Below are 72,089 nucleotides of genomic sequence, written 5' to 3'. Positions count from 1 at the left end.
ATAGAGTCCACAGTATAGAGTCTAGTATAGAGTCTACAGTATAGAGTCTACAGTATAGAGTCTACAGTATAGAGTCTACAGAATAGAGTCTACAGTATAGAGTCTACAGAATAGAGTCTACAGAATAGAGTCTACATTATAGAGTCTAGTATAGAGTCTACAGTATAGAGTCTACAGTACAGAGTCTACAGAATAGAGTCTAAAGTATAGAGTCTACAGTATAGAGTCTACAGTATAGAGTCTACAGAATAGAGTCTACAGTATAGAGTCTACAGTATAGAGTCTACAGTATAGAGTCTACAGAATAGAGTCTACAGTATAGAGTCTACAGTATAGAGTCTACAGAATAGAGTCTACAGTATAGAGTCTACAGAATAGAGTCTACAGTATAGAGTCTACAGAATATAGTGTACAGTATAGAGTATACAGTATAGAGTCTACAGAATAGAGTCTACAGTATAGAGTATACAGTATAGAGTCTACAGAATAGAGTCTACAGAATAGAGTCTACATAATAGAGTCTACAGTATAGAGTCTACAGTATAGAGTCTACAGAATAGAGTCTACAGAATACAGTCTACAGTATAGAGTCTACAGTATAGAGTCTAGTATAGAGTCTACAGTATAGAGTCTACAGTATAGAGTCTACAGAATAGAGTCTACAGTATAGAGTCTACAGAATATAGTCTACAGAATAGAGTCTACAGTATAGAGTCTACAGTATAGAGTCTACAGAATAGAGTCTACCGAATAGAGTCTACAGAATAGAGTCTACAGTATAGAGTCTACAGTATAGAGTCTAGTATAGAGTCTACGGTATAGAGTCTACAGAATAGAGTCTACAGTATAGAGTCTACAGTATATAGTCTACATTATAGAGTCTACAGAATAGAGTCTACAGTATAGAGTCTACAGTATAGATTCTACAGAATAGAGTCTACAGAATAGAGTCTACAGAATAGAGTCTACAGTATAGAGTCTACAGTATAGAGTCTACAGAATAGAGTCTACAGTATAGAGTCTCCAGTATAGAGTCTACAGTATAGAGTCTACAGAATAGAGTCTACAGAATAGAGTCTACAGTATAGAGTCTACAGTATAGAGTCTAGAGTATAGAGTCTACAGTATAGAGTCTACAGAATAGAGTCTACAGTATAGAGTCTACAGTATAGAGTCTACAGAATAGAGTCTACAGAATAGAGTCTACAGTATAGAGTCTACAGTATAGAGTCTACAGAATAGAGTCTACAGAATAGAGTCTACAGAATAGAGTCTACAGTATAGAGTCTACAGTATAGAGTCTAGTATAGAGTCTACGGTATAGAGTCTACAGAATAGAGTCTACAGTATAGAGTCTACAGTATATAATCTACATTATAGAGTCTACAGAATAGAGTCTACAGTATAGAGTCTACAGTATAGATCTACAGAATAGAGTCTACAGAATAGAGTCTACAGAATAGAGTCTACAGTATAGAGTCTACAGTATAGAGTCTACAGAATAGAGTCTACAGTATAGAGTCTACAGTATAGATTCTACAGTATAGAGTCTACAGAATAGAGTCTACAGAATAGAGTCTACAGTATAGAGTCTACAGTATAGAGTCTAGAGTATAGAGTCTACAGTATAGAGTCTACAGAATAGAGTCTACAGTATAGAGTCTACAGAATAGAGTCTACAGAATAGAGTCTACAGTATAGAGTCTACAGTATAGAGTCTAGAGTATAGAGTCTACAGTATAGAGTCTACAGAATAGAGTCTACAGTATAGAGTCTACAGAATAGAGTCTAAAGTATAGAGTATACAGTATAGAGTCTACAGAATCGAGTCTACAGTATAGAGTATACAGTATAGAGTCTACAGTATAGAGTCCACAGAATAGAGTCTACAGAATAGAGTCTACAGTATAGAGTCTACAGTATAGAGTCTACAGAATAGAGTCTACAGAATAGAGTCTACAGTATAGAGTCTACAGTATAGAGTCTACAGTATAGAGTCTACAGTATAGAGTCTACAGTATAGAGTCTACAGTATAGAGTCTACAGAATAGAGTCTACAGAATAGAGTCTACAGTATAGAGTCTACAGAATAGAGTCTACAGAATAGAGTCTACAGTATAGAGTCTACAGTATAGAGTCTAGTATAGAGTCTACAGTATAGAGTCTACAGAATAGAGTCTACAGTATAGAGTCTACAGTATATAGTCTACAGTATAGAGTCTACAGAATAGAGTCTACAGTATAGAGTCTACAGAATAGAGTCTACAGAATAGAGTCTACAGAATAGAGTCTACAGTATAGAGTCTACAGTATAGAGTCTACAGAATAGAGTCTACAGAATAGAGTCTACAGTATAGAGTCTACAGTATAGAGTCTACAGTATAGAGTCTACAGAATAGAGTCTACAGTATAGAGTCTACAGTATAGAGTCTACAGAATAGAGTCTACAGAATAGAGTCTACAGTATAGAGTCTACAGTATAGAGTCTACAGAATAGAGTCTACAGAATAGAGTCTAAAGTATAGAGTCTACAGTATAGAGTCTAGTATAGAGTCTACAGTATAGAGTCTACAGTATAGAGTCTACAGAATAGAGTCTACAGTATAGAGTCTAGTATAGAGTCTACAGTATAGAGTCTACAGTATAGAGTCTACAGAATAGAGTCTACAGAATAGAGTCTACAGTATAGAGTCTACAGTATAGAGTCTACAGTATAGAGTCTACAGTATAGAGTCTACAGAATAGAGTCTACAGAATAGAGTCTACAGAATAGAGTCTACAGTATAGAGTCTACAGTATAGAGTCTACAGAATAGAGTCTACAGAATAGAGTCTACAGTATAGAGTCTACACTATAGAGTCTACAGAATAGAGTCTACAGTATAGAGTCTACAGAATAGAGTCTACATTATAGAGTCTAGTATAGAGTCTACAGTATAGAGTCTACAGTACAGAGTCTACAGAATAGAGTCTACAGTATAGAGTCTACAGTATAGAGTCTACAGAATAGAGTCTACAGTATAGAGTCTACAGTATAGAGTCTACAGTATAGAGTCTACAGAATAGAGTCTACAGTATAGAGTCTACAGTATAGAGTCTACAGAATAGAGTCTACAGTATAGAGTCTACAGAATAGAGTCTACAGTATAGAGTCTACAGAATATAGTGTACAGTATAGAGTATACAGTATAGAGTCTACAGAATAGAGTCTACAGTATAGAGTATACAGTATAGAGTCTACAGAATAGAGTCTACAGAATAGAGTCTACATAATAGAGTCTACAGTATAGAGTCTACAGTATAGAGTCTACAGAATAGAGTCTACAGAATACAGTCTACAGTATAGAGTCTACAGTATAGAGTCTAGTATAGAGTCTACAGTATAGAGTCTACAGTATAGAGTCTACAGAATAGAGTCTACAGTATAGAGTCTACAGTATAGAGTCTACAGTATAGAGTCTACAGAATATAGTCTACAGAATAGAGTCTACAGTATAGAGTCTACAGTATAGAGTCTACAGAATAGAGTCTACCGAATAGAGTCTACAGAATAGAGTCTACAGTATAGAGTCTACAGTATAGAGTCTAGTATAGAGTCTACGGTATAGAGTCTACAGAATAGAGTCTACAGTATAGAGTCTACAGTATATAGTCTACAGAATAGAGTCTACAGTATAGAGTCTACAGTATAGATTATACAGAATAGAGTCTACAGAATAGAGTCTACAGAATAGAGTCTACAGTATAGAGTCTACAGTATAGAGTCTACAGAATAGAGTCTACAGTATAGAGTCTACAGTATAGAGTCTACAGTATAGAGTCTACAGAATAGAGTCTACAGAATAGAGTCTACAGTATAGAGTCTACAGTATAGAGTCTAGAGTATAGAGTCTAGAGTATAGAGTCTACAGTATAGAGTCTACAGAATAGAGTCTACAGTATAGAGTCTACAGTATAGAGTCTACAGAATAGAGTCTACAGAATAGAGTCTACAGTATAGAGTCTACAGTATAGAGTCTACAGAATAGAGTCTACAGAATAGAGTCTACAGAATAGAGTCTACAGTATAGAGTCTACAGTATAGAGTCTAGTATAGAGTCTACGGTATAGAGTCTACAGAATAGAGTCTACAGTATAGAGTCTACAGTATATAATCTACATTATAGAGTCTACAGAATAGAGTCTACAGTATAGAGTCTACAGTATAGATCTACAGAATAGAGTCTACAGAATAGAGTCTACAGAATAGAGTCTACAGTATAGAGTCTACAGTATAGAGTCTACAGAATAGAGTCTACAGTATAGAGTCTACAGTATAGAGTCTACAGTATAGAGTCTACAGAATAGAGTCTACAGAATAGAGTCTACAGTATAGAGTCTACAGTATAGAGTCTAGAGTATAGAGTCTACAGTATAGAGTCTACAGAATAGAGTCTACAGTATAGAGTCTACAGAATAGAGTCTAAAGTATAGAGTATACAGTATAGAGTCTACAGAATAGAGTCTACAGTATAGAGTATACAGTATAGAGTCTACAGTATAGAGTCCACAGAATAGAGTCTACAGAATAGAGTCTACAGTATAGAGTCTACAGTATAGAGTCTACAGAATAGAGTCTACAGAATAGAGTCTACAGTATAGAGTCTACAGTATAGAGTCTACAGTATAGAGTCTACAGTATAGAGTCTACAGTATAGAGTCTACAGAATAGAGTCTACAGAATAGAGTCTACAGTATAGAGTCTACAGAATAGAGTCTACAGAATAGAGTCTACAGAATAGAGTCTACAGTATAGAGTCTACAGTATAGAGTCTAGTATAGAGTCTACAGTATAGAGTCTACAGAATAGAGTCTACAGTATAGAGTCTACAGTATATAGTCTACAGTATAGAGTCTACAGAATAGAGTCTACAGTATAGAGTCTACAGAATAGAGTCTACAGAATAGAGTCTACAGAATAGAGTCTACAGTATAGAGTCTACAGTATAGAGTCTACAGAATAGAGTCTACAGAATAGAGTCTACAGTATAGAGTCTATAGTATAGAGTCTACAGTATAGAGTCTACAGAATAGAGTCTACAGTATAGAGTCTACAGTATAGAGTCTACAGAATAGAGTCTACAGAATAGAGTCTACAGTATAGAGTCTACAGTATAGAGTCTACAGAATAGAGTCTACAGAATAGAGTCTAAAGTATAGAGTCTACAGTATAGAGTCTAGTATAGAGTCTACAGTATAGAGTCTACAGTATAGAGTCTACATAATAGAGTCTACAGTATAGAGTCTAGTATAGAGTCTACAGTATAGAGTCTACAGTATAGAGTCTACAGAATAGAGTCTACAGAATAGAGTCTACAGTATAGAGTCTACAGTATAGAGTCTACAGTATAGAGTCTACAGAATAGAGTCTACAGAATAGAGTCTACAGAATAGAGTCTACAGTATAGAGTCTACAGTATAGAGTCTACAGAATAGAGTCTATAGAATAGAGTCTACAGTATAGAGTCTACACTATAGAGTCTACAGAATAGAGTCTACAGTATAGAGTCTACAGTATAGAGTCTACAGTATAGAGTCTACAGAATAGAGTCTACAGAATAGAGTCTACAGTATAGAGTCTACAGAATAGAGTCTACAGAATAGAGTCTACAGTATAGAGTCTACAGAATAGAGTCTACAGAATAGAGTCTACAGTATAGAGTCTACAGTATAGAGTCTACAGAATAGAGTCTACAGAATAAAGTCTACAGTATAGAGTCTACAGAATAGAGTCTACAGTATAGAGTCTACAGTATAGAGTCTACAGTATAGAGTCTACAGAATAGAGTCTACAGAATAGAGTCTACAGTATAGAGTCTACAGAATAGAGTCTACAGTACCGTTCAGCACTGTGTTCTCTTTCCTTAGATCATTAATCTGACATTGGCTGAATTCTAGACTGCACATAATGCATTGATGTCCTCTCGTAGTATATCTAAGATATCACGTTTGGCAAGCCTTTCATTGATTGATGGATTTCAGCAAGTCAACATCCATCTCCGTAAATATATATTCTAAATTCCATTCCTTACTGAGATGTGTGTGTATTGTGAAATGGTCAGATATGACTTGTTAGATATTACTGCACTGTCGGAGCTAGAAGCACACGTTTTTCGCAACACCCGCAATAACATCTGCTAAACACGTGTATGTGACAAATAAAATGTGTTTTTATTTTATTTTACTTGATATGGTCCATCACATTAGATGTTCTATAGTATCTGTCCTGTCATATGGTCCATCACATTAGATGTTCTATAGTATCTGTCCTGTCATATGGTCCATCACATTAGATGTTCTATAGTATCTGTCATATGGTCCATCACATTAGATGTTCTATAGTATCTGTCATATGGTCCATCACGTTAGATGTTCTATAGTATCTGTCCAGTCATATGGTCCATCACATTAGATGTTCTATAGTATCTGTCATATGGTCTATCACATTAGATGTTCTATAGTATCTGTCCTGTCATATGGTCCATCACATTAGATGTTCTATAGTATCAGTCATATGGTCCATCACATTAGATGTTCTATAGTATCTGTCCTGTCATAAGGTCCATCACATTAGATGTTCTATAGTATCTGTCATATGGTCCATCACATTAGATGTTCTATAGTATCTGTCCTGTCATATGGTCCATCACATTAGATGTTCTATAGTATCTGTCCTGTCATATGGTCCATCACATTAGATGTTCTATAGTATCTGTCCTGTCATATGGTCCATCACATTAGATGTTCTATAGTATCTGTCATATGGTCCATCACATTAGATGTTCTATAGTATCTGTCATATGGTCCATCACATTAGATGTTCTATAGTATCTGTCCTGTCATATGGTCCATCACATTAGATGTTCTATAGTATCTGTCATATGGTCCATCACATTAGATGTTCTATAGTATCTGTCATATGGTCCATCACATTAGATGTTCCATAATATCTGTCCTGTCATATGGTCCATCACATTAGATGTTCCATAATATCTGTCCAGTCATATGGTCCATCACATTAGATGTTCTGTAGTATCTGTCATATGGTCCATCACATTAGATGTTCTATAGTATCTGTCCAGTCATGTGGTCCATCACATTAGATGTTCTATAGTGTCTCTCCAGTCATATGGTCCATCACATTAGATGTTCTATAGTATCAGTCATATGGTCCATCACATTAGATGTTCTATAGTATCTGTCCAGTCATATGGTCCATCACATTAGATGTTCTATAGTATCTGTCATATGGTCCATCACATTAGATGTTCTATAGTATCTGTCCAGTCATATGGTCCATCACATTAGATGTTCTATAGTATCTGTCCAGTCATGTGGTCCATCACATTAGATGTTCTATAGTATCTGTCCAGTCATATGGTCCATCACATTAGATGTTCTATAGTATCTGTCCTGTCATATTGTCCATCACATTAGATGTTCTATAGTATCTGTCCAGTCATATGGTCCATCACATTAGATGTTCTATAGTATCAGTCATATGGTCCATCACATTAGATGTTCTATAGTATCTGTCCAGTCATATGGTCCATCACATTAGATGTTCTATAGTATCTGTCCAGTCATATGGTCCATCACATTAGATGTTCTATAGTATCAGTCATATGGTCCATCACATTAGATGTTCTATAGTATCAGTCATATGGTCCATCACATTAGATGTTCTATAGTATCTGTCCAGTCATATGGTCCATCACATTAGATGTTCTATAGTATCAGTCATATGGTCCATCACATTAGATGTTCTATAGTATCAGTCATATGGTCCATCACATTAGATGTTCTATAGTATCTGTCATATGGTCCATCACATTAGATGTTCTATAGTATCAGTCATATGGTCCATCACATTAGATGTTCTATAGTATCAGTCATATGGTCCATCACATTAGATCTTCTATAGTATCTGTCCAGTCATATGGTCCATCACATTAGATGTTCTATAGTATCTGTCATATGGTCCATCACATTAGATGTTCTATAATATCTGTCCAGTCATATGGTCCATCACATTAGATGTTCTATAGTATATGTCCAGTCATATGATCCATCACATTATATGTTCTATAGTATCAGTCATAAGGTCCATCACATTAGATGTTCTATAGTATCAGTCATATGGTCCATCACATTAGATGTTCTATAGTATCTGTCCAGTCATATGGTCCATCACATTAGATGTTCTATAGTATCTGTCATATGGTCCATCACATTAGATGTTCTATAATATCTGTCATATGGTCCATCACATTAGATGTTCTATAGTATCTGTCATATGGTCCATCACATTAGATGTTCTATAGTATCTGTCATATGGTCCATCACATTAGATGTTCTATAGTATCTGTCCTGTCATATGTTCCATCACATTAGATGTTCTATAGTATCTGTCCAGTCATATGGTCCATCACATTAGATGTTCTATAGTATCTGTCATATGGTCCATCACATTAGATGTTCTATAGTATCTGTCATATGGTCCATCACATTAGATGTTCTATAGTATCTGTCCAGTCATATGGTCCATCACATTAGATGTTCTATAGTATCTGTCCTGTCATATGGTCCATCACATTAGATGTTCTATAGTATCTGTCCTGTCATATGGTCCATCACATTAGATGTTCTATAGTATCAGTCATACGGTTCATCACATTAGATGTTCTATAGTATCTGTCATATGGTCCATCACATTAGATGTTCTATAGTATCTGTCATATGGTCCATCACATTAGATGTTCTATAGTATCTGTCATATGGTCCATCACATTAGATGTTCTATAGTATCTGTCATATGGTCTATCACATTAGATGTTCTATAGTATCTGTCATATGGTCCATCACATTAGATGTTCTATAGTATCTGTCATATGGTCTATCACATTAGATGTTCTATAGTATCAGTCATATGGTCCATCACATTAGATGTTGTATAGTATCTGTCCAGTCATATGGTCCATCACATTAGATGTTCTATAGTATCTGTCATTTGGTCCATCACATTAGATGTTCTATAGTATCTGTCATATGGTCCATCACATTAGATGTTCTATAGTATCAGTCATATGGTCCATCACATTAGATGTTCTATAATATCTGTCATATGGTCCATCACATTAGATGTTCTATAGTATATGTCCAGTCATATGGTCCATCAAATTAGATATTCTATAGTATCAGTCATATGGTCCATCACATTAGATGTTCTATAGTATCTGTCCTGTCATATGGTCCATCACATTAGATGTTCTATAGTATCTGTCATATGGTCCATCACATTAGATGTTCTATAGTATCTGTCATATGGTCCATCACATTAGATGTTCTATAGTATCTGTCATATGGTCCATCACATTAGATATTCTATTTAACCTGTCCAGTCATATGGTCCATCACATTAGATGTTCTATAGTATCTGTCCTGTCATATGGTCCATCACATTAGATGTTCTATAGTATCTGTCATATGGTCCATCACATTAGATGTTCTATAGTATCTGTCCTGTCATATGGTCCATCACATTAGATGTTCTATAGTATCTGTCATATGGTCCATCACATTAGATGTTCTATAGTATCAGTCATATGGTCCATCACATTAGATGTTCTATAGTATCTGTCCAGTCATATGGTCCATCACATTAGATGTTCTATAGTATCTGTCATTTGGTCCATCACATTAGATGTTCTATAGTATCTGTCATATGGTCCATCACATTAGATGTTCTATAGTATCTGTCATATGGTCCATCACATTAGATGTTCTATAGTATCTGTCATATGGTCTATCACATTAGATGTTCTATAGTATCTGTCATATGGTCCATCACATTAGATGTTCTATAGTATCTGTCATATGGTCTATCACATTAGATGTTCTATAGTATCAGTCATATGGTCCATCACATTAGATGTTGTATAGTATCTGTCCAGTCATATGGTCCATCACATTAGATGTTCTATAGTATCTGTCATTTGGTCCATCACATTAGATGTTCTATAGTATCTGTCATATGGTCCATCACATTAGATGTTCTATAGTATCAGTCATATGGTCCATCACATTAGATGTTCTATAATATCTGTCATATGGTCCATCACATTAGATGTTCTATAGTATATGTCCAGTCATATGGTCCATCAAATTAGATATTCTATAGTATCAGTCATATGGTCCATCACATTAGATGTTCTATAGTATCTATCCTGTCATATGGTCCATCACATTAGATGTTCTATAGTATCTGTCATATGGTCCATCACATTAGATGTTCTATAGTATCTGTCATATGGTCCATCACATTAGATGTTCTATAGTATCTGTCATATGGTCCATCACATTAGATATTCTATTTAACCTGTCTAGTCATATGGTCCATCACATTAGATGTTCTATAGTATCTGTCCTGTCATATGGTCCATCACATTAGATGTTCTATAGTATCTGTCATATGGTCCATCACATTAGATGTTCTATAGTATCTGTCCTGTCATATGGTCCATCACATTAGATGTTCTATAGTATCTGTCATATGGTCCATCACATTAGATGTTCTATAGTATCAGTCATATGGTCCATCACATTAGATGTTCTATAGTATCTGTCCAGTCATATGGTCCATCACATTAGATGTTCTATAGTATCTGTCATTTGGTCCATCACATTAGATGTTCTATAGTATCTGTCATATGGTCCATCACATTAGATGTTCTATAGTATCAGTCATATGGTCCATCACATTAGATGTTCTATAATATCTGTCATATGGTCCATCACATTAGATGTTCTATAGTATCTGTCATATGGTCCATCACATTAGATGTTCTATAGTATCTGTCCAGTCATATGGTCCATCACATTAGATATTCTATAGTATCAGTCATATGGTCCATCACATTAGATGTTCTATAGTATCCGTCCTGTCATATGGTCCATCACATTAGATGTTCTATAGTATCTGTCATTTGGTCCATCACATTAGATGTTCTATAGTATCTGTCATATGGTCCATCACATTAGATGTTCTATAGTATCTGTCATATGGTCCATCACATTAGATATTCTATTTAACCTGTCCAGTCATATGGTCCATCACATTAGATGTTCTATAGTATCTGTCCTGTCATATGGTCCATCACATTAGATGTTCTATAGTATCTGTCCTGTCATATGGTCCATCACATTAGATGTTGTATAATATCTGTCCTGTCATATGGTCCATCACATTAGATGTTCTATAGTATCTGTCCAGTCATATGGTCCATCACATTAGATGTTCTATAGTATCTGTCCAGTCATATGGTCCATCACATTAGATGTTCTATAGTATCTGTCATTTGGTCCATCACATTAGATGTTCTATAGTATCTGTCATATGGTCCATCACATTAGATGTTCTATAGTATCAGTCATTTGGTCCATCACATTAGATGTTCTATAATATCTGTCATATGGTCCATCACATTAGATGTTCTATAGTATCTGTCCAGTCATATGGTCCATCACATTAGATGTTCTATAGTATCTGTCATTTGGTCCATCACATTAGATGTTCTATAGTATCAGTCATATGGTCCATCACATTAGATGTTCTATAGTATCTGTCCTGTCATAAGGTCCATCACATTAGATGTTCTATAGTATCTGTCATATGGTCCATCACATTAGATGTTCTATAGTATCTGTCCTGTCATATGGTCCATCACATTAGATGTTCTATAGTATCTGTCCTGTCATATGGTCCATCACATTAGATGTTCTATAGTATCTGTCCTGTCATATGGTCCATCACATTAGATGTTCTATAGTATCTGTCATATGGTCCATCACATTAGATGTTCTATAGTATCTGTCATATGGTCCATCACATTAGATGTTCTATAGTATCTGTCCTGTCATATGGTCCATCACATTAGATGTTCTATAGTATCTGTCATATGGTCCATCACATTAGATGTTCTATAGTATCTGTCATATGGTCCATCACATTAGATGTTCCATAATATCTGTCCTGTCATATGGTCCATCACATTAGATGTTCCATAATATCTGTCCAGTCATATGGTCCATCACATTAGATGTTCTGTAGTATCTGTCATTTGGTCCATCACATTAGATGTTCTATAGTATCTGTCCAGTCATGTGGTCCATCACATTAGATGTTCTATAGTGTCTCTCCAGTCATATGGTCCATCACATTAGATGTTCTATAGTATCAGTCATATGGTCCATCACATTAGATGTTCTATAGTATCTGTCCAGTCATATGGTCCATCACATTAGATGTTCTATAGTATCTGTCATATGGTCCATCACATTAGATGTTCTATAGTATCTGTCCAGTCATATGGTCCATCACATTAGATGTTCTATAGTATCTGTCCAGTCATGTGGTCCATCACATTAGATGTTCTATAGTATCTGTCCAGTCATATGGTCCATCACATTAGATGTTCTATAGTATCTGTCCTGTCATATTGTCCATCACATTAGATGTTCTATAGTATCTGTCCAGTCATATGGTCCATCACATTAGATGTTCTATAGTATCAGTCATATGGTCCATCACATTAGATGTTCTATAGTATCTGTCCAGTCATATGGTCCATCACATTAGATGTTCTATAGTATCTGTCCAGTCATATGGTCCATCACATTAGATGTTCTATAGTATCAGTCATATGGTCCATCACATTAGATGTTCTATAGTATCAGTCATATGGTCCATCACATTAGATGTTCTATAGTATCTGTCCAGTCATATGGTCCATCACATTAGATGTTCTATAGTATCAGTCATATGGTCCATCACATTAGATGTTCTATAGTATCAGTCATATGGTCCATCACATTAGATGTTCTATAGTATCTGTCATATGGTCCATCACATTAGATGTTCTATAGTATCAGTCATATGGTCCATCACATTAGATGTTCTATAGTATCAGTCATATGGTCCATCACATTAGATCTTCTATAGTATCTGTCCAGTCATATGGTCCATCACATTAGATGTTCTATAGTATCTGTCATATGGTCCATCACATTAGATGTTCTATAATATCTGTCCAGTCATATGGTCCATCACATTAGATGTTCTATAGTATATGTCCAGTCATATGATCCATCACATTATATGTTCTATAGTATCAGTCATAAGGTCCATCACATTAGATGTTCTATAGTATCAGTCATATGGTCCATCACATTAGATGTTCTATAGTATCTGTCCAGTCATATGGTCCATCACATTAGATGTTCTATAGTATCTGTCATATGGTCCATCACATTAGATGTTCTATAATATCTGTCATATGGTCCATCACATTAGATGTTCTATAGTATCTGTCATATGGTCCATCACATTAGATGTTCTATAGTATCTGTCATATGGTCCATCACATTAGATGTTCTATAGTATCTGTCCTGTCATATGTTCCATCACATTAGATGTTCTATAGTATCTGTCCAGTCATATGGTCCATCACATTAGATGTTCTATAGTATCTGTCATATGGTCCATCACATTAGATGTTCTATAGTATCTGTCATATGGTCCATCACATTAGATGTTCTATAGTATCTGTCCAGTCATATGGTCCATCACATTAGATGTTCTATAGTATCTGTCCTGTCATATGGTCCATCACATTAGATGTTCTATAGTATCTGTCCTGTCATATGGTCCATCACATTAGATGTTCTATAGTATCAGTCATACGGTTCATCACATTAGATGTTCTATAGTATCTGTCATATGGTCCATCACATTAGATGTTCTATAGTATCTGTCATATGGTCCATCACATTAGATGTTCTATAGTATCTGTCATATGGTCTATCACATTAGATGTTCTATAGTATCAGTCATATGGTCCATCACATTAGATGTTGTATAGTATCTGTCCAGTCATATGGTCCATCACATTAGATGTTCTATAGTATCTGTCATTTGGTCCATCACATTAGATGTTCTATAGTATCTGTCATATGGTCCATCACATTAGATGTTCTATAGTATCAGTCATATGGTCCATCACATTAGATGTTCTATAATATCTGTCATATGGTCCATCACATTAGATGTTCTATAGTATATGTCCAGTCATATGGTCCATCAAATTAGATATTCTATAGTATCAGTCATATGGTCCATCACATTAGATGTTCTATAGTATCTGTCCTGTCATATGGTCCATCACATTAGATGTTCTATAGTATCTGTCATATGGTCCATCACATTAGATGTTCTATAGTATCTGTCATATGGTCCATCACATTAGATGTTCTATAGTATCTGTCATATGGTCCATCACATTAGATATTCTATTTAACCTGTCCAGTCATATGGTCCATCACATTAGATGTTCTATAGTATCTGTCCTGTCATATGGTCCATCACATTAGATGTTCTATAGTATCTGTCATATGGTCCATCACATTAGATGTTCTATAGTATCTGTCCTGTCATATGGTCCATCACATTAGATGTTCTATAGTATCTGTCATATGGTCCATCACATTAGATGTTCTATAGTATCAGTCATATGGTCCATCACATTAGATGTTCTATAGTATCTGTCCAGTCATATGGTCCATCACATTAGATGTTCTATAGTATCTGTCATTTGGTCCATCACATTAGATGTTCTATAGTATCTGTCATATGGTCCATCACATTAGATGTTCTATAGTATCTGTCATATGGTCCATCACATTAGATGTTCTATAGTATCTGTCATATGGTCTATCACATTAGATGTTCTATAGTATCTGTCATATGGTCCATCACATTAGATGTTCTATAGTATCTGTCATATGGTCTATCACATTAGATGTTCTATAGTATCAGTCATATGGTCCATCACATTAGATGTTGTATAGTATCTGTCCAGTCATATGGTCCATCACATTAGATGTTCTATAGTATCTGTCATTTGGTCCATCACATTAGATGTTCTATAGTATCTGTCATATGGTCCATCACATTAGATGTTCTATAGTATCAGTCATATGGTCCATCACATTAGATGTTCTATAATATCTGTCATATGGTCCATCACATTAGATGTTCTATAGTATATGTCCAGTCATATGGTCCATCAAATTAGATATTCTATAGTATCAGTCATATGGTCCATCACATTAGATGTTCTATAGTATCTGTCCTGTCATATGGTCCATCACATTAGATGTTCTATAGTATCTGTCATATGGTCCATCACATTAGATGTTCTATAGTATCTGTCATATGGTCCATCACATTAGATGTTCTATAGTATCTGTCATATGGTCCATCACATTAGATATTCTATTTAACCTGTCCAGTCATATGGTCCATCACATTAGATGTTCTATAGTATCTGTCCTGTCATATGGTCCATCACATTAGATGTTCTATAGTATCTGTCATATGGTCCATCACATTAGATGTTCTATAGTATCTGTCCTGTCATATGGTCCATCACATTAGATGTTCTATAGTATCTGTCATATGGTCCATCACATTAGATGTTCTATAGTATCAGTCATATGGTCCATCACATTAGATGTTCTATAGTATCTGTCCAGTCATATGGTCCATCACATTAGATGTTCTATAGTATCTGTCATTTGGTCCATCACATTAGATGTTCTATAGTATCTGTCATATGGTCCATCACATTAGATGTTCTATAGTATCAGTCATATGGTCCATCACATTAGATGTTCTATAATATCTGTCATATGGTCCATCACATTAGATGTTCTATAGTATCTGTCATATGGTCCATCACATTAGATGTTCTATAGTATCTGTCCAGTCATATGGTCCATCACATTAGATATTCTATAGTATCAGTCATATGGTCCATCACATTAGATGTTCTATAGTATCTGTCCTGTCATATGGTCCATCACATTAGATGTTCTATAGTATCTGTCATTTGGTCCATCACATTAGATGTTCTATAGTATCTGTCATATGGTCCATCACATTAGATGTTCTATAGTATCTGTCATATGGTCCATCACATTAGATATTCTATTTAACCTGTCCAGTCATATGGTCCATCACATTAGATGTTCTATAGTATCTGTCCTGTCATATGGTCCATCACATTAGATGTTCTATAGTATCTGTCCTGTCATATGGTCCATCACATTAGATGTTGTATAATATCTGTCCTGTCATATGGTCCATCACATTAGATGTTCTATAGTATCTGTCCAGTCATATGGTCCATCACATTAGATGTTCTATAGTATCTGTCCAGTCATATGGTCCATCACATTAGATGTTCTATAGTATCTGTCATTTGGTCCATCACATTAGATGTTCTATAGTATCTGTCATATGGTCCATCACATTAGATGTTCTATAGTATCAGTCATTTGGTCCATCACATTAGATGTTCTATAATATCTGTCATATGGTCCATCACATTAGATGTTCTATAGTATCTGTCCAGTCATATGGTCCATCACATTAGATGTTCTATAGTATCTGTCATTTGGTCCATCACATTAGATGTTCTATAGTATCAGTCATATGGTCCATCACATTAGATGTTCTATAGTATCTGTCCTGTCATATGGTCCATCACATTAGATGTTCTATAGTATCTGTCATATGGTCCATCACATTAGATGTTCTATAGTATCTGTCATATGGTCCATCACATTAGATGTTCTATAGTATCTGTCCTGTCATATGGTCCATCACATTAGATGTTGTATAATATCTGTCCTGTCATATTGTCCATCACATTAGGTGTTCTATAGTATCTGTCATATGGTCCATCACATTAGATGTTCTATAGTATCTGTCATATGGTCCATCACATTAGATGTTCTATAGTATCTGTCATATGGTCCATCACATTAGATATTCTATTTAACCTGTCCAGTCATATGGTCCATCACATTAGATGTTCTATAGTATCTGTCCTGTCATATGGTCCATCACATTAGATGTTCTATAGTATCTGTCCTGTCATATGGTCCATCACATTAGATGTTGTATAATATCTGTCCTGTCATATGGTCCATCACATTAGATGTTCTATAGTATCTGTCCAGTCATATGGTCCATCACATTAGATGTTCTATAGTATCAGTCATATGGTCCATCACATTAGATGTTCTATAGTATCTGTCATATGGTCCATCACATTAGATGTTCTATAGTATCTGTCCAGTCATATGGTCCATCACATTAGATGTTCTATAGTATCTGTCATTCGGTCCATCACATTAGATGTTCTATAGTATCTGTCATATGGTCCATCACATTAGATGTTCTATAGTATCAGTCATATGGTCCATCACATTAGATGTTCTATAATATCTGTCATATGGTCCATCACATTAGATGTTCTATAGTATCTGTCCAGTCATATGGTCCATCACATTAGATATTCTATAGTATCAGTCATATGGTCCATCACATTAGATGTTCTATAGTATCTGTCCTGTCATATGGTCCATCACATTAGATGTTCTATAGTATCTGTCATATGGTCCATCACATTAGATGTTCTATAGTATCTGTCATATGGTCCATCACATTAGATGTTCTATAGTATCTGTCATATGGTCCATCACATTAGATGTTCTATAGTATCTGTCATATGGTCCATCACATTAGATATTCTATTTAACCTGTCCAGTCATATGGTCCATCACATTAGATGTTCTATAGTATCTGTCCTGTCATATGGTCCATCACATTAGATGTTCTATAGTATCTGTCCTGTCATATGGTCCATCACATTAGACGTTGTATAATATCTGTCCTGTCATATGGTCCATCACATTAGATGTTCTATAGTATCTGTCCTGTCATATGGTCCATCACATTAGATGTTCAATAGTATCTGTCATATGGTCCATCACATTAGATGTTGTATAATATCTGTCCTGTCATATGGTCCATCACATTAGATGTTCTATAGTATCTGTCCTGTCATATGGTCCATCACATTAGATGTTGTATAATATCTGTCCTGTCATATGGTCCATCACATTAGATGTTCTATAGTATCTGTCCAGTCATATGGTCCATCACATTAGATGTTCTATAGTATCAGTCATATGGTCCATCACATTAGATGTTCTATAGTATCAGTCATATGGTCCATCACATTAGATGTTCTATAGTATCTGTCCAGTCATATGGTCCATCACATTAGATGTTCTATAGTATCTGTCATTTGGTCCATCACATTAGATGTTCTATAGTATCTGTCATATGGTCCATCACATTAGATGTTCTATAGTATCAGTCATATGGTCCATCACATTAGATGTTCTATAATATCTGTCATATGGTCCATCACATTAGATGTTCTATAGTATCTGTCATATGGTCCATCACATTAGATGTTCTATAGTATCTGTCCAGTCATATGGTCCATCACATTAGATATTCTATAGTATCAGTCATATGGTCCATCACATTAGATGTTCTATAGTATCTGTCCTGTCATATGGTCCATCACATTAGATGTTCTATAGTATCTGTCATTTGGTCCATCACATTAGATGTTCTATAGTATCTGTCATATGGTCCATCACATTAGATGTTCTATAGTATCTGTCATATGGTCCATCACATTAGATATTCTATTTAACCTGTCCAGTCATATGGTCCATCACTTTAGATGTTCTATAGTATCTGTCCTGTCATATGGTCCATCACATTAGATGTTCTATAGTATCTGTCCTGTCATATGGTCCATCACATTAGATGTTGTATAATATCTGTCCTGTCATATGGTCCATCACATTAGATGTTCTATAGTATCTGTCCAGTCATATGGTCCATCACATTAGATGTTCTATAGTATCAGTCATATGGTCCATCACATCAGATGTTCTATAGTATCTGTCCAGTCATATGGTCCATCACATTAGATGTTCTATAGTATCAGTCATATGGTCCATCACATTAGATGTTCTATAGTATCAGTCATATGGTCCATCACATTAGATGTTCTATAGTATCTGTCCAGTCATATGGTCCATCACATTAGATGTTCTATAGTATCTGTCATTTGGTCCATCACATTAGATGTTCTATAGTATCTGTCATATGGTCCATCACATTAGATGTTCTATAGTATCAGTCATATGGTCCATCACATTAGATGTTCTATAATATCTGTCATATGGTCCATCACATTAGATGTTCTATAGTATCTGTCCAGTCATATGGTCCATCACATTAGATGTTCTATAGTATCTGTCATTTGGTCCATCACATTAGATGTTCTATAGTATCAGTCATATGGTCCATCACATTAGATGTTCTATAGTATCTGTCCTGTCATATGGTCCATCACATTAGATGTTCTATAGTATCTGTCATATGGTCCATCACATTAGATGTTCTATAGTATCTGTCATATGGTCCATCACATTAGATGTTCTATAGTATCTGTCCTGTCATATGGTCCATCACATTAGATGTTGTATAATATCTGTCCTGTCATATTGTCCATCACATTAGATGTTCTATAGTATCTGTCATATGGTCCATCACATTAGATGTTCTATAGTATCTGTCATATGGTCCATCACATTAGATGTTCTATAGTATCTGTCATATGGTCCATCACATTAGATATTCTATTTAACCTGTCCAGTCATATGGTCCATCACATTAGATGTTCTATAGTATCTGTCCTGTCATATGGTCCATCACATTAGATGTTCTATAGTATCTGTCCTGTCATATGGTCCATCACATTAGATGTTGTATAATATCTGTCCTGTCATATGGTCCATCACATTAGATGTTCTATAGTATCTGTCCAGTCATATGGTCCATCACATTAGATGTTCTATAGTATCAGTCATATGGTCCATCACATTAGATGTTCTATAGTATCTGTCATATGGTCCATCACATTAGATGTTCTATAGTATCTGTCCAGTCATATGGTCCATCACATTAGATGTTCTATAGTATCTGTCATTTGGTCCATCACATTAGATGTTCTATAGTATCTGTCATATGGTCCATCACATTAGATGTTCTATAGTATCAGTCATATGGTCCATCACATTAGATGTTCTATAATATCTGTCATATGGTCCATCACATTAGATGTTCTATAGTATCTGTCCAGTCATATGGTCCATCACATTAGATATTCTATAGTATCAGTCATATGGTCCATCACATTAGATGTTCTATAGTATCTGTCCTGTCATATGGTCCATCACATTAGATGTTCTATAGTATCTGTCATATGGTCCATCACATTAGATGTTCTATAGTATCTGTCATATGGTCCATCACATTAGATGTTCTATAGTATCTGTCATATGGTCCATCACATTAGATGTTCTATAGTATCTGTCATATGGTCCATCACATTAGATATTCTATTTAACCTGTCCAGTCATATGGTCCATCACATTAGATGTTCTATAGTATCTGTCCTGTCATATGGTCCATCACATTAGATGTTCTATAGTATCTGTCCTGTCATATGGTCCATCACATTAGATGTTGTATAATATCTGTCCTGTCATATGGTCCATCACATTAGATGTTCTATAGTATCTGTCCTGTCATATGGTCCATCACATTAGATGTTCAATAGTATCTGTCATATGGTCCATCACATTAGATGTTGTATAATATCTGTCCTGTCATATGGTCCATCACATTAGATGTTCTATAGTATCTGTCCTGTCATATGGTCCATCACATTAGATGTTGTATAATATCTGTCCTGTCATATGGTCCATCACATTAGATGTTCTATAGTATCTGTCCAGTCATATGGTCCATCACATTAGATGTTCTATAGTATCAGTCATATGGTCCATCACATTAGATGTTCTATAGTATCAGTCATATGGTCCATCACATTAGATGTTCTATAGTATCTGTCCAGTCATATGGTCCATCACATTAGATGTTCTATAGTATCTGTCATTTGGTCCATCACATTAGATGTTCTATAGTATCTGTCATATGGTCCATCACATTAGATGTTCTATAGTATCTGTCATATGGTCCATCACATTAGATGTTCTATACTATCTGTCCAGTCATATGGTCCATCACATTAGATGTTCTATAGTATCAGTCATATGGTCCATCACATTAGATGTTCTATAGTATCTGTCATATGGTCCATCACATTAGATGTTCTATAGTATCTGTCCTGTCATATGGTCCATCACATTAGATATTCTATAGTATCAGTCATATGGTCCATCACATTAGATGTTCTATAGTATCTGTCCTGTCATATGGTCCATCACATTAGATGTTCTATAGTATCTGTCATTTGGTCCATCACATTAGATGTTCTATAGTATCTGTCATATGGTCCATCACATTAGATGTTCTATAGTATCTGTCATATGGTCCATCACATTAGATATTCTATTTAACCTGTCCAGTCATATGGTCCATCACATTAGATGTTCTATAGTATCTGTCCTGTCATATGGTCCATCACATTAGATGTTCTATAGTATCTGTCCTGTCATATGGTCCATCACATTAGATGTTGTATAATATCTGTCCTGTCATATGGTCCATCACATTAGATGTTCTATAGTATCTGTCCAGTCATATGGTCCATCACATTAGATGTTCTATAGTATCTGTCCAGTCATATGGTCCATCACATTAGATGTTCTATAGTATCTGTCATTTGGTCCATCACATTAGATGTTCTATAGTATCTGTCATATGGTCCATCACATTAGATGTTCTATAGTATCAGTCATTTGGTCCATCACATTAGATGTTCTATAATATCTGTCATATGGTCCATCACATTAGATGTTCTATAGTATCTGTCCAGTCATATGGTCCATCACATTAGATGTTCTATAGTATCTGTCATTTGGTCCATCACATTAGATGTTCTATAGTATCAGTCATATGGTCCATCACATTAGATGTTCTATAGTATCTGTCCTGTCATATGGTCCATCACATTAGATGTTCTATAGTATCTGTCATATGGTCCATCACATTAGATGTTCTATAGTATCTGTCATATGGTCCATCACATTAGATGTTCTATAGTATCTGTCCTGTCATATGGTCCATCACATTAGATGTTGTATAATATCTGTCCTGTCATATTGTCCATCACATTAGGTGTTCTATAGTATCTGTCATATGGTCCATCACATTAGATGTTCTATAGTATCTGTCATATGGTCCATCACATTAGATGTTCTATAGTATCTGTCATATGGTCCATCACATTAGATATTCTATTTAACCTGTCCAGTCATATGGTCCATCACATTAGATGTTCTATAGTATCTGTCCTGTCATATGGTCCATCACATTAGATGTTCTATAGTATCTGTCCTGTCATATGGTCCATCACATTAGATGTTGTATAATATCTGTCCTGTCATATGGTCCATCACATTAGATGTTCTATAGTATCTGTCCAGTCATATGGTCCATCACATTAGATGTTCTATAGTATCAGTCATATGGTCCATCACATTAGATGTTCTATAGTATCTGTCATATGGTCCATCACATTAGATGTTCTATAGTATCTGTCCAGTCATATGGTCCATCACATTAGATGTTCTATAGTATCTGTCATTCGGTCCATCACATTAGATGTTCTATAGTATCTGTCATATGGTCCATCACATTAGATGTTCTATAGTATCAGTCATATGGTCCATCACATTAGATGTTCTATAATATCTGTCATATGGTCCATCACATTAGATGTTCTATAGTATCTGTCCAGTCATATGGTCCATCACATTAGATATTCTATAGTATCAGTCATATGGTCCATCACATTAGATGTTCTATAGTATCTGTCCTGTCATATGGTCCATCACATTAGATGTTCTATAGTATCTGTCATATGGTCCATCACATTAGATGTTCTATAGTATCTGTCATATGGTCCATCACATTAGATGTTCTATAGTATCTGTCATATGGTCCATCACATTAGATGTTCTATAGTATCTGTCATATGGTCCATCACATTAGATATTCTATTTAACCTGTCCAGTCATATGGTCCATCACATTAGATGTTCTATAGTATCTGTCCTGTCATATGGTCCATCACATTAGATGTTCTATAGTATCTGTCCTGTCATATGGTCCATCACATTAGACGTTGTATAATATCTGTCCTGTCATATGGTCCATCACATTAGATGTTCTATAGTATCTGTCCTGTCATATGGTCCATCACATTAGATGTTCAATAGTATCTGTCATATGGTCCATCACATTAGATGTTGTATAATATCTGTCCTGTCATATGGTCCATCACATTAGATGTTCTATAGTATCTGTCCTGTCATATGGTCCATCACATTAGATGTTGTATAATATCTGTCCTGTCATATGGTCCATCACATTAGATGTTCTATAGTATCTGTCCAGTCATATGGTCCATCACATTAGATGTTCTATAGTATCAGTCATATGGTCCATCACATTAGATGTTCTATAGTATCAGTCATATGGTCCATCACATTAGATGTTCTATAGTATCTGTCCAGTCATATGGTCCATCACATTAGATGTTCTATAGTATCTGTCATTTGGTCCATCACATTAGATGTTCTATAGTATCTGTCATATGGTCCATCACATTAGATGTTCTATAGTATCAGTCATATGGTCCATCACATTAGATGTTCTATAATATCTGTCATATGGTCCATCACATTAGATGTTCTATAGTATCTGTCATATGGTCCATCACATTAGATGTTCTATAGTATCTGTCCAGTCATATGGTCCATCACATTAGATATTCTATAGTATCAGTCATATGGTCCATCACATTAGATGTTCTATAGTATCTGTCCTGTCATATGGTCCATCACATTAGATGTTCTATAGTATCTGTCATTTGGTCCATCACATTAGATGTTCTATAGTATCTGTCATATGGTCCATCACATTAGATGTTCTATAGTATCTGTCATATGGTCCATCACATTAGATATTCTATTTAACCTGTCCAGTCATATGGTCCATCACTTTAGATGTTCTATAGTATCTGTCCTGTCATATGGTCCATCACATTAGATGTTCTATAGTATCTGTCCTGTCATATGGTCCATCACATTAGATGTTGTATAATATCTGTCCTGTCATATGGTCCATCACATTAGATGTTCTATAGTATCTGTCCAGTCATATGGTCCATCACATTAGATGTTCTATAGTATCAGTCATATGGTCCATCACATCAGATGTTCTATAGTATCTGTCCAGTCATATGGTCCATCACATTAGATGTTCTATAGTATCAGTCATATGGTCCATCACATTAGATGTTCTATAGTATCAGTCATATGGTCCATCACATTAGATGTTCTATAGTATCTGTCCAGTCATATGGTCCATCACATTAGATGTTCTATAGTATCTGTCATTTGGTCCATCACATTAGATGTTCTATAGTATCTGTCATATGGTCCATCACATTAGATGTTCTATAGTATCAGTCATATGGTCCATCACATTAGATGTTCTATAATATCTGTCATATGGTCCATCACATTAGATGTTCTATAGTATCTGTCCAGTCATATGGTCCATCACATTAGATGTTCTATAGTATCTGTCATTTGGTCCATCACATTAGATGTTCTATAGTATCAGTCATATGGTCCATCACATTAGATGTTCTATAGTATCTGTCCTGTCATATGGTCCATCACATTAGATGTTCTATAGTATCTGTCATATGGTCCATCACATTAGATGTTCTATAGTATCTGTCATATGGTCCATCACATTAGATGTTCTATAGTATCTGTCCTGTCATATGGTCCATCACATTAGATGTTGTATAATATCTGTCCTGTCATATTGTCCATCACATTAGATGTTCTATAGTATCTGTCATATGGTCCATCACATTAGATGTTCTATAGTATCTGTCATATGGTCCATCACATTAGATGTTCTATAGTATCTGTCATATGGTCCATCACATTAGATATTCTATTTAACCTGTCCAGTCATATGGTCCATCACATTAGATGTTCTATAGTATCTGTCCTGTCATATGGTCCATCACATTAGATGTTCTATAGTATCTGTCCTGTCATATGGTCCATCACATTAGATGTTGTATAATATCTGTCCTGTCATATGGTCCATCACATTAGATGTTCTATAGTATCTGTCCAGTCATATGGTCCATCACATTAGATGTTCTATAGTATCAGTCATATGGTCCATCACATTAGATGTTCTATAGTATCTGTCATATGGTCCATCACATTAGATGTTCTATAGTATCTGTCCAGTCATATGGTCCATCACATTAGATGTTCTATAGTATCTGTCATTTGGTCCATCACATTAGATGTTCTATAGTATCTGTCATATGGTCCATCACATTAGATGTTCTATAGTATCAGTCATATGGTCCATCACATTAGATGTTCTATAATATCTGTCATATGGTCCATCACATTAGATGTTCTATAGTATCTGTCCAGTCATATGGTCCATCACATTAGATATTCTATAGTATCAGTCATATGGTCCATCACATTAGATGTTCTATAGTATCTGTCCTGTCATATGGTCCATCACATTAGATGTTCTATAGTATCTGTCATATGGTCCATCACATTAGATGTTCTATAGTATCTGTCATATGGTCCATCACATTAGATGTTCTATAGTATCTGTCATATGGTCCATCACATTAGATGTTCTATAGTATCTGTCATATGGTCCATCACATTAGATATTCTATTTAACCTGTCCAGTCATATGGTCCATCACATTAGATGTTCTATAGTATCTGTCCTGTCATATGGTCCATCACATTAGATGTTCTATAGTATCTGTCCTGTCATATGGTCCATCACATTAGATGTTGTATAATATCTGTCCTGTCATATGGTCCATCACATTAGATGTTCTATAGTATCTGTCCTGTCATATGGTCCATCACATTAGATGTTCAATAGTATCTGTCATATGGTCCATCACATTAGATGTTGTATAATATCTGTCCTGTCATATGGTCCATCACATTAGATGTTCTATAGTATCTGTCCTGTCATATGGTCCATCACATTAGATGTTGTATAATATCTGTCCTGTCATATGGTCCATCACATTAGATGTTCTATAGTATCTGTCCAGTCATATGGTCCATCACATTAGATGTTCTATAGTATCAGTCATATGGTCCATCACATTAGATGTTCTATAGTATCAGTCATATGGTCCATCACATTAGATGTTCTATAGTATCTGTCCAGTCATATGGTCCATCACATTAGATGTTCTATAGTATCTGTCATTTGGTCCATCACATTAGATGTTCTATAGTATCTGTCATATGGTCCATCACATTAGATGTTCTATAGTATCTGTCATATGGTCCATCACATTAGATGTTCTATACTATCTGTCCAGTCATATGGTCCATCACATTAGATGTTCTATAGTATCAGTCATATGGTCCATCACATTAGATGTTCTATAGTATCTGTCATATGGTCCATCACATTAGATGTTCTATAGTATCTGTCCTGTCATATGGTCCATCACATTAGATGTTCTATAGTATCTGTCATATGGTCCATCACATTAGATGTTCTATAGTATCTGTCCTGTCATATGGTCCATCACATTAGATGTTCTATAGTATCAGTCATATGGTCCATCACATTAGATGTTCTATAGTATCTGTCATATGGTCCATCACATTAGATGTTCTATAGTATCTGTCATATGGTCCATCACATTAGATGTTCTATAGTATCTGTCCAGTCATATGGTCCATCACATTAGATGTTCTATAGTATCTGTCATATGGTCCATCACATTAGATGTTCTATAGTATCTGTCATATGGTCCATCACATTAGATGTTCTATAGTATCTGTCATATGGTCCATCACATTAGATGTTCTATAGTATCTGTCCAGTCATATGGTCCATCACATTAGATGTTCTATAGTATCTGTCCAGTCATATGGTCCATCACATTAGATGTTCTATAGTATCTGTCCTGTCATATGGTCCATCACATTAGATGTTCTATAGTATCAGTCATATGGTCCATCACATTAGATGTTCTATAGTATCTGTCCAGTCATATGGTCCCTCACATTAGATGTTCTATAGTATCTGTCATATGGTCCATCACATTAGATGTTCTATAGTATCTGTCCAGTCATTTGGTCCATCACATTAGATGTTCTATAGTATCTGTCCTGTCATATGGTCCATCACATTAGATGTTCTATAGTATCTGTCCTGTCATATGGTCCATCACATTAGATGTTCTATAGTATCTGTCATATGGTCCATCACATTAGATGTTCTATAGTATCTGTCCAGTCATATGGTCCATCACATTAGATGTTCTATAGTATCTGTCCAGTCATATGGTCCATCACATTAGATGTTCTATAGTATCAGTCATATGGTCCATCACATTAGATGTTCTATAGTATCTGTCCAGTCATATGGTCCATCACATTAGATGTTCTATAGTATCTGTCCAGTCATATGGTCCATCACATTAGATGTTCTATAGTATCTGTCATATGGTCCATCACATTAGATGTTCTATAGTATCTGTCCTGTCATATGGTCCATCACATTAGATGTTCTATAGTATCTGTCATATGGTCCATCACATTAGATGTTCTATAGTATCTGTCCAGTCATATGGTCCATCACATTAGATGTTCTATAGTATCTGTCCAGTCATATGGTCCATCACATTAGATGTTCTATAGTATCAGTCATATGGTCCATCACATTAGATGTTCTATAGTATCTGTCCAGTCATATGGTCCATCACATTAGATGTTCTATAGTATCTGTCATATGGTCCATCACATTAGATGTTCTATAGTATCTGTCCAGTCATATGGTCCATCACATTAGATGTTCTATAGTATCTGTCATATGGTCCATCACATTAGATGTTCTATAGTATCAGTCATATGGTCCATCACATTAGATGTTCTATAGTATCTGTCATATGGTCCATCACATTAGATGTTCTATAGTATCTGTCCAGTCATATGGTCCATCACATTAGATGTTCTATAGTATCTGTCCAGTCATATGGTCCATCACATTAGATGTTCTATAGTATCTGTCATATGGTCCATCACATTAGATGTTCTATAGTATCTGTCCAGTCATATGGTCCATCACATTAGATGTTCTATAGTATCAGTCATATGGTCCATCACATTAGATGTTCTATAGTATCTGTCCAGTCATATGGTCCATCACATTAGATGTTCTATAGTATCTGTCATATGGTCCATCACATTAGATGTTCTATAGTATCTGTCCAGTCATATGGTCCATCACATTAGATGTTCTATAGTATCTGTCATATGGTCCATCACATTAGATGTTCTATAGTATCAGTCATATGGTCCATCACATTAGATGTTCTATAGTATCTGTCATATGGTCCATCACATTAGATGTTCTATAGTATCTGTCCAGTCATATGGTCCATCACATTAGATGTTATATAGTATCTGTCCTGTCATATGGTCCATCACATTAGATGTTCTATAGTATCTGTCCAGTCATATGGTCCATCACATTAGATGTTCTATAGTATCTGTCATATGGTCCATCACATTAGATGTTCTATAGTATCTGTCCAGTCATATGGTCCATCACATTAGATGTTCTATAGTATCTGTCATATGGTCCATCACATTAGATGTTCTATAGTATCAGTCATATGGTCCATCACATTAGATGTTCTATAGTATCAGTCATATGGTCCATCACATTAGATGTTCTATAGTATCTGTCCAGTCATATGGTCCATCACATTAGATGTTCTATAGTATCTGTCCTGTCATATGGTCCATCACATTAGATGTTCTATATAACCTGTCCAGTCATATGGTCCATCACATTAGATGTTCTATAGTATCTGTCCAGTCATATGGTCCATCACATTAGATGTTCTATAGTATCTGTCATATGGTCCATCACATTAGATGTTCTATAGTATCTGTCCAGTCATATGGTCCATCACATTAGATGTTCTATAGTATCTGTCATATGGTCCATCACATTAGATGTTCTATAGTATCAGTCATATGGTCCATCACATTAGATGTTCTATAGTATCTGTCCAGTCATATGGTCCATCACATTAGATGTTCTATAGTATCAGTCATATGGTCCATCACATTAGATGTTCTATAATATCTGTCCTGTCATATGGTCCATCACATTAGATGTTCTATAGTATCTGTCCAGTCATATGGTCCATCACATTAGATGTTCTATAGTATCAGTCATATGGTCCATCACATTATATGTTCTATAATATCTGTCCTGTCATATGGTCCATCACATTAGATGTTCTATAGGACCTGTCCAGTCATATGGTCCATCACATTAGATGTTCTATAGTATCTGTCATATGGTCCATCACATTAGATGTTCTATAGTATCTGTCCAGTCATATGGTCCATCACATTAGATGTTCTATAGTATCTGTCATATGGTCCATCACATTAGATGTTCTATAGTATCAGTCATATGGTCCATCACATTAGATGTTCTATAGTATCTGTCATATGGTCCATCACATTAGATGTTCTATAGTATCTGTCATATGGTCCATCACATTAGATGTTCTATAGTATCTGTCATATGGTCCATCACATTAGATGTTCTATAGTATCTGTCATATGGTCCATCACATTAGATGTTCTATAGTATCTGTCATATGGTCCATCACATTAGATGTTCTATATAACCTGTCCAGTCATATGGTCCATCACATTAGATGTTCTATAGTATCTGTCATATGGTCCATCACATTAGATGTTCTATATAACCTGTCCAGTCATATGGTCCATCACATTAGATGTACTTTTATTGTTTTCTTAAATGGTAACAGAAACTTGAGAACACTAAAACTACAGTAGATGTACTGTGAGACTGCCAAACACTTCTCAGATTCTCAGCTCTCCATTCAAAAAGGGAAACAGAGATCATAATCAATACTGAGACATGCCAGATAGTGGCCAATGTGAAGACACCACTTCAACACTCCATCACCTGATTATTGTTTGATTAATCCCTTCATGGCTACAGCATGGCCAGCTGAATTACCACCGACTTGAATACCACCCAGCAACAACATAATGTCTAACATTTCTGGTAAAGCGATCTTGCATAATTAGCATTATGCAACCTAAAGGCCCTAAGCTTTGCAGGAAAAAATATTTTTAAAAGTGATGTATATGTAATCTCTACTGAGAGATGTGGAAAAAGCTAAAACAGCCTTTAAAACACTACTTTGGTAAATATAACCACTCTGTTTTTCCCCCAGTGAAGAGCCCTTACCCTAAAACTGGTGTCATTCTGGCCATTTGAACAGGAACTTTCTGTTGTGGTCTATGATGGAGGGCAGGTATCTAGCCTTGTTGTATGCTTGCTTACAGGACACAACAGATCTAAAACACCTCAAACATTCGATTCACAGAATAATTCAGCGGTGGCCGATGCTGTGGATTTAAGCTTCAGGTTGGACAAACTGGTCGGTAGCTTTTTTCTATACAATTTGAAAACATGACTTTTTCTTCTCGATCAGTTAGTAAGAGGACGTCCATTAGGCAACCAGATGCATCTCTGATATCAGGAGGCATTTTCACATAATGCTATATACTGTATGTTTCATTACATCAATGATTGATCTACAATTATTCCGGAGCCACAACAGGTTACTAATTGTCAGTGATGATCACAGCTGAATTTCTGAACATAAAGATGGAATGCAATAATCAAACTGCATGAGAAAATAAATGTTAAATTGTGTCTATCCGCATGTACGGGCGGCTCTCTTACCTGGTAAGCATCTAGCTGTTCATCAGTAAATATCGTTTGCTTATTACCCATCTTAGTCTAGTAATTTTTCTCTTGTACAGATTAATCACATTGGAAGTTCGATGCGTTTTCTCAATTCTAGCCATTTAGGGCATTTACACGACGTGGTCAGACAAGAAAATTAAGACTCCGCATAGATGTTCAGAGTCCACAGACTTGTAAGCTCTGAAACAGTTGGCGGTGTATTCGAAGGCGATGGTGTAATATTGAAATGCAGAAGATGCTCAGTGCAGTCAGTTGTTGAAGCAGCAGAAGTAGCCAACAGACAGTTTCAGCACCGGCTGCTGTCTACCTGCAACAACGTGTAGCTACCACTAGGCGGCGTCTGTCAAACACCCACGCAAGCAATGGACTGCAAAGAATACCTTTTTCAGACGTAAATATTGTTCCCGTTTCATCTGCAGAAAGGCTAAAATCGGATTTTCCCCATGTATGAGTAGAATTCCAAGAGAATTCGTAGCCTCCTTTTTCTGGTCCCAGAACACAATTGCGGTGAATCGACAGCTTTGAAAAAATATTTGCGATTTACGTATGTGATACCTACGTTTCCACAGAAATATCCAAACAGAGTGTGCAAGTGTTCCGGGAGTCATCTTTAACGGTGCGTTCCTAAGTTACAGAATACCTCTGAACACACTGACCATTTTACTCGCAATAACAAAGCTGGTTAGTCTGCTTACATGTTGTCTAGGAATTGTGCTGCTGGCAATCATTTAGATATTATTATTTTTTGCCGACGTTTACTGCCACGGGTCATTTCCACGGGTGTTGCGCTGTGGTCCCCAGACCAGACTGCTCTGAGATCGCAGTAGAAAGCCAGAAGGATATGACGAACGCACAAAGTCAGGTCAACCTTTTATTTTTTGGCGTTTTGGAAACACAATAATACAGCGTATTGTGGCTCGCTTCGGTTATAACTGAGTAGCAACGTTTGCGGAATAGTGTCCAAATAGGCATTATGTTAACCACGGTGCTAAGCTAGCTAACCGTGTAGCTACCTGCACTGGCTGTTACCCACGGTGCTAACCTAGTTAACCCTGTTACTGGCTAGCATTACCGGCGTCAACTGTCCTGCAAAATCAAGGACAGATGACAATTTCACTCAAAATTCCCAAAGAAATCACTATCCAGTTCTATGTTCAGTACATGAACTAACTAACCTAACTATATAAGGATGGAATCAAAGAGAGACATGAAAGATCAAGGTAAGTTCGTACCTAGATGGATGGCTTGTTGCTAGCTAGCTAACGATAAGAGAGCGACAGTAGCCTGCTGCCTGGCCATCCACTTGCTAACGTTATGCTACATCATCTGATAACCCAACTAAACTAACGTCATTTCTTTTACGTTACATTTGCTGAACCATAACGGATAGCAAACAACATTTTCTTGCTTAAGTTTAGTTGATTATTATGCCATCACTGATACAGTATCATATTCGTCCACAGTCACTCATTCATAATTCATTCATTCCGCTGTCTAAGTCTTACATGTGTTCCATCCAGCCATGTAACCAGCTGGCTACAGTGAAATGGTTTGTAGGAGACACAATAGTAGTCAGCTCTCCTTTGGAGCTGTTCCATCCAGCCATGTAACCAGCTGGCTACAGTGAAATGGTTTGTAGGAGGGACAATAGTAGTCAGCTCTCCTTTGGAGCTGTTCCATCCAGCCATGTAACCAGCTGGCTACTGTGAAATGGTTTGTAGGAGACACAATAGTATAACGGCATTACGCTTTGGTTTAGTTTTTTCACATTAACATGTATGACAAACAACAACCATTGATTTCAAAGTTTAACAAACCATACAACTCTATTCACAATGACTACTTTTAAACATTTCCACTGAACATTTGACAAAAATTAATTGAGTGGAAGAACTGTGCAGATGTTGGTAAAATCCCCCTCAGGTTTTTATGCCACCACGGTTTCCAAAATCTGCTCTGAATTACGATTCAAAGATGTCTGTAGAAAAAATGTGGCGTCAGCTATGACATGCCACCTTGAGTTTGAACAAATCTCTTTTGGTTATTGAGTGAAGTGGATTAGCACCTGGTAACGGAATTACATCATGTGTCCCTGATCTGTACTGCACAGAAATGCATAATTATGGATTTGAATGTCATTCTCATGTTTCACAAGTTTGGACATCACAGTGCAGTACAGCAGAGTAGAGTAGAGTAGAGTAGAGTACAGTAGAGTTCAGAGCAGAGTACAGTAGAGTTCAGAGTAGAGTACAGTAGAGTTCAGTACAGAGCAGAGTACAGTAGAGTTCAGAGCAGAGTAGAGTACAGTAGAGTTCAGAGCAGAGTACAGTAGAGTTCAGAGCAGTGTAGAGTACAGTAGAGTTCAGAGTAGAGTACAGTAGAGTTCAGAGCAGAGCAGAGTACAGTAGAGTTCAGAGCAGAGTACAGTAGAGTTCAGAGCAGTGTAGAGTACAGTAGAGTTCAGTACAGAGCAGAGTACAGTAGAGTTCAGAGCAGTGTAGAGTACAGTAGAGTTCAGTACAGAGCAGAGTACAGTAGAGTTCAGTACAGAGCAGAGTACAGTAGAGTTCAGAGCAGAGCAGAGTACAGTAGAGTTCAGTACAGAGCAGAGTACAGTAGAGTTCAGTACAGAGCAGAGTACAGTAGAGTTCAGTACAGAGCAGAGTGCAGTAGAGTTCAGAGCAGAGCAGAGTACAGTAGAGTTCAGTACAGAGCAGAGTACAGTAGAGTTCAGTACAGAGCAGAGTACAGTAGAGTTCAGAGCAGAGTACAGTAGAGTTCAGTACAGAGCAGAGTACAGTAGAGTTCAGTACAGAGCAGAGTGCAGTAGAGTTCAGTAGAGAGCAGAGTACAGTAGAGTTCAGTACAGAGCAGAGTACAGTAGAGTTCAGTACAGAGCAGAGTACAGTAGAGTTCAGTACAGAGCAGAGTAGAGTTCAGTACAGAGCAGAGTGCAGTAGAGTTCAGTACAGAGCAGAGTACAGTAGAGTTCAGTACAGAGTAGAGTTCAGTACAGAGCAGAGTGCAGTAGAGTTCAGAGCAGAGTGCAGTAGAGTTCAGTACAGAGCAGAGTGCAGTAGAGTTCAGTACAGAGCAGAGTAGAGTTCAGTACAGAGCAGAGTACAGTAGAGTTCAGTACAGAGCAGAGTGCAGTAGAGTTCAGTACAGAGCAGAGTAGAGTTCAGTAGAGTTCAGTACAGAGCAGAGTACAGTAGAGTTCAGTACAGAGCAGAGTGCAGTAGAGTTCAGTAGAGTTCAGTACAGAGCAGAGTGCAGTAGAGTTCAGTACAGAGCAGAGTGCAGTAGAGTTCAGAGCAGAGCAGAGTGCAGTAGAGTTCAGTACAGAGCAGAGTACAGTAGAGTTCAGTACAGAGCAGAGTGCAGTAGAGTTCAGTACAGAGCAGAGTAGAGTTCAGTAGAGTTCAGTACAGAGCAGAGTACAGTAGAGTTCAGTACAGAGCAGAGTGCAGTAGAGTTCAGTACAGAGCAGAGTAGAGTTCAGTAGAGTTCAGTACAGAGCAGAGTACAGTAGAGTTCAGTACAGAGCAGAGTGCAGTAGAGTTCAGTAGAGTTCAGTACAGAGCAGAGTGCAGTAGAGTTCAGTACAGAGCAGAGTGCAGTAGAGTTCAGAGCAGAGCAGAGTGCAGTAGAGTTCAGTACAGAGCAGAGTACAGTAGAGTTCAGTACAGAGCAGAGTACAGTAGAGTTCAGTACAGAGCAGAGTACAGTAGAGTTCAGTACAGAGCAGAGTACAGTAGAGTTCAGTACAGAGCAGAGTACAGTAGAGTTCAGTACAGAGCAGAGTAGAGTTCAGTACAGAGCAGAGTGCAGTAGAGTTCAGTACAGAGCAGAGTACAGTAGAGTTCAGTACAGAGCAGAGTAGAGTTCAGTACAGAGCAGAGTAGAGTTCAGTACAGAGCAGAGTACAGTAGAGTTCAGTACAGAGCAGAGTGCAGTAGAGTTCAGTAGAGTTCAGTACAGAGCAGAGTTCAGTAGAGTTCAGTACAGAGCAGAGTAGAGTTCAGTACAGAGCAGAGTAGAGTTCAGTACAGAGCAGAGTAGAGTTCAGTACAGAGCAGAGTACAGTAGAGTTCAGTAGAGTTCAGTACAGAGCAGAGTAGAGTTCAGTACAGAGCAGAGTAGAGTTCAGTACAGAGCAGAGTGCAGTAGAGTTCAGTACAGAGCAGAGTGCAGTAGAGTTCAGAGCAGAGCAGAGTACAGTAGAGTTCAGTACAGAGCAGAGTGCAGTAGAGTTCAGTACAGAGCAGAGTGCAGTAGAGTTCAGTAGAGTTCAGTACAGAGCAGAGTTCAGTAGAGTTCAGTACAGAGCAGAGTGCAGTAGAGTTCAGAGCAGAGCAGAGTACAGTAGAGTTCAGTACAGAGCAGAGTTCAGTAGAGTTCAGTACAGAGCAGAGTTCAGTAGAGTTCAGTACAGAGCAGAGTGCAGTAGAGTTCAGTACAGAGCAGAGTACAGTAGAGTTCAGAGCAGAGCAGAGTACAGTAGAGTTCAGTACAGAGCAGAGTACAGTAGAGTTCAGTACAGAGCAGAGTGCAGTAGAGTTCAGTACAGAGCAGAGTACAGTAGAGTTCAGAGCAGAGCAGAGTACAGTAGAGTTCAGTACAGAGCAGAGTGCAGTAGAGTTCAGTACAGAGCAGAGTACAGTAGAGTTCAGAGCAGAGCAGAGTACAGTAGAGTATAGTTTACTACAGCACATACTGTACTGTACTCTACTTTTCTTTCCTGTACTGTATTGTACTGTACTCTACTTTTCTTTCCTGTACTGTATTGTACTGTACTCTACTTTTCTTTCCTGTACTGTATTGTACTGTACTCTACTTTTCTTTCCTGTACTGTATTGTACTGTACTCTACTTTTCTTTCCTGTACTGTATTGTACTGTACTCTACTTAAGTGATAATGCTTGAGAAGCCGGTGTTTGGAGGATATATTGGCAGGGGCGTTGTTAGGCCCAAGACGAAGTCGAGGCAAACCGTGTCAATATATCCTCCAAACACCGGCTTCTCCGGCATTATCACTTTTATACAACGGGTTACCAACATATTCAAATAATGATTTACATATTTTCATTTAAATGTTGGAGAGACAGACAGCAAGGTTTATACAAATCTCCGCTGTTGAAAACTAAATGTTAGTCTAAAAGAAATGTGAGATAATGTCTAGATGCTTTTTATAGTGGAGATCAAGTTTATAAATTGCCTGGCTGGGCTGATGGGACAGTGGATTGCGCAGTCAGATGGAACAGAGTAAATAGGCATTTTAACATCATAGATGTAGCCGGTGGTAACTTGTGAAACATACACCGGCTGGAATGCGGTTTTAACCAATCACCAATCAGCTCTACTCACTGCTGTACTGTACTCCGTACTCTACTGTGCTCTACTCACTGTACTGTGCTATCCAAACGTCTATGATAGGTTGAGATATGGTCCAGTCCGGTCCATCTGTGGACGTTAATATCAAGGTCAGGGTGGACTGACCGAATTTCAACAACTTTTCAATGTCCATGGAAGTGCGGTGTAGGTCAGTGCTCAGTGGGTGAGGATGAGAGAGAGAGAGAGAGAGAGGTGACATTAACTGGAGAGTGAGAGATTAAGGCAGAGAGAGAGAGATTAAGGCAGAGAGAGAGAGAGATTAAGGCAGAGAGAGAGAGAGATTAAGGCAGAGAGAGAGAGAGAGATTAAGGCAGAGAGAGAGAGAGAGAGATTAAGGCAGAGAGAGAGAGATTAAGGCAGAGAGAGAGAGAGATTGAGAGAGAGAGAGATTAAGGCAGAGAGAGAGAGAGATTAAGGCAGAGAGAGAGAGAGATTAAGGCAGAGAGAGAGAGAGATTAAGGCAGAGAGAGAGAGAGATTAAGGCAGAGCGAGAGAGAGAGATTAAGGCAGAGAGAGAGAGATTAAGGCAGAGAGTGAGAGAGAGAGAGAGATTAAGGCAGAGAGTGAGAGAGAGATTAAGGCAGAGAGTGAGAGAGAGATTAAGGCAGAGAGTGAGAGAGAGATTAAGGCAGAGAGAGAGAGAGATTAAGGCAGAGAGAGAGAGAGATTAAGGCAGAGAGAGAGAGATTAAGGCAGAGAGAAAGAGAGATTAAGGCAGAGAGAGAGAGAGATTAAGGCAGAGAGAGAGATTAAGGCAGAGAGTGAGAGAGAGATTAAGACAGAGAGAGAGAGAGAGAGAGATTAAGGCAGAGAGAGAGAGATTAAGGCAGAGAGTGAGAGAGAGATTAAGACAGAGAGAGAGAGAGAGAGATTAAGGCAGAGAGAGAGAGAGAGATTAAGGCAGTGAGAGAGAGATTAAGGCAGTGAGAGAGAGAGAGAGATTAAGGCAGAGAGAGAGAGAGAGATTAAGGCAGTGAGAGAGAGATTAAGGCAGTGAGAGAGAGAGAGAGAGAGAGAGAGAGAGAGAGAGATTAAGGCAGAGAGTGAGAGAGAGATTAAGACAGAGAGAGAGAGAGAGAGATTAAGGCAGAGAGAGAGAGAGAGATTAAGGCAGTGAGAGAGAGATTAAGGCAGTGAGAGAGAGAGAGAGAGAGAGAGAGATCAAGGCAGAGAGAGAGAGATTAAGGCAGTGAGAGAGATTAAGGCAGAGAGTGAGAGAGAGATTAAGGCAGAGAGTGAGAGAGAGATTAAGGCAGAGAGAGAGAGGGAGATTAAGGCAGAGAGAGAGAGATAGAGAGATTAAGGCAGAGAGAGAGAGATTAAGGCAGAGAGAGAGAGGGAGATTAAGGCAGAGAGAGAGAGAGAGAGATATTAAGGCAGAGAGAGAGATTAAGGCAGAGAGAGAGAGGGAGATTAAGGCAGAGAGAGAGAGAGAGAGATATTAAGGCAGAGAGAGAGAGATTAAGGCAGAGAGTGAGAGAGAGATTAAGACAGAGAGAGAGAGAGAGAGAGATTAAGGCAGAGAGAGAGAGAGAGAGAGAGAGATTCAGGCAGATAGAGATTAAGGCAGTGAGAGAGATTAAGGCAGTGAGAGAGAGAGAGATCAAGGCAGAGAGAGAGAGATTAAGGCAGAGAGAGAGAGATTAAGGCAGTGAGAGAGATTAAGGCAGAGAGACATTAAGGCAGAGAGAGAGAGATTAAGGCAGAGAGAGAGAGAGATTAAGGCAGAGAGAGATTAAGGCAGAGAGTGAGAGAGAGATTAAGGCAGAGAGTGAGAGAGAGATTAAGGCAGAGAGAGAGAGGGAGATTAAGGCAGAGAGAGAGAGAGAGAGATTAAGGCAGAGAGAGAGATATTAAGGCAGAGAGAGAGAGATTAAGGCAGAGAGTGAGAGAGATTAAGGCAGAGCGAGAGAGAGAGATTAAGGCAGAGCGAGAGAGAGAGATTAAGGCAGAGAGAGAGAGATTAAGGCAGAGAGTGAGAGAGACAGAGAGATTAAGGCAGAGAGTGAGAGAGAGATTAAGGCAGAGAGTGAGAGAGAGATTAAGGCAGAGAGTGAGAGAGAGATTAAGGCAGAGAGTGAGAGAGAGATTAAGGCAGAGAGAGAGAGAGATTAAGGCAGAGAGAGAGAGAGATTAAGGCAGAGAGAGAGAGATTAAGGCAGAGAGAAAGAGAGATTAAGGCAGAGAGAGAGAGAGATTAAGGCAGAGAGAGAGATTAAGGCAGAGAGAGAGAGATTAAGGCAGAGAGAGAGAGATTAAGGCAGAGAGAAAGAGAGATTAAGGCAGAGAGAGAGAGAGATTAAGGCAGAGAGAGAGATAGATTGAGAGAGAGAGAGAGATTAAGGCAGAGAGAGAGAGAGAGAGAGAGATTAAGGCAGAGAGAGAGAGATTAAGGCAGAGAGAGAGAGGGAGATTAAGGCAGAGAGAGAGAGAGAGAGATTAAGGCAGAGAGAGAGAGATTAAGGCAGAGAGTGAGAGAGAGATTAAGACAGAGAGAGAGAGAGAGAGAGAGAGATTAAGGCAGAGAGAGAGAGAGAGAGATTCAGGCAGATAGAGATTAAGGCAGTGAGAGAGATTAAGGCAGTGAGAGAGAGAGAGATCAAGGCAGAGAGAGAGAGATTAAGGCAGAGAGAGAGAGAGATTAAGGCAGAGCGAGAGAGAGAGATTAAGGCAGAGCGAGAGAGAGAGATTAAGGCAGAGAGAGAGAGATTAAGGCAGAGAGTGAGAGAGACAGAGAGATTAAGGCAGAGAGTGAGAGAGAGATTAAGGCAGAGAGTGAGAGAGAGATTAAGGCAGAGAGTGAGAGAGAGATTAAGGCAGAGAGTGAGAGAGAGATTAAGGCAGAGAGAGAGAGAGATTAAGGCAGAGAGAGAGAGATTAAGGCAGAGAGAAAGAGAGATTAAGGCAGAGAGAGAGAGAGATTAAGGCAGAGAGAGAGAGATTAAGGCAGAGAGTGAGAGAGACAGAGACATTAAGGCAGAGAGAGAGAGATTAAGGCAGAGAGAGAGAGAGATTAAGGCAGAGAGAGATTAAGGCAGAGAGTGAGAGAGAGATTAAGGCAGAGAGAGAGAGGGAGATTAAGGCAGAGAGAGAGAGAGAGAGATTAAGGCAGAGAGAGAGATATTAAGGCAGAGAGAGAGAGATTAAGGCAGAGAGTGAGAGAGATTAAGGCAGAGCGAGAGAGAGAGATTAAGGCAGAGAGAGAGAGATTAAGGCAGAGAGTGAGAGAGAGAGAGAGATTAAGGCAGAGAGTGAGAGAGAGATTAAGGCAGAGAGTGAGAGAGAGATTAAGGCAGAGAGTGAGAGAGAGATTAAGGCAGAGAGAGAGAGAGATTAAGGCAGAGAGAGAGAGAGATTAAGGCAGAGAGAGAGAGATTAAGGCAGAGAGAAAGAGAGATTAAGGCAGAGAGAGAGAGAGATTAAGGCAGAGAGAGAGAGAGATTAAGGCAGAGAGAGAGAGATTAAGGCAGAGAGAAAGAGAGATTAAGGCAGAGAGAGAGAGAGATTAAGGCAGAGAGAGAGAGAGATTAAGGCAGAGAGAGAGAGAGAGATTAAGGCAGAGAGAGAGAGAGATTAAGGCAGAGAGAGAGAGAGATTAAGGCAGAGAGAGAGAGATTAAGGCAGAGAGAAAGAGAGATTAAGGCAGAGAGAGAGAGAGATTAAGGCAGAGAGAGAGAGAGAGAGAGAGATTAAGGCAGAGAGAGAGAGAGAGAGATTCAGGCAGATAGAGATTAAGGCAGTGAGAGAGATTAAGGCAGTGAGAGAGAGAGAGATCAAGGCAGAGAGAGAGAGATTAAGGCAGAGAGAGAGAGATTAAGGCAGTGAGAGAGATTAAGGCAGAGAGACATTAAGGCAGAGAGAGAGAGATTAAGGCAGAGAGAGAGAGAGATTAAGGCAGAGAGAGATTAAGGCAGAGAGTGAGAGAGAGATTAAGGCAGAGAGAGAGAGGGAGATTAAGGCAGAGAGAGAGAGAGAGAGATTAAGGCAGAGAGAGAGATATTAAGGCAGAGAGAGAGAGATTAAGGCAGAGAGTGAGAGAGATTAAGGCAGAGCGAGAGAGAGAGATTAAGGCAGAGAGAGAGAGATTAAGGCAGAGAGTGAGAGAGAGAGAGAGAGATTAAGGCAGAGAGTGAGAGAGAGATTAAGGCAGAGAGTGAGAGAGAGATTAAGGCAGAGAGTGAGAGAGAGATTAAGGCAGAGAGAGAGAGAGATTAAGGCAGAGAGAGAGAGAGATTAAGGCAGAGAGAGAGAGATTAAGGCAGAGAGAAAGAGAGATTAAGGCAGAGAGAGAGAGAGATTAAGGCAGAGAGAGAGATTAAGGCAGAGAGAAAGAGAGATTAAGGCAGAGAGAGAGAGAGATTAAGGCAGAGAGAGAGAGAGATTAAGGCAGAGAGAGAGAGAGAGATTAAGGCAGAGAGAGAGAGAGATTAAGGCAGAGAGAGAGAGAGATTAAGGCAGAGAGAGAGAGATTAAGGCAGAGAGAAAGAGAGATTAAGGCAGAGAGAGAGAGAGATTAAGGCAGAGAGAGAGAGAGAGAGAGAGAGATTAAGGCAGAGAGAGAGAGAGAGAGATTAAGGCAGAGAGAGAGAGATTAAGGCAGAGAGTGAGAGAGAGATTAAGACAGAGAGAGAGAGAGAGATTAAGGCAGAGAGAGAGAGAGATTAAGGCAGAGCGAGAGAGAGAGATTAAGGCAGAGAGAGAGAGAGATTAAGGCAGAGAGAGAGAGATTAAGGCAGAGATAAATTAAGGCAGAGAGATTAAGGCAGAATTTAAGAATTTGCTTAACAAGCCACATAAATTGCTTGGACTCACGCTGTTGTTGGGGGGGGGGGGGGTACTTAAACTGAATACTAGCGTAGTACATACTTAAACTGAATACTAGCGTAGTACATACTTAAACTGAATACTAGCGTAGTACATACTTAAACTGAATACTAGTGTAGTACATACTTAAACTGAATACTAGTGTAGTACATACTTAAACGGAATACCCATACTAGTGTAGTACATACTTAAACTGAATACTAGCGTAGTACATACTTAAACTGAATACTAGTGTAGTACATACTTAAACTGAATACTAGTGTAGTACATACTTAAACGGAATACCCATACTAGTGTAGTACATACTTAAACTGAATACTAGTGTAGTACATACTTAAACTGAATACTAGCGTGGAACATACTTAAACTTAATACTAGCCTGGTACATACTTAAACTGAAAACCCATACTAAAGTAGTACATACTACATACTAGAGTAGTACATACTTAAACTGAAAACCCATACTAGCGTAGTACATACTTGAACTGCATATTATGTAGGCCTACTCATCAAGGCATACTATTTAGCCATTTAGTAAACGGTATGAAGTATCCCGACTGGCTGAGTAGGTGGAGCCGAGTATGTGTGGATTTTTCCAAATTCAACAGACATAAATGGCATTAACCAGCCTGATAATGGCTCATTTCCCATTTGAGTTATAGTCCTACTCAGGCTGGTTGCAGGCAGACTGTCACACTGAACCTATACCGTATCCCATCTAGCCCATCTATCCTATATAAAAAGGACTGAAGACAGAAACAGATGATTTGGTTCCATTTCAACGTATTTATTAGTGAAACCAAAGTGCTCTAACATATATATAAATAGCATAGTACAAACACCAAAACTCTTCAAAAAGCTATTGCACAGAAACACATGGACAGTCAGGTGCATCACAAGTTCAGTACCGCTGCAACATCATTAACTAAAGCACTGATCATTGGGAGAATGACTGCTGAGGCTTGAATAGGTAGCCTAGCCTACAGAAGTAAACCAATCCATATGTTCAAATCAAAAGGCCTGATTAACATGGCATCAATAACGCAGCCACATCCCCAGTCCCCGTGCCGACACATTCAGAAATCTAAAGATGGTTTAGTATTTCGTTTAAAAGCTCTGACGAAAGATGACGCAATACTCTGGATCTTTTTAAGGAGAACAAAAACTACTTAGCCTACTTTTAAACACCACCGCAGAAGCATCGCTATTCGCCATCTTCCCAATTAAGTAGCCTAGTTGTGTTGTTTGGCTACTTGAAGAAAACCAGGGCCAATCACTCGCAGCCCATGTCTTCCAATGCATTGTGGGAAAGTGTACATCTAATTCTACTAGATGAAGAGCTGAGATGAGTATAACATCCTGGCATTTAAACCATAATAGATTTTAGAAAATTCACGTACTATAAAACGTTATATTTTCGCATACTGAGAATGCGTCATGCGCGATTGCGTTGTTTCCAGCTATTCGTTGATTTCGGTAGCGCATCCCCATGTCTAATTGATCAGTTGTTGTCAAAGCCAAAATGAGTAAGAAATCCGGGCATTTAAAGTATACTTGATTTTCTAAATGTAGCATCCTATGAAACTTTCTCTTTCTAAAACAACCTATTACTTTATTTAGGATGGTAAAACACTAGAACGGTGTTTAACAGGATTTTTGAATGACTACTTCATTTCTGCACCCCACACATACACTACATGACCAGAAGTATGTGGACACCTGCTCGTCGAACATCTCATTCCAAAATCATGAGCATTAATATGGAGTTGGTCCCCCCTTTGCTGCTATAACAGCCTCCACTCTTCTGGGAAGGCTTTCCACTAGATGTTGGAACATTAGGCCTGGCTCTCAGTCGGCGTTCCAATTCATCCCAAAGGTGTTCGATGGGGTTGAGGTCAGGGCTCTGTGCAGGCCAGTCAAGTTCTTCCACACCGATCTCGACAAACAATTTCTGTATGGACTTCGCTTTGTGCATGGGGAAGTTGTCATGCTGAAACAGGAAAGAGCCTTCCCCAAACTGTTGCCACAAAGTTGGAAGCACAGAATCGTCTAGAATGTCATTGTATGCTGTAGCATTAAGATTTCCCGTTACTGGAACTAAGGGGCCTGAGCCATGAAAAACAGCCTCAGTCCATTATTCCTCCTCCACCAAACTTTACAGGTGGCACTATGCATTGGAGCAGGTAGCGTTCTCCTGGCCTCCGCCAAACCCAGATTAGTCCGTCGGACTGCCAGATGGTGAAGCGTGATTCATCACTCCAGAGAACGCGTTTCCACTGCTCCAGAGTCCAATGGTGGTGAGCTTTAAACCAATCTAGACGACGCTTGGCATTGTGCATGGTGATCTTAGGCTTGTGTGTGGCTGCTCGGCCATGGAAACCCATTTCATGAAGATCCCGACGAACAGTTATTGTGCTGACGTTGCTTCCAGAGGCAGTTTGGAACACGGTAGTGAGTGTTGCAACCGAGGACAGACGATTTTTACGCGCTACGCGCTTCAGTACTCGGCGGTCCCGTTCTGTGAGCTTGTGTGGCCTACCACTTCGCGGCTGAGCCGTTGTTGCTCCTAGACGTTTCCACTTCACAATAACAGCACTTACAGTTGACCGGGGCAGCTCTAGCAGGGCAGAAATGTGACGAACTGACTTGTTGGAAAGGTGGCATCCTATGACAGTGCCATGTTGAAAGTCACTGAGGTGTTCAGTACGGGCCATTCTACTGCCAATGTTTGTCTATGGAGATTGCACGGCTGCGTGCTCGATTTTATACACCTGTCAGCAACGGGTGTGGCTGAAATAGCCAAATCCACTAATTTGAAGGGGTGTCCACACACTTTTGACCATGTTTTTTAAGAACAGTTTTCCTTCTGTTTATTCAGAAATCAAAGCCTTCACTTATTCATAATTTTGAAGATGGAAAATGGTTGAAAAATGCCTTCATTTCCCACAAATATAGACTCTGAGCTTTCATTTGACACCCAATTTGACATGCTCCTATGAACTTCCCGTTGGTGCTCATAGATCCGTTACCATGGAGACGACCGGCTATTACAGCTGATAGCTAGATAGCTAAAGAACATCACTTGTTAAGGATTCAACATCAGCCACAATGAAGACAGAGTCAACTGACACATCATGTATCATTGTATGTATGGCATATCAATGCCAGCACATGGACAATCATGGACAGCTCCTCTGAGGAGGATTCAGATGGAGGCCAACAACTGCTGCCCCCACTACAACCTGTTCAAATGAAATGTGTCACATGTTTCAGGTGTAGACTAACAGTGAAAGCTGACTAAGCTTAGTTAGTGACTAACCTAGTTGGTGTCCCAAATTACACCCTATTCCCTATATAGTGCACTACTTTAGACCAGAGAATGGCACCCTATTCCCTATATAGTGCACTACTTTAGACCAGAGCCCTATGACACCCTATTCCCTATATAGTACACTACTTTAGACCAGAGCCCTATGACACCCTATTCCCTATATAGTGCACTACTTTAGACCAGAGCCCTATGACACCCTATTCCCTATAATGTTTCATAGATCAAAGGAGGGACACCACAGTGTTTCTTAGATCAAAGGAGGGACACCACAGTGTTTCTTAGATCAGAGGAGGGACACCACACCACAGTGTTTCTTAGATCAGAGGAGGGACACCACACCACAGTGTTTCTTAGATCAGAGGAGGGACACCACACCACAGTGTTTCTTAGATCAGAGGAGGAGGACACCACAGTGTTTCTTAGATCAGAGGAGGAGGACACCACAGTGTTTCTTAGATCAGAGGAGGGACACCACACCACAGTGTTTCTTAGATCAGAGGAGGGACACCACACCACAGTGTTTCTTAGATCAGAGGAGGAGGACACCACACCACAGTGTTTCTTAGATCAGAGGAGGGACACCACACCACAGTGTTTCTTAGATCAGAGGAGGAGGACACCACAGTGTTTCTTAGATCAGAGGAGGGACACCACACCACAGTGTTTCTTAGATCAGAGGAGGGACACCACAGTGTTTCTTAGATCAGAGGAGGGACACCACACCACAGTGTTTCTTAGATCAGAGGAGGGGGACCACACCACAGTGTTTCTTAGATCAGAGGAGGGACACCACAGTGTTTCTTAGATCAGAGGAGGGACACCACACCACAGTGTTTCTTAGATCAGAGGAGGGACACCACACCACAGTGTTTCTTAGATCAGAGGAGGGACATCACAGTGTTTCTTAGATCAGAGGAGGGACATCACAGTGTTTCTTAGATCAGAGGAGGGACACCACAGTGTTTCTTAGATCAGAGGAGGAGGACACCACAGTGTTTCTTAGATCAGAGGAGGGACACCACACCACAGTGTTTCTTAGATCAGAGGAGGGACACCACACCACAGTGTTTCTTAGATCAGAGGAGGGGGACACCACACCACAGTGTTTCTTAGATCAGAGGAGGGACACCACACCACAGTGTTTCTTAGATCAGAGGAGGAGGACACCACACCACAGTGTTTCTTAGATCAGAGGAGGGGGACACCACACCACAGTGTTTCTTAGATCAGAGGAGGGACACCACACCACAGTGTTTCTTAGATCAGAGGAGGAGGACACCACAGTGTTTCTTAGATCAGAGGAGGGACACCACAGTGTTTCTTAGATCAGAGGAGGGACACCACACCACAGTGTTTCTTAGATCAGAGGAGGGGGACACCACAGTGTTTCTTAGATCAGAGGAGGGGGACACCACACCACAGTGTTTCTTAGATCAAAGGAGGGGGACACCACAGTGTTTCTTAGATCAGAGGAGGGACACCACACCACAGTGTTTCTTAGATCAGAGGAGGGACACCACACCACAGTGTTTCTTAGATCAGAGGAGGGACACCACACCACAGTGTTTCTTAGATCAGAGGAGGAGGACACCACAGTGTTTCTTAGATCAGAGGAGGAGGACACCACACCACAGTGTTTCTTAGATCAGAGGAGGGGGACACCACACCACATTGTTTCTTAGATCAGAGGAGGGACATCACAGTGTTTCTTAGATCAGAGGAGGGACATCACAGTGTTTCTTAGATCAGAGGAGGGACACCACAGTGTTTCTTAGATCAGAGGAGGAGGACACCACAGTGTTTCTTAGATCAGAGGAGGGACACCACACCACAGTGTTTCTTAGATCAGAGGAGGGACACCACACCACAGTGTTTCTTAGATCAGAGGAGGGGGACACCACACCACAGTGTTTCTTAGATCAGAGGAGGGACACCACACCACAGTGTTTCTTAGATCAGAGGAGGAGGACACCACACCACAGTGTTTCTTAGATCAGAGGAGGGGGACACCACACCACAGTGTTTCTTAGATCAGAGGAGGGACACCACACCACAGTGTTTCTTAGATCAGAGGAGGAGGACACCACAGTGTTTCTTAGATCAGAGGAGGGACACCACAGTGTTTCTTAGATCAGAGGAGGGACACCACACCACAGTGTTTCTTAGATCAGAGGAGGGGGACACCACAGTGTTTCTTAGATCAGAGGAGGGGGACACCACATCACAGTGTTTCTTAGATCAGAGGAGGGGGACACCACACCACAGTGTTTCTTAGATCAAAGGAGGGGGACACCACAGTGTTTCTTAGATCAGAGGAGGGACACCACACCACAGTGTTTCTTAGATCAGAGGAGGGACACCACACCACAGTGTTTCTTAGATCAGAGGAGGGACACCACACCACAGTGTTTCTTAGATCAGAGGAGGAGGACACCACAGTGTTTCTTAGATCAGAGGAGGAGGACACCACACCACAGTGTTTCTTAGATCAGAGGAGGGGGACACCACACCACATTGTTTCTTAGATCAGAGGAGGGACACCACAGTGTTTCTTAGATCAGAGGAGGGACACCACACCACAGTGTTTCTTAGATCAGAGGAGGGACACCACACCACAGTGTTTCTTAGATCAGAGGAGGGACACCACACCACAGTGTTTCTTAGATCAGAGGAGGAGGACACCACACCACAGTGTTTCTTAGATCAGAGGAGGGACACCACACCACAGTGTTTCTTAGATCAGAGGAGGAGGACACCACAGTGTTTCTTAGATCAGAGGAGGGACACCACACCACAGTGTTTCTTAGATCAGAGGAGGGACACCACAGTGTTTCTTAGATCAGAGGAGGGACACCACACCACAGTGTTTCTTAGATCAGAGGAGGGGGACCACACCACAGTGTTTCTTAGATCAGAGGAGGGACACCACAGTGTTTCTTAGATCAGAGGAGGGACACCACACCACAGTGTTTCTTAGATCAGAGGAGGGACACCACACCACAGTGTTTCTTAGATCAGAGGAGGGACATCACAGTGTTTCTTAGATCAGAGGAGGGACATCACAGTGTTTCTTAGATCAGAGGAGGGACACCACAGTGTTTCTTAGATCAGAGGAGGAGGACACCACAGTGTTTCTTAGATCAGAGGAGGGACACCACACCACAGTGTTTCTTAGATCAGAGGAGGGACACCACACCACAGTGTTTCTTAGATCAGAGGAGGGGGACACCACACCACAGTGTTTCTTAGATCAGAGGAGGGACACCACACCACAGTGTTTCTTAGATCAGAGGAGGAGGACACCACACCACAGTGTTTCTTAGATCAGAGGAGGGGGACACCACACCACAGTGTTTCTTAGATCAGAGGAGGGACACCACACCACAGTGTTTCTTAGATCAGAGGAGGAGGACACCACAGTGTTTCTTAGATCAGAGGAGGGACACCACAGTGTTTCTTAGATCAGAGGAGGGACACCACACCACAGTGTTTCTTAGATCAGAGGAGGGGGACACCACAGTGTTTCTTAGATCAGAGGAGGGGGACACCACACCACAGTGTTTCTTAGATCAAAGGAGGGGGACACCACAGTGTTTCTTACATCAGAGAAGGGACACCACACCACAGTGTTTCTTAGATCAGAGGAGGGACACCACACCACAGTGTTTCTTAGATCAGAGGAGGGACACCACACCACAGTGTTTCTTAGATCAGAGGAGGAGGACACCACAGTGTTTCTTAGATCAGAGGAGGAGGACACCACACCACAGTGTTTCTTAGATCAGAGGAGGGGGACACCACACCACATTGTTTCTTAGATCAGAGGAGGGACATCACAGTGTTTCTTAGATCAGAGGAGGGACATCACAGTGTTTCTTAGATCAGAGGAGGGACACCACAGTGTTTCTTAGATCAGAGGAGGAGGACACCACAGTGTTTCTTAGATCAGAGGAGGGACACCACACCACAGTGTTTCTTAGATCAGAGGAGGGACACCACACCACAGTGTTTCTTAGATCAGAGGAGGGGGACACCACACCACAGTGTTTCTTAGATCAGAGGAGGGACACCACACCACAGTGTTTCTTAGATCAGAGGAGGAGGACACCACACCACAGTGTTTCTTAGATCAGAGGAGGGGGACACCACACCACAGTGTTTCTTAGATCAGAGGAGGGACACCACACCACAGTGTTTCTTAGATCAGAGGAGGAGGACACCACAGTGTTTCTTAGATCAGAGGAGGGACACCACAGTGTTTCTTAGATCAGAGGAGGGACACCACACCACAGTGTTTCTTAGATCAGAGGAGGGGGACACCACAGTGTTTCTTAGATCAGAGGAGGGGGACACCACATCACAGTGTTTCTTAGATCAGAGGAGGGGGACACCACACCACAGTGTTTCTTAGATCAAAGGAGGGGGACACCACAGTGTTTCTTAGATCAGAGGAGGGACACCACACCACAGTGTTTCTTAGATCAGAGGAGGGACACCACACCACAGTGTTTCTTAGATCAGAGGAGGGACACCACACCACAGTGTTTCTTAGATCAGAGGAGGAGGACACCACAGTGTTTCTTAGATCAGAGGAGGAGGACACCACACCACAGTGTTTCTTAGATCAGAGGAGGGGGACACCACACCACATTGTTTCTTAGATCAGAGGAGGGACACCACAGTGTTTCTTAGATCAGAGGAGGGACACCACACCACAGTGTTTCTTAGATCAGAGGAGGGACACCACACCACAGTGTTTCTTAGATCAGAGGAGGGACACCACAGTGTTTCTTAGATCAGAGGAGGGACACCACACCACAGTGTTTCTTAGATCAGAGGAGGAGGACACCACACCACAGTGTTTCTTAGATCAGAGGAGGAGGACACCACACCACAGTGTTTCTTAGATCAGAGGAGGGACACCACACCACAGTGACTATTAATAGAGGGATGTGGTTTGTCTCCTCGTTCCTGGCTAAGCAGAAGAGACAGCGTTTGCATCCCAGATGGCATCCTATTCTTTATATAGTGCACTACTGTTTACCAGAGACTAATATGATATTATGCTACTGTTTACCAGAGACTATTATGACATTATACTACTGTTTACCAGAGACTATTATGATATTATACTACTGTTTACCAGAGACTAATATGATATTATACTACTGTTTACCAGAGACTATTATTATGTTATACTACTGTTTACCAGAGACTAATATGATATTATACTACTGTTTACCAGAGACTATTATGATATTATACTACTGTTTACTAGAGACTATTATTATATTATACTACTGTTTACCAGAGACTATTATGATATTATACTACTGTTTACCAGAGACTATTATGATATTATACTACTGTTTACCAGAGACTATTATGATATTATACTACTGTTTACCAGAGACTATTATTATGTTATACTACTGTTTACCAGAGACTATTATGATATTATACTACTGTTTACCAGAGACTATTATGATATTATACTACTGTTTACCAGAGACTATTATGATATTATACTACTGTTTACCAGAGACTATTATGATATTATACTACTGTTTACCAGAGACTATTATGATATTGTACTACTGTTTACCAGAGACTATTATTATATTATACTACTGTTTACCAGAGACTATTATGATATTATACTACTGTTTACCAGAGACTATTATGATATTATACTACTGTTTACCAGAGACTATTATGATATTATACTACTGTTTAGCAGAGACTATTATTATATTATACTACTGTTTACCAGAGACTATTATGATATTATACTACTGTTTACCAGAGACTATTATGATATTATACTACTGTTTACTAGATACTATTATTATATTATACTACTGTTTACCAGAGACTATTATTATATTATACTACTGTTTACCAGAGACTATTATGATATTATACTACTGTTTACTAGAGACTATTATTATATTATACTACTGTTTACCAGAGACTATTATTATATTATACTACTGTTTACTAGATACTATTATTATATTATACTACTGTTTACCAGAGACTATTATTATATTATACTACTGTTTACCAGATACTATTATTATATTATACTACTGTTTACTAGATACTATTATTATATTATACTACTGTTTACCAGAGACTATTATGATATTATACTACTGTTTACCAGAGACTATTATGATATTATACTACTGTTTACCAGAGACTATTATTATATTATACTACTGTTTACCAGAGACTATTATGATATTATACTACTGTTTACCAGAGACTATTATGATATTATACTACTGTTTACCAGAGACTATTATAATAATAATAATATGCCATTTAGCAGACGCTTTTATCCAAAGCGACTTACAGTCATGCATGCATACATTTTTGTGTATGGTGATATTATACTACTGTTTACCAGATACTATTATGATATTATACTACTGTTTACCAGAGACTATTATTATATTATACTACTGTTTACCAGAGACTATTATGATATTATACTACTGTTTACTAGATACTTTTATTATATTATACTACTGTTTACCAGAGACTATTATGATATTATACTACTGTTTACCAGAGACTATTATTATATTATACTACTGTTTACCAGAGACTATTATTATATTATACTACTGTTTACCAGATACTATTATTATATTATACTACTGTTTACCAGAGACTATTATGATATTATACTACTGTTTACCAGAGACTATTATTATATTATACTACTGTTTACCAGAGACTATTATTATATTATACTACTGTTTACCAGAGACTATTATTATATTATACTACTGTTTACCAGAGACTATTATTATATTATACTACTGTTTACCAGAGACTATTATTATATTATACTACTGTTTACTAGATACTATTATTATATTATACTACTGTTTACCAGAGACTATTATGATATTATACTACTGTTTACCAGAGACTATTATTATATTATACTACTGTTTACCAGAGACTATTATTATATTATACTACTGTTTACCAGAGACTATTATTATATTATACTACTGTTTACCAGAGACTATTATTATATTATACTACTGTTTACCAGAGACTATTATGATATTATACTACTGTTTACCAGAGACTATTATTATATTATACTGTGCACTAGAAAGGGAACAGGGTGCCATTTGACATCCTCCACTCTGACTACAATAGACAGGTTAACTAGTGGTGTTCCAGAGCAGACATCCTCCACTCTGACTACAATAGACAGGTTAACTAGTGGTGTTCCAGAGCAGACATCCTCCACTCTCTGACTACAATAGACAGGTTAACTAGTGGTGTTCCAGAGCAGACATCCTCCACTCTGACTACAATAGACAGGTTAACTAGTGGTGTTCCAGAGCAGACATCCTCCACTCTGACTACAATAGACAGGTTAACTAGTGGTGTTCCAGAGCAGACATCCTCCACTCTGACTACAATAGACAGGTTAACTAGTGGTGTTCCAGAGCAGACATCCTCCACTCTGACTACAATAGACAGGTTAACTAGTGGTGTTCCAGAGCAGACATCCTCCACTCTGACTACAATAGACAGGTTAACTAGTGGTGTTCCAGAGCAGACATCCTCCACTCTCTGACTACAATAGACAGGTTAACTAGTGGTGTTCCAGAGCAGACATCCTCCACTCTGACTACAATAGACAGGTTAACTAGTGGTGTTCCAGAGCAGACATCCTCCACTCTGACTACAATAGACAGGTTAACTAGTGGTGTTCCAGAGCAGACATCCTCCACTCTGACTACAATAGACAGGTTAACTAGTGGTGTTCCAGAGCAGACATCCTCCACTCTGACTACAATAGACAGGTTAACTAGTGGTGTTCCAGAGCAGACATCCTCCACTCTGACTACAATAGACAGGTTAACTAGTGGTGTTCCAGAGCAGACATCCTCCACTCTGACTACAATAGACAGGTTAACTAGTGGTGTTCCAGAGCAGACATCCTCCACTCTGACTACAATAGACAGGTTAACTAGTGGTGTTCCAGAGCAGACATCCTCCACTCTGACTACAATAGACAGGTTAACTAGTGGTGTTCCAGAGCAGACATCCTCCACTCTGACTACAATAGACAGGTTAACTAGTGGTGTTCCAGAGCAGACATCCTCCACTCTGACTACAATAGACAGGTTAACTAGTGGTGTTCCAGAGCAGACATCCTCCACTCTCTGACTACAATAGACAGGTTAACTAGTGGTGTTCCAGAGCAGACATCCTCCACTCTGACTACAATAGACAGGTTAACTAGTGGTGTTCCAGAGCAGACATCCTCCACTCTGACTACAATAGACAGGTTAACTAGTGGTGTTCCAGAGCAGACATCCTCCACTCTCTGACTACAATAGACAGGTTAACTAGTGGTGTTCCAGAGCAGACATCCTCCACTCTGACTACAATAGACAGGTTAACTAGTGGTGTTCCAGAGCAGACATCCTCCACTCTGACTACAATAGACAGGTTAACTAGTGGTGTTCCAGAGCAGACATCCTCCACTCTCTGACTACAATAGACAGGTTAACTAGTGGTGTTCCAGAGCAGACATCCTCCACTCTGACTACAATAGACAGGTTAACTAGTGGTGTTCCAGAGCAGACATCCTCCACTCTCTGACTACAATAGACAGGTTAACTAGTGGTGTTCCAGAGCAGACATCCTCCACTCTCTGACTACAATAGACAGGTTAACTAGTGGTGTTCCAGAGCAGACATCCTCCACTCTCTGACTACAATAGACAGGTTAACTAGTGGTGTTCCAGAGCAGACATCCTCCACTCTGACTACAATAGACAGGTTAACTAGTGGTGTTCCAGAGCAGACATCCTCCACTCTGACTACAATAGACAGGTTAACTAGTGGTGTTCCAGAGCAGACATCCTCCACTCTCTGACTACAATAGACAGGTTAACTAGTGGTGTTCCAGAGCAGACATCCTCCACTCTGACTACAATAGACAGGTTAACTAGTGGTGTTCCAGAGCAGACATCCTCCACTCTGACTACAATAGACAGGTTAACTAGTGGTGTTCCAGAGCAGACATCCTCCACTCTCTGACTACAATAGACAGGTTAACTAGTGGTGTTCCAGAGCAGACATCCTCCACTCTCTGACTACAATAGACAGGTTAACTAGTGGTGTTCCAGAGCAGACATCCTCCACTCTCTGACTACAATAGACAGGTTAACTAGTGGTGTTCCAGAGCAGACATCCTCCACTCTGACTACAATAGACAGGTTAACTAGTGGTGTTCCAGAGCAGACATCCTCCACTCTGACTACAATAGACAGGTTAACTAGTGGTGTTCCAGAGCAGACATCCTCCACTCTGACTACAATAGACAGGTTAACTAGTGGTGTTCCAGAGCAGACATCCTCCACTCTCTGACTACAATAGACAGGTTAACTAGTGGTGTTCCAGAGCAGACATCCTCCACTCTGACTACAATAGACAGGTTAACTAGTGGTGTTCCAGAGCAGACATCCTCCACTCTGACTACAATAGACAGGTTAACTAGTGGTGTTCCAGAGCAGACATCCTCCACTCTGACTACAATAGACAGGTTAACTAGTGGTGTTCCAGAGCAGACATCCTCCACTCTGACTACAATAGACAGGTTAACTAGTGGTGTTCCAGAGCAGACATCCTCCACTCTGACTACAATAGACAGGTTAACTAGTGGTGTTCCAGAGCAGACATCCTCCACTCTGACTACAATAGACAGGTTAACTAGTGGTGTTCCAGAGCAGACATCCTCCACTCTGACTACAATAGACAGGTTAACTAGTGGTGTTCCAGAGCAGACATCCTCCACTCTGACTACAATAGACAGGTTAACTAGTGGTGTTCCAGAGCAGACATCCTCCACTCTGACTACAATAGACAGGTTAACTAGTGGTGTTCCAGAGCAGACATCCTCCACTCTCTGACTACAATAGACAGGTTAACTAGTGGTGTTCCAGAGCAGACATCCTCCACTCTCTGACTACAATAGACTGGTTAACTAGTGGTGTTCCAGAGCAGACATCCTCCACTCTCTGACTACAATAGACTGGTTAACTAGTGGTGTTCCAGAGCAGACATCCTCCACTCTCTGACTACAATAGACAGGTTAACTAGTGGTGTTCCAGAGCAGACATCCTCCACTCTCTGACTACAATAGACAGGTTAACTAGTGGTGTTCCAGAGCAGACATCCTCCACTCTGACTACAATAGACAGGTTAACTAGTGGTGTTCCAGAGCAGACATCCTCCACTCTGACTACAATAGACAGGTTAACTAGTGGTGTTCCAGAGCAGACATCCTCCACTCTGACTACAATAGACAGGTTAACTAGTGGTGTTCCAGAGCAGACATCCTCCACTCTGACTACAATAGACAGGTTAACTAGTGGTGTTCCAGAGCAGACATCCTCCACTCTGACTACAATAGACAGGTTAACTAGTGGTGTTCCAGAGCAGACATCCTCCACTCTGACTACAATAGACAGGTTAACTAGTGGTGTTCCAGAGCAGACATCCTCCACTCTGACTACAATAGACAGGTTAACTAGTGGTGTTCCAGAGCAGACATCCTCCACTCTGACTACAATAGACAGGTTAACTAGTGGTGTTCCAGAGCAGACATCCTCCACTCTCTGACTACAATAGACAGGTTAACTAGTGGTGTTCCAGAGCAGACATCCTCCACTCTGACTACAATAGACAGGTTAACTAGTGGTGTTCCAGAGCAGACATCCTCCACTCTGACTACAATAGACAGGTTAACTAGTGGTGTTCCAGAGCAGACATCCTCCACTCTGACTACAATAGACAGGTTAACTAGTGGTGTTCCAGAGCAGACATCCTCCACTCTGACTACGATAGACAGGTTAACTAGTGGTGTTCCAGAGCAGACATCCTCCACTCTGACTACAATAGACAGGTTAACTAGTGGTGTTCCAGAGCAGACATCCTCCACTCTCTGACTACAATAGACAGGTTAACTAGTGGTGTTCCAGAGCAGACATCCTCCACTCTGACTACAATAGACAGGTTAACTAGTGGTGTTCCAGAGCAGACATCCTCCACTCTGACTACAATAGACAGGTTAACTAGTGGTGTTCCAGAGCAGACATCCTCCACTCTCTGACTACAATAGACAGGTTAACTAGTGGTGTTCCAGAGCAGACATCCTCCACTCTGACTACAATAGACAGGTTAACTAGTGGTGTTCCAGAGCAGACATCCTCCACTCTGACTACAATAGACAGGTTAACTAGTGGTGTTCCAGAGCAGACATCCTCCACTCTGACTACAATAGACAGGTTAACTAGTGGTGTTCCAGAGCAGACATCCTCCACTCTGACTACAATAGACAGGTTAACTAGTGGTGTTCCAGAGCAGACATCCTCCACTCTGACTACAATAGACAGGTTAACTAGTGGTGTTCCAGAGCAGACATCCTCCACTCTGACTACAATAGACAGGTTAACTAGTGGTGTTCCAGAGCAGACATCCTCCACTCTGACTACAATAGACAGGTTAACTAGTGGTGTTCCAGAGCAGACATCCTCCACTCTCTGACTACAATAGACAGGTTAACTAGTGGTGTTCCAGAGCAGACATCCTCCACTCTGACTACAATAGACAGGTTAACTAGTGGTGTTCCAGAGCAGACATCCTCCAGTCTGACTACAATAGACAGGTTAACTAGTGGTGTTCCAGAGCAGACATCCTCCACTCTGACTACAATAGACAGGTTAACTAGTGGTGTTCCAGAGCAGACATCCTCCACTCTCTGACTACAATAGACAGGTTAACTAGTGGTGTTCCAGAGCAGACATCCTCCACTCTCTGACTACAATAGACAGGTTAACTAGTACTCTGACTACGATAGACAGGTTAACTAGTTGTATGTTCTTCTTCTCCCCCTTTATATCCCAGAAACCGAGAGAGTCTCCACGGTGACGGCGGTGCTGCTGAAGTCCCGGACCGGAGAGTTTGATCTGGAATCTATTCTGTTCCTGAAGCTCCGAGGTCTCGGTAAAATCAGATTACATCATTGTCAGCTTGTAATCTAACCAGAACCAGACGCTCGCTAGGACAGTCTGTTGTTGTCATCGCATCTTGGCTGCTTCACATCATGAGGGTTCATAGCTTGTTGCCAGCTTGATATTGTAGCTTCATTGTAAGGCCAGTGGTGGTGTGCTGCAGTATCAGCTGGTTGTGAAGGTTTTGTAACAAGAGGGCCTGTCCTGTGATTGTCTGTCCTCCAGGGATCTATGATCTAGGCTGTATCGGGGAGTGTATCAATCTGGAGAGACTGGATCTGTCTGGTAACAACATCACTAACCTGGGTCCTCTCTCCTCTCTGAGACTACTAAAGATACTCAATGTGTCAGCCAACAGGATCTCTAACTTAGGTACAGAATATTACAATACACAACTGCATGTGAAACTGTCATGGGATGCATTCGTTCACTGTTTCCACAGCTGCATGTGAAACTGTCATGGGATGCATTCGTTCACTGTTTCCATTGTGCTATTACAATACAGATATAGTATAAATCAAGTGTGATGTGTGTGGAGATGTCAGATTGGTGGTCCACTGTGATGGTATGCACATACGTGTCTTTAAAGATGGAATCCATAGTAGGGGAAACAGCGCCACTGGTTGCCCCCACCGCCTTTATTGTTTTTGTTGTGTGGACGAACCGAGGTGAGGAGCGTCACGCAGCATGGGTCGCTGTTTGCAGTAACCTCTTTGTTGTTGTAATATTCCAAACGGACATGGCAGTTTCCCCGTGAACGATTCCAGCTTTAAATGTTTTTGTGTTTTGTCTGCTTCCAGAAGCCATTTCCAGCTGTGACAGTTTACAGAGCATAAATGTGGCTGGAAACCTCATATCCAGGTAAATATGTATTTACTATTTACAGTACTGTGATGTCATATCCAGGTAAATATGTATTTACTATCTACAGTACTGTGATGTCATATCCAGGTAAATATGTATTTACTATCTACAGTACTGTGATGTCATATCCAGGTAAATATGTATTTACTATCTACAGTACTGTGATGTCATATCCAGGTAAATATGTATTTACTATCTACAGTACTGTGATGTCATATCCAGGTAAATATGTATTTACTATTTACAGTACTGTGATATCATATTCAGGTAAATATGTATTTACTATTTACAGTACTGTGATGTCATATCCAGGTAAATATGTATTTACTATTTACAGTACTGTGATGTCATATCCAGGTAAATATGTATTTACTATTTACAGTACTGTGATGTCATATCCAGGTAAATATGTATTTACTATCTACAGTACTGTGATGTCATCTATTAACAGGTCTAATAACAGGTCTAATAACAGGTCTATTAACAGGTCTATTAACAGGTCTAATAACAGGTCTATTAACAGGTCTAATAACAGGTCTATTAACAGGTCTATTAACAGGTCTAATAACAGGTCTAATAACAGGTCTAATAACAGGTCTAATAACAGGTCTATTAACAGGTCTATTAACAGGTCTATTAACAGGTCTATTAACAGGTCTATTAACAGGTCTATTAACAGGTCTATTAACAGGTCTATTAACAGGTCTAATAACAGGTCTAATAACAGGTATATTAACAGGTCTATTAACAGGTCTATTAACAGGTCTATTAACAGGTCTATTAACAGGTCATTCTTACAATGTGAATGGTATGGTTAGGCATCATTAATTGTCTTAAAACATCTCACTTTAGAATGATCAGTCTTGAGACTGTTTTGCGTATTAAAGTTGTCTTTGTTTTTAATCAACAGTATTGACAACATCCACTGCCTTCAGTCGTTGAGGAAGCTGGAGAATATTCGCCTGAAAGACAACACCTATAACTACACCAACCCAGGTCAGTCATTCCATTACATTTAGGTGGTTTTTTAGAAACTATTCATGCTTCAAGTTCAAAACATATATACTGACATAATCTGGTTGGGTTTTTAGTGTGTAAGAACTTGTCCTACAGAAACATTCTTCTGGAGATGTTCCCAAACATCAGAGTGTTGGACGGTGAGACATTTATATTAATAACATGTTTCATTAAAGGTTTTCTAGTCTGTTGTTTGTCAAGTAACAAGTATTTTTCCTGCTCACTGCTCTGTTTTAGGTGAAAGAGTGGTTGGACGTGGGAGTGACTTATATCAATTATGCAAAGACATTGATGAAACTATCAAAGGTATTTATTTCAGTTAGCTTGAAACTATTAGACATTTTCAGAACATTGTATATATTGTATATTTGCATCTCTTTGACTCGATTTTAGATTACGCTTTTGAGCAGCCAAATGTATTGTTGTCTCTACCTTCTTGCCTTTGTGCTGTTGTCTGTTGCCCAATAATAGTTGTACCATGTTTTGTGCTGCTGCCATGTTGTGCTGCTGCCATGTTGTGCTGCTGCCATGTTGTTGTCATGTGTTGCTGCCATGCTGTGTTGTTGTCTTAGGTCTCTCTTTATGTAGTGTTGTGGTGTCTCTCTTTATGTAGTGTTGTGGCGTCTCTCTTTATGTAGTGTTGTGGCGTCTCTCTTTATGTAGTGTTGTGGCGTCTCTCTTTATGTAGTGTTGTGGTGTCTCTCTTTATGTAGTGTTGTGGCGTCTCTCTTTATGTAGTGTTGTGGTGTCTCTCTTTATGTAGTGTTGTGGTGTCTCTATGTAGTGTTGTGGTGTCTCTCTCTCTTTATGTAGTGTTGTGGCGTCTCTCTTTATGTAGTGTTGTGGTGTCTCTCTTTATGTAGTGTTGTGGTGTCTCTCTTTATGTAGTGTTGTGGCGTCTCTCTTTATGTAGTGTTGTGGCGTCTCTCTTTATGTAGTGTTGTGGTGTCTCTCTTTATGTAGTGTTGTGGTGTCTCTCTTTATGTAGTGTTGTGGTGTCCCTCTTTATGTAGTGTTGTGGCGTCTCTCTTTATGTAGTGTTGTGGCGTCTCTCTTTATGTAGTGTTGTGGCGTCTCTCTTTATGTAGTGTTGTGGTGTCTCTTTATGTAGTGTTGTGGTGTCTCTCTTTATGTAGTGTTGTGGTGTCTCTCTTTATGTAGTGTTGTGGCGTCTCTCTTTATGTAGTGTTGTGGCGTCTCTCTTTATGTAGTGTTGTTGGTCTCTCTTTATGTAGTGTTGTGGTGTCTCTCTTTATGTAGTGTTTTGGTGTCTCTCTTGTCGTGATGTGTGTTTTGTCCTATATATAGGACGTCCCCGCAGGAGGCCTTTTGCCTTTTGGTAGGCCGTCATTGTAAATAAGAATTTGTTCTTAACTGACTTGTCTAGTTAAATAATGGTTCAATAAAAAGCAATATTGAAATCGCTCTTTGCTGAAGCTACAGTTCCTTCAGAAAGTATTCATACCCCTTGACTTATTCCACATGTTGTTACAGCCTGAATTCAAAATAGTTTAAATATACACACAATACCCCATGAGGACAAAGTCAAAACATGTTTTTAGAAATCTTAGAAATATCTCATTTTCACACCCCTGAGTCAATGCATGTAAGAATGACCTTTGACAGTGATTACAGCTGTGCGTCTTTCTGGGTAAGTCTCTAAGAGCTTTGCACACCTGGATTGTACAATATTTTTGCCCATTATTCTTCAAGCTCTGTCAAGTTGGTTGTTGATCATTGCTAGACAGCCATTTTCAGGTCTTGCCATAGATTGTCAAGCAGATTTAAGTCAAAACTGTAACTCGGCCACTCAGGAACATTCACTGTCTTCTTGGTAAGCAACTCCAGTGTATATTTGGCCTTGTGTTTTAGGTTATTGTCCTGCTGAAAGGTGAATTCATCTCCCAGTGTCTGGTGGAAAGCAAGCAGACTGAACCAGGTTTTCCTCTAGAATTTTGCCTGTGCTTAGCTCCATTCGGTTTCTTACTTATCCTGAAAAACTCCCCAGTTCTTAATGATTACAAGCATACCCATAACATGATGCAGCCACCACTATGCTTTAAAATATGAAGAGTGGTACTCAGTAATGTGTTGTATTGGATTTGCCCCAAACATAACACTGTATTCAGAACAAAAAGTTAATTGTTTTGCCACATTTTACTTCAGTGCTAGGATGCATGTTTTTAAATATTTTTATTCTGTACAGGCTTCCTTCTTTTCACTCTGTCAATTGGGTTAGTGTTGTGGAGTAACTACAATGTTGTGGATCCATCCTCAGTTTTCTCCTATCACAGCCATTAAACTCTGTAACTGTTTTAAAGTCACCATTGGCCTCATGGTGACATCCCTGAGCAGTTTCCTTCCTCTCCGGCAACTGAGTTAGGAAGGACACCTGTATCTTTGTAGTGACTGGGTGTATTGATACACCACCCAAAGTGTAATAAATAACTTGCTCAAAGGGATATTCAATGTCTGCTTTTTTTTTACCCATCTACCAATAGCTGCCCTTCTTTACGAGGCGTTGTCATAACAAAGGGGTTGAATACTTATTGACTCAAGACATTTCAGCTTTCCATTTTTTATTAATTTGTAAAAATGTATAAAAACATAATTCCACTTTGACATTATGGGGTCTTGTGTGTAGGCCAGAGACAAAAAAAAATCAACATTTCATCCATTTTAAATTCAGGCTGTAACACAACAAAATGTGGAAAAAGTCAAGGGGTGTGAATCCTTTCTGAAGGCACTGTATATTTGAAAATGGTAAAATAGTGTTTGACCCAGAATGTCCTCTTATGTCCCTGTTCAGCTGGTTTCTATAGGAATGGCCAGCTACCAGAGCTGCCTGACTGTAAGACCTGGGTCGACAACGACTTCTGGGAGATCAAGAGATCCAACAACGCCATTATAGACGAGGCCTACAAACAGTTCAATGGTTAATTAATCCATATTATGTTGTTATAAAATGTTACATATACCTTTTCATACTTAACATTCATATGCACTCACTACTGTAAGTCGCTCTGGAGAAGAGTGTCTGCTAAATTAATAAAATGTAAATGTTTAAAGGGATACTTCAGGATGTTGGCAATCAGGCCCTTTATCTACTTCCCCAGAGTCAGATGAACCGGTGGATACCATTTGAGGTAGTTTCCAGAGTCAGATGAACCGGTGGATACCATTTGAGGTAGTTTCCAGAGTCAGATGAACCGGTGGACACCATTTGAGGTAGTTTCCAGAGTCAGATGAACCGGTGGATACCATTTGAGGTAGTTTCCAGAGTCAGATGAACCGGTGGATACCATTTGAGGTAGTTTCCAGAGTCAGATGAACCAGTGGATACCATTTGAGGTAGTTTCCAGAGTCAGATGAACCGGTGGACACCATTTGAGGTAGTTTCCAGAGTCAGATGAACCGGTGGACACCATTTGAGGTAGTTTCCAGAGTCAGATGAACCGGTGGATACCATTTTAATGTCTCTGTGTCCAGTATGAAGGAAGTTACAGGTAGGTTCGCGAGCCAATGCTAGAAACTTCCTTCATACTGGACACAGAGACATTAAAATGGTGTCCACCAGTTCATCTGACTCTGGGGAAGTAAAGGGCCTCATTGCCAACATCCCAAAGTATCCCTTTAAATGGACTGTATGTGGAACTAATACAATACTGTTAGTTTGACTAGCTTCCAGTCTTCCTAATGCCTGATTTAGGGTTCGACGATCTTGGAGGAAATGTAACTAACCACTGATTCTGGTCTCCCTACAGACATCCTTCATGAATGCAGACTGCTGAACAACAGAGCAGCACATGTGATCTCACAGACAGAGAGATCTCTGAGCCTCAAGAACCAGCCAAAGCAGTACGCTGTTTAAATGTGCACCAAAGCAGTACTCTGATTAAAATGCAGTTTACAACAGGCAACATTGATTGTGAAGTGTGTTTGTGATATGTGTTACTTACATGAAACTATGTCATGGCTTCATGTATAGTTGTGTTTGTTTAAATGATGTTGTTTTATGGTTCGAATCCAGCGGCCGCGACCGGGAGACCCATGGGGCGGCGCACAATTGGCCCAGCGTCGTCCAGGGTAGGGGAGGGAATGGCCGGCAGGGATGTAGCTCAGTTGGTAGAGCATGGCGTTTGCAATGCCAGGGTTGTGGGTTCGATTCCCACGGGGGGTCAGTATGAAAAATAAAAAAATAATGTATGCACTCTGGATAAGAGCGTCTGTTAAATGACTAAAATGTAAATGTATATCTGAATGCTTGACCCAGTGCCAGAACCTTGACATGCTCAGCGTGACGTTGCAGACAGACAGTGCTGCATAGTAAGACCTTAGAGGACACTTAACTTCCCCTGAGTCTAGTGTAGCCTCCTACCCCCTAGAGTCTAGTCTAGTGTAGCCTCCTACCCCCTAGAGTCTAGTCTAGTGTAGCCTCCTACCCCCTAGAGTCTAGTCTAGTGTAGCCTCCTACCCCCTAGAGTCTAGTCTAGTGTAGCCTCCTACCCCCTAGAGTCTAGTCTAGTGTAGCCTCCTACCCCCTAGAGTCTAGTCTAGTGTAGCCTATGTAAAGCCTCCTACCCACTGAGAGATATGTAGCCTACAGGCTCCAGATCCAACCAACTCTGTGGGTTCAGACCCATTGTCTTACGTCAGATAGCGTGACGATTCCGCCTATCGTCTGTTGAGGGACGAGCGTTGCGTAGGAGTGACGCCACCTGACGTAAGACAATTCGTTCAGACGTGGATCCATACTGACAGCACTCTGTTTACTGCGCTCTCTATGCCCAGTGCTGTGCGTTGGTGATGCTGAGCCATCCTTCTATTACAATACAACTTAGTCACTTATTACTAGAGCATTTGGACATGTTGTAAACCTAGCGACATTATCAAAGCTTTTCCATATTGCACTGCGTCTTGATCATTGATGGGGAAGGGTTTGTCCCATGTTCTATTATGCTGACACTGGGAGTGCTGCTTATGTAATGAATTAAGTCTGCACAGCTTGGTTTGATTGAGTTGTTTCTACTAGTTTTGATAACATTAATAAGGCCAACACCGACAGTACATGGAAAATACTACCTATATCTGGCATTAAAATGACTCATAAACTGCCGGAATTGCTGGTTTTGTTCCAGACCTTTTATTTCTGCAGTTTTTTGGTTGTTGGGGATAGATTCACAGGTCAGCTGCTCACACAAACACACACAGCTACAACCTGCTTATTAACTAGCTCAGTTGGCCCTGTTGTGGTGAATACTAGTGTTTTTCAATTGTCATACCAATGTTACTTTTTTCAACACATATACTGTTTGAGATAATTGTCATTATTTAATAATCTTCAATGGCATGTACAGTATAATGTATGATTAAGGGCAGTGTGTGTATTAAATGCATTGACAGCAGTTGAATAGGCCTTGATGCCGATAATGTGGTCGGATGCTCCATATGGTGGGTGCGGAGCCGCGGAGGCCAGGTTGAGCTCTGTACTGCACTGCCCCGCCTCCCGGAGGGCTCTGCATTGACATGATTGGTTGATGTTAGGTGGGGGCGGGAGGTCCTGTATAAACACAAACTCACTTCCTTGCCAACTTCCTTCACAACAGCTCTGTGCTGCTCCGCGAAGCGCCAGAAGTATGAACGCCCTGACTTCTGCAGAGGCCGTATCACCATAAATGCTGCACGGCCCAATGCAGACGTCGGGTTGACGGTGCAGCGATGTCCTCACATGTCCCCGGTTGCCGGATTGGAGAGCAATCTTGAGTTGGGTTCTAGCTGGACACTGAACTGAAAGGAAGTGATTGGAATGAGATGGGATACATTAGATACAATAGAACAATACAACAGTCCATCATTATTAGCTACATTAAATAAATAATACATATTGCATTGCATTACAATGTATCCTTATTGTAAACCAATATGTCATTTCAAAAACATTATTCTGGAAAATATTTTCCATGTTTTATCCAGACTATCATGTGGTCAATGAAGCATCCTTTGGTTGTGATGGCTTTTATTTTACATTTTAGTTATTTAGCAGACGCTCTTATCCAGAGCGATTTACAGTTAGTGAGTGCATACATTATTTTTTCCATACTGGCCCCCCGTGGGAATCGAACCCACAACCCTGGCGTTGCAAACGCCATGCTCTACCAACTGAGCTACATCCCTGCCGGCCATTCCCTTCCCTACCCTGGACGACGCTGATTGGCCGCCCATGGGTCTCCCGGTCGCAGCCGGCGACGGACTCAACTGTTGACAAGCGGCGCTGACTATTTTGGCTATGGCGTCTCAAAAAGGACAAACGATACTATTGCCGCACTTTCTTGTTTTTCTAGGAGAACCGAAGAAGTGTTCTCGCATCCTCCCTTTACGCCGAAACCACACAGAGAGACGCAGTCAACGGCGTCAAAATGTGGTGCGAGTAGAGAGCGTCAATTCCCATACACTGCGTAGCGTATGCCAACGTAATGTCACGAGAATCCATAATAAATAGTTGTATTTGTTATGTTCGCTATGTTGCCCCTGTGAATGATTGTTGTGCGTTCCTTTTGACTCACCTTATAGCCTATGTCCTACGGAGCCACGGTACCTGCCTCCTGTTCTGTTGGCTCAGGAACAACATGAGGAGAGCTGTAGCGAATAAGCCTACAACCCCAGCGGTTTATAAAGTCTCCTTCTTTCTACAACAGTATTCTCTCTTGAACGGAGGTCCTCGAGTTTTTCTGATTACACTGATAAAATCACCAATGTCTCTGTTAAATTCGTTTCTTATATTTCTTTGTGCGTTGATTGGGGGAGAGCAGCTTGCAATCAACAGAAACGGTTGCTCTGAAACAGTCTCAAAAGAGAAGTGGATAATGAAAATAGAAGTGTCAGGGAAGAATGGACAGAGTAATAGGCATTCTTACCATATTTCTCCAATGTCAAACCAGGGTGTCTTGTTTGCAACGAAACGGTTGCCATTTTTGCTAATAATTAAATATTAGACCTCCTTATGAATCTAAGCATGGCACTTTCAAAAGGTACCTTTCCACCCAGACAGAGACTCGACCTCACGCAGAAAAAGTTAAGCTTCAACTGCTGGCTACTCGTCGGTTTCTTATCCCAAACAACAGAAGTGCTTCCCTGGATTTAAACATCTTCTCTTTTCAGAAAGCGAAAAGCTCAATTAATAGAGACAGAATAGCAAAGTAAAAATTGTTTGTCTCCTCGAAAATGGAGGGCCGCAGCTCAGCTTCAGAATGTCATCGAGACGAATCAATATATATCCCCATATGGATCAGTCATGTCTTTTGTGCGCATGTTAAAGCTTGTTTCTAGCATAAGGCATCACGGAGTTAAACATTGTTATAGAACCCTTTATATTATCTATACTGACACATCTATGGATAGCATAATAGGGTCTGTCAAACAGGCAGGGAATGGGAAGAAATAGGCTCCAAAAAAGCCCAATTGTTGTTGTAATAGATCAGCTTTAATATTGCAGATAGAATGTAACTTCCATTGTTGTTAGTGAAGTGGAATAAAAATGAAGACAATTGTTGAAATGAATTACGTTCAGCACCATTTGCTGTCCACCTCTGTTTGATTACGCCTCCGTCTCTGTAAAGCTGATGTCTGCCCGCTGGCCTTTTGGGTTGACTTTCTCCTGCTCTCTCTCTCCTCATTAATACGTTAATGATTTAAAAAGTGTCTCGTGACATTGTAATACATTTGGTCTCCGGTCTATGGGCTACAGAAAAAGCACACAGGCTACTACTCTTTCTACTGAAGGCTACATCATTTATGTTAACTATATATACATCCTCCCGAGTGGCGCAGTGGTCTAATCCTGGTTCGTATCCAGGCTCTGTCGTAGCCGGCCGCGACCGGGAGACCCACGGGGTGGCGCACAATTGGCCCAGTGTCGTCTAGGGGAGGGAATGACCGACAGGGATGTAGCTCAGTTGGTAGAGCATGGCGTTTGCAACGCCAGGGTTGTGGGTTCGATTCCCATGGGGGGCCAGTATAAAAAATATAAAATAATGTATGCACTAACTGTAAGTCGCTCTGGATAAGAGCTTCTGCTAAATGACTAAAATGTAAAAAAAATGTAATATTTGATGGAGCGTTGGTCTAGCGCCGCAGCGCTGCGTCTCTCCAACAGTATAGACAAGATAAATATGTTGCGCCCCTGCCTTTGGCAAAGGGACCACTGCTTATCATGGGGTAGCATCAGCTAACAGCCCCATGCTACTAGGTGAGAGAAGTTACATCATGCTACTAGGTGAGAGAAGTTACATCATGCTACTAGGTGAGAGAAGTTACATCATGCTACTAGGTGAGAGAAGTTACATCATGCTACTAGGGGAGAGAAGTTACATCATGCTACTAGGGGAGAGAAGTTACATCATGCTACTAGGTGAGAGAAGTTACATCATGCTACTAGGGGAGAGAAGTTACATCATGCTACTAGGGGAGAGAAGTTACATCATGCTACTAGGGGAGAGAAGTTACATCATGCTACTAGGTGAGAGAAGTTACATCATGCTACTAGGGGAGAGAAGTTACATCATGCTACTAGGGGAGAGAAGTTACATCATGCTACTAGGTGAGAGAAGTTACATCATGCTACTAGGTGAGAGAAGTTACATCATGCTACTAGGTGAGAGAAGTTACATCATGCTACTAGGTGAGAGAAGTTACATCATGCTACTAGGGGAGAGAAGTTACATCATGCTACTAGGGGAGAGAAGTTACATCATGCTACTAGGGGAGAGAAGTTACATCATGCTACTAGGTGAGAGAAGTTACATCATGCTACTAGGTGAGAGAAGTTACATCATGCTACTAGGGGAGAGAAGTTACATCATGCTACTAGGTGAGAGAAGTTACATCATGCTACTAGGTGAGAGAAGTTACATCATGCTACTAGGGGAGAGAAGTTACATCATGCTACTAGGTGAGAGAAGTTACATCATGCTACTAGGTGAGAGAAGTTACATCATGCTACTAGGGGAGAGAAGTTACATCATGCTACTAGGTGAGAGAAGTTACATCATGCTACTAGGGGAGAGAAGTTACATCATGCTACTAGGGGAGAGAAGTTACATCATGCTACTAGGTGAGAGAAGTTACATCATGCTACTAGGTGAGAGAAGTTACATCATGCTACTAGGTGAGAGAAGTTACATCATGCTACTAGGTGAGAGAAGTTACATCATGCTACTAGGTGAGAGAAGTTACATCATGCTACTAGGGGAGAGAAGTTACATCATGCTACTAGGTGAGAGAAGTTACATCATGCTACTAGGGGAGAGAAGTTACATCATGCTACTAGGTGAGAGAAGTTACATCATGCTACTAGGTGAGAGAAGTTACATCATGCTACTAGGTGAGAGAAGTTACATCATGCTACTAGGGGAGAGAAGTTACATCATGCTACTAGGGGAGAGAAGTTACATCATGCTACTAGGGGAGAGAAGTTACATCATGCTACTAGGTGAGAGAAGTTACATCATGCTACTAGGTGAGAGAAGTTACATCATGCTACTAGGGGAGAGAAGTTACATCATGCTACTAGGTGAGAGAAGTTACATCATGCTACTAGGGGAGAGAAGTTACATCATGCTACTAGGTGAGAGAAGTTACATCATGCTACTAGGTGAGAGAAGTTACATCATGCTACTAGGTGAGAGAAGTTACATCATGCTACTAGGTGAGAGAAGTTACATCATGCTACTAGGTGAGAGAAGTTACATCATGCTACTAGGTGAGAGAAGTTACATCATGCTACTAGGTGAGAGAAGTTACATCATGCTACTAGGGGAGAGAAGTTACGTCATGCTACTAGGGGAGAGAAGTTACATCATGCTACTAGGGGAGAGAAGTTACATCATGCTACTAGGTGAGAGAAGTTACATCATGCTACTAGGTGAGAGAAGTTACATCATGCTACTAGGGGAGAGAAGTTACATCATGCTACTAGGTGAGAGAAGTTACATCATGCTACTAGGGGAGAGAAGTTACATCATGCTACTAGGTGAGAGAAGTTACATCATGCTACTAGGGGAGAGAAGTTACATCATGCTACTAGGTGAGAGAAGTTACATCATGCTACTAGGTGAGAGAAGTTACATCATGCTACTAGGGGAGAGAAGTTACATCATGCTACTAGGTGAGAGAAGTTACATCATGCTACTAGGTGAGAGAAGTTACATCATGCTACTAGGGGAGAGAAGTTACATCATGCTACTAGGTGAGAGAAGTTACGTCATGCTACTAGGTGAGAGAAGTTACATCATGCTACTAGGGGAGAGAAGTTACATCATGCTACTAGGTGAGAGAAGTTACATCATGCTACTAGGTGAGAGAAGTTACATCATGCTACTAGGTGAGAGAAGTTACATCATGCTACTAGGTGAGAGAAGTTACATCATGCTACTAGGTGAGAGAAGTTACACCATGCTACTAGGGGAGAGAAGTTACATCATGCTACTAGGTGAGAGAAGTTACATCATGCTACTAGGTGAGAGAAGTTACATCATGCTACTAGGTGAGAGAAGTTACATCATGCTACTAGGTGAGAGAAGTTACATCATGCTACTAGGTGAGAGAAGTTACATCATGCTACTAGGTGAGAGAAGTTACATCATGCTACTAGGTGAGAGAAGTTACATCATGCTACTAGGTGAGAGAAGTTACATCATGCTACTAGGTGAGAGAAGTTACATCATGCTACTAGGTGAGAGAAGTTACACCATGCTACTAGGTGAGAGAAGTTACATCATGCTACTAGGTGAGAGAAGTTACATCATGCTACTAGGTGAGAGAAGTTACATCATGCTACTAGGTGAGAGAAGTTACATCATGCTACTAGGGGAGAGAAGTTACATCATGCTACTAGGGGAGAGAAGTTACATCATGCTACTAGGTGAGAGAAGTTACATCATGCTACTAGGTGAGAGAAGTTACATCATGCTACTAGGGGAGAGAAGTTACATCATGCTACTAGGGGAGAGAAGTTACATCATGCTACTAGGTGAGAGAAGTTACATCATGCTACTAGGTGAGAGAAGTTACATCATGCTACTAGGTGAGAGAAGTTACATCATGCTACTAGGGGAGAGAAGTTACATCATGCTACTAGGGGAGAGAAGTTACATCATGCTACTAGGTGAGAGAAGTTACATCATGCTACTAGGGGAGAGAAGTTACATCATGCTACTAGGGGAGAGAAGTTACATCATGCTACTAGGGGAGAGAAGTTACATCATGCTACTAGGGGAGAGAAGTTACATCATGCTACTAGGTGAGAGAAGTTACATCATGCTACTAGGTGAGAGAAGTTACATCATGCTACTAGGGGAGAGAAGTTACATCATGCTACTAGGTGAGAGAAGTTACATCATGCTACTAGGTGAGAGAAGTTACATCATGCTACTAGGTGAGAGAAGTTACATCATGCTACTAGGGGAGAGAAGTTACATCATGCTACTAGGGGAGAGAAGTTACATCATGCTACTAGGTGAGAGAAGTTACATCATGCTACTAGGTGAGAGAAGTTACATCATGCTACTAGGGGAGAGAAGTTACATCATGCTACTAGGTGAGAGAAGTTACATCATGCTACTAGGGGAGAGAAGTTACATCATGCTACTAGGGGAGAGAAGTTACATCATGCTACTAGGTGAGAGAAGTTACATCATGCTACTAGGGGAGAGAAGTTACATCATGCTACTAGGTGAGAGAAGTTACATCATGCTACTAGGTGAGAGAAGTTACATCATGCTACTAGGTGAGAGAAGTTACATCATGCTACTAGGGGAGAGAAGTTACATCATGCTACTAGGTGAGAGAAGTTACATCATGCTACTAGGTGAGAGAAGTTACATCATGCTACTAGGTGAGAGAAGTTACATCATGCTACTAGGGGAGAGAAGTTACATCATGCTACTAGGTGAGAGAAGTTACATCATGCTACTAGGTGAGAGAAGTTACATCATGCTACTAGGTGAGAGAAGTTACATCATGCTACTAGGGGAGAGAAGTTACATCATGCTACTAGGTGAGAGAAGTTACATCATGCTACTAGGTGAGAGAAGTTACATCATGCTACTAGGTGAGAGAAGTTACATCATGCTACTAGGTGAGAGAAGTTACATCATGCTACTAGGGGAGAGAAGTTACATCATGCTACTAGGTGAGAGAAGTTACATCATGCTACTAGGTGAGAGAAGTTACATCATGCTACTAGGGGAGAGAAGTTACATCATGCTACTAGGGGAGAGAAGTTACATCATGCTACTAGGTGAGAGAAGTTACATCATGCTACTAGGGGAGAGAAGTTACATCATGCTACTAGGGGAGAGAAGTTACATCATGCTACTAGGGGAGAGAAGTTACATCATGCTACTAGGGGAGAGAAGTTACATCATGCTACTAGGGGAGAGAAGTTACATCATGCTACTAGGGGAGAGAAGTTACATCATGCTACTAGGGGAGAGAAGTTACATCATGCTACTAGGGGAGAGAAGTTACATCATGCTACTAGGGGAGAGAAGTTACATCATGCTACTAGGTGAGAGAAGTTACATCATGCTACTAGGTGAGAGAAGTTACGTCATGCTACTAGGTGAGAGAAGTTACATCATGCTACTAGGGGAGAGAAGTTACATCATGCTACTAGGTGAGAGAAGTTACATCATGCTACTAGGGGAGAGAAGTTACATCATGCTACTAGGGGAGAGAAGTTACATCATGCTACTAGGTGAGAGAAGTTACATCATGCTACTAGGTGAGAGAAGTTACATCATGCTACTAGGGGAGAGAAGTTACATCATGCTACTAGGGGAGAGAAGTTACATCATGCTACTAGGTGAGAGAAGTTACATCATGCTACTAGGGGAGAGAAGTTACATCATGCTACTAGGTGAGAGAAGTTACATCATGCTACTAGGGGAGAGAAGTTACATCATGCTACTAGGGGAGAGAAGTTACATCATGCTACTAGGGGAGAGAAGTTACATCATGCTACTAGGGGAGAGAAGTTACATCATGCTACTAGGGGAGAGAAGTTACATCATGCTACTAGGGGAGAGAAGTTACATCATGCTACTAGGTGAGAGAAGTTACATCATGCTACTAGGTGAGAGAAGTTACATCATGCTACTAGGGGAGAGAAGTTACATCATGCTACTAGGGGAGAGAAGTTACATCATGCTACTAGGTGAGAGAAGTTACATCATGCTACTAGGTGAGAGAAGTTACATCATGCTACTAGGTGAGAGAAGTTACATCATGCTACTAGGGGAGAGAAGTTACATCATGCTACTAGGTGAGAGAAGTTACATCATGCTACTAGGGGAGAGAAGTTACATCATGCTACTAGGTGAGAGAAGTTACATCATGCTACTAGGGGAGAGAAGTTACATCATGCTACTAGGGGAGAGAAGTTACATCATGCTACTAGGGGAGAGAAGTTACATCATGCTACTAGGGGAGAGAAGTTACATCATGCTACTAGGGGAGAGAAGTTACATCATGCTACTAGGGGAGAGAAGTTACATCATGCTACTAGGTGAGAGAAGTTACATCATGCTACTAGGTGAGAGAAGTTACATCATGCTACTAGGTGAGAGAAGTTACATCATGCTACTAGGGGAGAGAAGTTACATCATG

The 72,089-nt window shown here is 39.8% G+C and overlaps 1 protein-coding gene across 1 annotated transcript; it reads left to right on the top strand.

Moving 5' to 3' along the window:
* Positions 1 to 31,952: 31,952 nt before the first annotated feature.
* On the top strand, positions 31,953 to 62,413 carry LOC311148457 (leucine-rich repeat-containing protein 61-like). Its single transcript, XM_084185431.1, has 9 exons — positions 31,953 to 32,154; positions 56,437 to 56,535; positions 56,769 to 56,915; positions 57,344 to 57,404; positions 58,318 to 58,403; positions 58,499 to 58,564; positions 58,662 to 58,730; positions 61,234 to 61,359; positions 62,189 to 62,413. Exons 1-9 carry the CDS (start codon positions 32,124 to 32,126, stop codon positions 62,293 to 62,295), a joined length of 792 nt encoding a protein of 263 aa, XP_084041557.1. The 5' UTR covers positions 31,953 to 32,123; the 3' UTR covers positions 62,296 to 62,413.
* The last annotated feature ends 9,676 nt before the right edge of the window (positions 62,414 to 72,089 follow it).

This window comes from Coregonus lavaretus (genome assembly GCF_964263955.1).
Source record: "Coregonus lavaretus genome assembly, chromosome: 21".
In the NCBI taxonomy this organism is placed as follows: domain Eukaryota; kingdom Metazoa; phylum Chordata; class Actinopteri; order Salmoniformes; family Salmonidae; genus Coregonus; species Coregonus lavaretus.
Note: the sequence above shows the minus strand (reverse complement) of the source record. Positions and strands in the feature narration are given on the sequence as shown.

Excerpts from the sequence above, each read along its gene's own strand:
- LOC311148457 (XM_084185431.1), top strand. The coding sequence starts at position 32,124 with ATGGAATCAAAGAGAGACATGAAAGATCAAG. Across the intron at positions 56,916-57,343 it reads CAACAGGATCTCTAACTTAG|AAGCCATTTCCAGCTGTGAC; the intron begins GTACAGAATATT and ends GTCTGCTTCCAG. Across the intron at positions 58,565-58,661 it reads AAACATCAGAGTGTTGGACG|GTGAAAGAGTGGTTGGACGT; the intron begins GTGAGACATTTA and ends GCTCTGTTTTAG.